Raw genomic sequence first — 60948 nt, forward strand, 5'->3', positions numbered from 1 at the left:
AACATGTGCCTGTAATCCCAGCTACTCAGGAGGCTGAGGCAGGAGAATCACTGGAACCTGGGAGGCGGAGGTTATAGTGAGCCAGGATCACACTATTACACTGCAGCCTGGGCGACAAGAGCAAAACTCTGTCTCAAAAAAATAAAAATAAAAATAGTATTGCACCAACGTTAATTTCACAGTTTTGACAAATGTACCGTAAGATATAAGATGTTTATACAATTTTCCCAAGTTTTCTGCAAATCTAAATTTATTCCAAAAAGTTCTCTTAAAAACGTTAATTATAAAAATATTCCAAAAAATAAAACCACAAAGCTGACAAGTAGATAGAGTTAGTGGCTGGTGTAAAGGAAACTGAGAAAAATGATTACAATTAACTTGTGAAGCCATCGTCAGACTGTATCTCCCTCATGAACATCCCCAAAAGATGAAAAAAAATTCAGGTGACTATATATCCCCAATGTAATTTGTGGGAGACAGTTTACAAACTTTTCCGAGTGGCCCGGTGCGGTGGCTCACACCTGTAATCCCAGCACTTTGGCAGGCCGAAGCAGGCAGATCACCTGAGCTCAGGAGTTCAAGACCAGCCTGGACAACATGGTGAAACCCTGTCTCCACTAAAAAATAAAAAAAAAAAAAAAGCCAAGCATGGTGGGTGAATGCCTGTAATCCCAGCTTCTTAGGAGGCTGAGGCAGGGAAAATTGCTTGAACCTGGGTGGCAGAGGTTGCAGTGATCTGAGACTGTGCCACTGCACTCCAATCTGGGCGACAGAGCAAAACTCCATATCAAAAAAAAAAAAAAAAAAAAAGAAAGAAAGAAACTTGTCCCAAACTAGGGTCATCTTGTCCATATGATCATAGGACCCAGACCACCCCTAGGCCGCTGAACATTAAGAAAAATGCAGCTCCCCCAAGTCCAGCCTTGTTTCTGGTTAAAGATATGGGGCCACCTGAACTGGGAAATAGTCATGATTCAAATTACTTCAGATATCCTTCAGTGACCACAATAGACTCTGCATTCTTTCTGATCTTTGCTTTGCTCTGGCTATAGTCAGGCACACCTTATCATTCTTGTGATTGTAAAGTACTGTTACCCTAGATCATTCACTACGTATCAGATATTGGTGAGTCTAGAAGACTCCAGAAAGGGCCCACAAAGAAGGAAGCATTGGCTTTCACTTGGCACAACTATCTAGGCACGTGCCTCTTGCCATTTCCCAATGTCCCAAAGCTTTTCCAAACCCTTCCATCCAACTGGATTCTGGTGACAAAGTTGGTTTTGTTTTTTGAAACTTCATTAGCTGTCCAATTAGGTATTGTGCACTTTCTGCACATAGTTATTACATGAATTAATTCTCTAATTGCCTTTCAATCTCTTAAGCATCCAGCAAATGCTCCTGGGACCTTCATCCTTCTCACCACAAAGGTCCTCCTAGCTTCTCTACACAAAGCAGGAGCCCAAGGCTCTGGAAAAAGGCTGAATCCAGAGTGCCTGGGTGAAACACTCCACCTGGCAACACCAAAGCTTTTCTGACCTAGGATTTGCTTAGGTTGAGGAAAAAGGAAAGTTTCCCTGGCCCCACAACATCACAACATAACACAATGGGGCCGGGCATGGTGGCTCATGCCTGTAATCCCATCACTTTGGGAGGCTGAGGTGGGTGGATCACCTGAGGACAGGAGTTCAAGACTAGCCTGGCCAACATGAAGAAACCCCATCTCTACTAAAAATACAACAATTAGCTGGTGTGGTGGCAGGCGCCTGTATTCCCAGCTACTCAGGAGACTGAGGCAGGAGAATTGCTTGAACTCGGGAGGCAGAGGTTGCCGTGAGCCACTGCACTCCAGCCCGGGCGACAGAGTGAGACTCTATCTCAGAAAAGAAAAGACAAAGAAAACATAACACGATGAAAAAGATAGGAGACAATTGGAGTTGTAAATGATTTATAGCTTTGTGATAAAGATGGGATCTGCCTATCACATTTTGGAAATTGGTTAATGTCTTCGGACCTAACTTACTGATTTACAACATTTTCCAAAGAGCAACCATGAATGCGTCCTCTCAGTTTTTAGGTTTGTAAAGTAACCTATATAATCCAATCAACAGCTACTGCACAGGATCCTGTGCTGAAGTCACGAACATTTCCCAGGAGCACTTGGGCTGGCTGTGGGCGGGGAAACTGTGCTAAGGACACAGTGCTCCTGGCACACATTGGAAATCTGAGTGAGCCGAGGTACACTGACAGGAATATATGCGCTTCCAAATCTTGACATATTCCCCACATCTCCACGTTCAGACCCCATATTTCTCCCCTGAACTAAGAAAGGCCCTCATAGCCAACTGAAAGGAAGATAAGTTTCCTTTCACAGACTCCAGAATCTGAGGGAACAGATTCTATGCTGTGTTCTGTAGACATAAAGGAACTTTTCCAGTTCCTCCCGTTCCCAGAATTCCAACCATACATCTGAGAATCAAGGTGTGTCTTCTCGGATAGGAACACAATTGGGAGAGATGGTATAACGAACACAGACTTGGAAACGTGAATCAGCACAGATGGGTTTCCTGTGGCTTCATACTGGCCCTATATTCCAGAGACCCTGTGACCTTACAGCTGACGGAGCCTCCAACTGATGGCCAAAAAGAAGCCAGGGTCTTCAGTCCTACAGCAGCAAAGAAATCAATGCAACAAAAATCCTCAGTGAACATAGAAGTAGATCCTTTCCTAATCAAGCCTCCAGATCAGAATGCAGTCTCTCTGACACCTTAATAGCAGCCTGTGAAACCCTAAGTAGAGAGACCTATAAACAAAGCTCTGATTTATGAACCACAAAAATTCTAAGATAATAAATAAGTGTTGTTTTTAGCTGCTAAGTTTCTAGTAATTGGTTTTGCAGCAATAAATGAGTACATAGTTCACTGTTCAACCATCACTGATCCCACATTTAGAATATTCTCCTTCACTGGCCTCCCATATTTAAACTTATAAATACCACATCATTGATCACTTGATTTCACATCCACTTTACTTATCCACAAATTTCATACCATGCAGACTAAAATACCACTTGGCAACATTATCCTCTTATCTCTGGAATCCTATCATTGAAACTATAGACTCCACCTCACTAATCCAATAGTTAACACCTCCCTGAATCCAAAGCTCTACACCTTTAACACAATGGCTCCCATAACATAGAACCCATATCACTGACAATAGAGTCTCCTCCTCACTGGCCTGCATACCAATGCAATTTAATCTATATCCTGACTATTACTGACCCAGTAATCTGCTATCCCTTGTAATATGATCCTTATCTTTGAGCTTACACATTCTGATTATCAATATCACTGATTTTGAAGTGTAACCAACCCCACATAACAATATTATTGGCCCCACAGTTCAATAACACTGGCACTAGGAACCTTGATCAATGGGCTCACAGACCATCATCAATGAGCCCGTATATTCCAGCAATTTCCCCACAAATCCTCATCACTCCACCTCTAACATTTTATATAAATGGAATCACAAAGTAGGTGGTATAATGTATTTAGCTATTTTCACTTAGCACACTATTTCTGAGCATATTGTTCTATGTTGTAGCATATTTGAGCACTTAATTCCTTTTTTGTTGGCTAATAGCATTCCACTGCATGAATATACAACATTTGCTTATTCATTAATTAGTCGATAAATACGTTTTGGCTATTATGAGTAATGTAGCTATATACATTGGCATATGAATATTTGTATAGATGTCTATTGTAACTTATCTTGGGTGAATATCTAGACATGAAATTGCTGGGTCAGATGCTCAAATTTACGTTAACTCTTTGGATAAACTGCCAAACTAATATTGCAAGATGGCTATACTGTTTTACTTTCCCTCTAGTAGTTATAAGGCTCTCAGGTACACCACCTCCTCACCACCACGTGTCATTAATTTTTTTTTTATTATATCCATTCTAGTGGGTCTAAAGTGGTATCCTATTATGGATTTAATTTCTATTTCCCTAATGACAAATGATGTTCAACATCTATTTATTTGCTTACTGATCATAAGTATATTATCTCTGGAGAAATATCTACTGAAATGTTTTGCCCATGTTAAACTTGGTTGTCTTTACTGAATTTAAAGCGTCTGTTATATTTTTGATAGAAATCTTTTATTAGGCATGAGATTTGAAGCATTTTCTTACATTGTGTTTTTTTTAAATTTTTTGATGATGTCTACTGAAGTGCAAGTTTGAATTCTGATGAAGTCCAATTTATTATTTTTGTTTTGTTGCTTTTTATAAGCCAGTCCTTTCATAAACCAGGTAACACTTCTCCATTTGTTGAAAAGATTATCCTCCCACAATAGCATTGCCTTTGCAATTCTAGAAAACTAATTATTGGCTGACAGCGTGGTTTTTGCTTTTTTTCTTTCATCATTTTGGATGTGTCATTATGTTGACTTCTGCCCTCCATTGTTTCTAGTGATAAGTAAGCTAATTAACTGACTGTGGCTTACTTGTAGATGATGAGACATTTTCCTTTCTGCTGCTTTTAAGGTTTTATTTCTGAATTTGATTTGCAACAGCCTGCCTAATGTGTCTAGGTGTGGATCTCTTTGTTGTAACTACTTTGGATTTGTTAAAGTTCTTGGAAGTTCAATAAACTTTTAGCCATCATTTCTTTAATATTACTTTGCTCCTTTTTTTTCTCTCCTCCTCTTCTGGGTATACACTTAAATTCATGTTGATAGGCTTAATGGTTTCTAATTGGTCTCTGAAGTTATCTTTATTTATGTATGTTACTTTTTCTTTCCATTCTCCAATTGGCTCATCTCTATTGATCTGTCTTCAGGTTTCTTGGTTCTTTCTTCCACCAGCTTAAATCTACTGTCGGGTCCCTCTAGTAAACTGACCATTTTAGTTACTGTATTTTTCATCTGCAGAATTTACATTTGATTCATGCTTATACTTTCAACCTCCTTATTGATATTATCCACCTTATGTGTCATTGTCATGGTGCTTTCTTTAATTCTTTAAACATTATTTCTATTAGTTCTTCGAAGATATTTATAATAGCTGTTTTGAAGTCCATTCTTGCTAGGTACAATGCCTTAACTCCCTGCCCTGAAAGAGTCTCTATTGATAGATTTTTTTATCTTCCGTATGAGTCACACTTTCCTATTTCTTTATATGTATTGTGCCAAGTTTGGTATTTTGTATTATATGCTCTAGTAACTTTGGACCCTGTTACCCCCACCCAGGTGGTTTTGTTGCTTATCTTTTTCTTTCTTTCCTTCCTTCCTTCCTTCCTTCCTTCTTCCTTCCTTCCTTCCTTCCTTCCTTCCTTCCTTCCTTCTTTCCTTCCTTCCTTTCTCTCTTTCTTTCCTTCTTTCTTCTTTTTTTTTTTTTCCTTGAGATGGAGTTTCACTTTTGTTGGGCCAGGCTGGAGTTCAATGGAACAATCTCAGCTCACTGCAACCTCACCCTCCCAGGTTTAAGTGATTCTCCTGCCTCAGCCTCCCAAGTAGCTGGGATTACAGGTGCCCGCCACCATGCCCGGCTAACTGTATTTTTGGTAAAGACAGGGTTTCACCATGTTGGCCAGGCTGGTCCCAAACTCCTGACCTCAGGTGATCCACTTGTGTTTCCCAAAGTGCTGAGATTATAGGTGTGAGCCACTGCATCTGGCCTGGTTGCTATTTTTGTTTGTTTGGTTTGTCTTTTTGTTTGTTTAGTGATTTTTCTGGATGAATTCTGTGAAGTCTGTTTCCTCTGCACTGTGTGCTTGCTCTGTCATTTTGCTTATTAATCCAATTAGCATTGCAACCTCAGGCTAGCTGCAGTGTTAGCCTCCCACTGAGATCACTATGGCTTTAAAAAATTGCCCCTGGCATAGATTTCTCTACACTCTGTGGGAAATCAGCCTCTCCAGCAGAGCAGCAAAGCATAGTGTCCGCAGCCTGCCCAGCACACTCAGGTAGAAATTCTATGCCACAGAGCTGGGAGAAAATTGGAGCAAGCCAAAAGTAAAATGCCTCAAAACCCACTACTCTAACGAAGATGCATTAGATTATCTGGATAAGTACTTCTCTGCTATGTGCATTTGATCAATTTCCACAGACTTTAAGTGATTTCTTTTGTCAACTTTGCCCAGTTTTATCATGGATTTGGGGAAGATGATTTGTCAGCCTCCTCACACTGCCAACCTGGATGTCCAGTCTCACTCTCACATTTATTTATTTATTATCATTTCTTTCCTTTATTAACATCCAACTGATTAGTACTCTGGTTCTTTTTCTTTTCAGTAATATACAAAGTATATTTTAGGAATATACTGACTTTTTCTCTTTCAAAAGTGAAATTTACTTAAATATGTAATATAATGCATTATATTTAAATTGCAAATCCTTTGTAAGCCTGTTATAATATACAAATTTATATGACTATAACCACTAACTTAAATGATGACAATTACATATTTATCTTCATTTTGGGATAGATTTTCTTATTTAGAAACCACTAATTCGGTGCAACAATTCACCTCAAAAGTGACTAAGAGAGTGTCCTTTAGGGGACTTGCCTTTAGGTTTTTCAGGGTGTTTACTAAAAATGTGATTCATATTACATATTTCCTTTTGGGATACCAATTCATATTGTTAATGACAGAAGATAGAGATGTCTTGGCCTTCGTGATGCTTGGCATATATATGTCAAAATATTATGTAATTGGCAATTTTCATATTTTCTTCTAAGTATGTTTCAAACTCTTCTCTTTCACACACTCTAAGCTCAGTTTACGGTTTTGCAGGCAGAGAGGAATTTAGGGGTTTCTATAACATTTAGTTTCTATACCTTGTTAGGAAGGTAAACATGGAAAACAAATGATAGGAATCAGACTATGTGTACCATTTTAGGTGATCTGGGTGTGCTTAATTCATGTATTTGACACTACAACATTTCTGCCTTGTTATAACTATCCCTTGCTTCCATATATAATTGCACACATAGATCTGAATTTAGGCTTTAGGTTACAATGTCCCTACACCCATGGAGGTATAAAGGCCAGAGTCTATGAGGTTGAACACATGAATGGCACAGTGACACTATGGAAGGTGGTCTGCTACATCTGTAGAAGGGTATGCATGTATCAGTCAAAAGGAAGGGATCCATATGCTTAGACACAGATTCCATCAAAAGGCATCTAAAGATTTAACAACATGACATCTATAGTCTCAGTAAGGAGTTTATGGAATGAATTGTGGAGTAGAGGAGCTATGGCCTTAGTGATATGGATTTTGAAGTATTATTGATGTGCAATTAGTAATCTCATTGATGCTGGTTTTCATGGAGTCCACGATTTGGATTCTCTAATACTACCAATGGGTTCTATAATAATATGCATTGTATTGTGTCAGTAATATAGATGACATTTGGTCAGTAATGGGGAGTGTGAGGGCTCTATGAAGGGCATTCCATTACTATCTAAAAAAAGTGAACACAAGTTACGGATCAATACAGGTCCACTCGTGATTCTGAAACAGGTCCTGTTAAGGCCAAAGAGATTGACTCAAGCGAATCATCACTGAAAGGGAGGTACCAAAGAAGTATAAATTTTATCCCATCAGAGTTATGGGAGGGGCTTCATATGAGAAAAATAATTCTTATCAACCAAGAGTGAAGATTATATCTTACCCACTAGGAAGTGTAGATGTATTCAGAATAAGAACAAATTTATAAGCAGAGATAAAAAATAGTATTTGAAGATGGACATCCATTTATGATTTCTTCTAAAAAGTCGTAAAACTAATAACAAAAGGGAACTTCCTCAACTTAATAAAAGATATCTTCAAAGCATCTAGTGGTAATTTATGTTTTCAAACAAGATGGAGTAAATGCACTTCAGTGTAATTGTACCATTAATTACAGCCAAAACCCTTGAAAAAAAAACAAAACAAATACAAACACTTGGAGAAGTAGAAAAAATAAATTGCCGTGACTACAGACCTTGGAACTCAAGAAATGACATGGAGGTTATTTCCATTTTCTTCCCCCACCACCCCACTCCTATGTAACCTGGACTGGGCATTGGAGAAACCCACAACCAGGAAATGGCAATGCACATAGACAAAAAGGTCCAGGAAAAGACTGCTTTCTCTAGCAAAAGGAACAGGAAAGTGTCAAGTTGTCAATGAGAACACTTTCACAAGTACCCTACTCAGCTTATCACCATGAATAAAATCACACCACCTTTTTTTCCTTCCAGATGTTGTGATCAGCATGGGAACTGTGGACAGAGCCCTAAATTGCATTTCTCTTGTAGTAACAAGGGGACATATCATCCTTTCCCACTGAAGTGATGTCTGCTAAGATTGTGGGCAAGCTTTGACCTCCACCACTTCCCTGCCTCCCCATCTGGTGGGTAACCTTGAGACTATGGGCAGAGTCGGAATTACATCCTTAACCTTGAGTAACAAGGTGACAAGAAACAACCTCCCCTTTCTGAGGGACATATGGCCATTGTGATGATAAATTTTATGTGTAAACTGGGCTAGGTTACGGTGCCCAGTGTTTGATCAAACACCAGGCAAGATGTTGCTGTGAAGATACTTTTTAAATGTGATTAACATTTAAACCAGTAGGCTGAGTAAAGCAGATTATCCTTCAGAATGTGAATGGGCCTCACCTAATCTGTTGAGGTTCCCCAAGGAAAAAGTACTTCTGCCTTCAGAATGGAGACTACAACATTAACTCCCCTAGGTAGGGCTGCCCTGCAAATTCCAACTTGCCAGTCCCCAAAATTGTGTGAGCCAATTGCTTAAAGTAAATCTCTCTCTGTCTCTCTGTCTCTCTCTCTTTCCCACTTTCTCTCTCTCTCTGTGTCTATATATAAAATATCTGTATATGTAAAAATATATCTCTCTATATAAAATGTCTCTATATATGATATCTCTCTATATACATGTCTATATATATACATATATATGATAGGATATACCCTATTCTCTTGGTTAGAATACAATATTGGTTCTGTTATTTCTGTTGGTCCTGTTTCTCTACTGGTTCTGTTTGGCTAGAGAACCCTGACTAATACAGCTATGGATCCTGTGAGTGGAGTTCTGACTTCCATTTCTAATCTTCAGTAACAAAGAGGTGCCCCTACTCCTTTCCATGAAACATGGAAAAGCTCTGTAGTCCCAGAGTTAGATATGCTATTGGAAATCATTCAGCAAAATATTGCCAAAAGCCATATGAATCCAATTCTAAATATCTCTCAGTTTAATTTTAAAATGTACCACAGAAGGGATGTTAAAAAGAAGGCACATGAAAAGTCCTGTGGTTCTGTAGAAGGAAAACCAAGATTTTCCTATAGTGGAGGCCGGTAGTAGATAGTGTATGCTATGAAAAATTTCCAAGTCAAGTAACTTCTACTCTTAATAGAAGTTTATGGATAGTAGGAGAAGATGACTATCTAGATCCCAATCCTGGCTCCTCTGTGACCTAGCTGTGTAATGTGAAATAGGTTGCTTATCCCCTCTGTCAGTCAGCTTCAGCAACTATAAAATGAGCATAATTTATTTGCCTTGTAGGACTATTGTATGGGTTAAGAAAAGCAGTACATGTAGATCAGCTAACTCATTTCCTGCTGTGGTATATACTTTAAAAATATTAGGGTTGGCTTTTTTATTAATTTCAGTATATCTAATGCTCCTTTTTAAAAGGAGCCTAGATTTTAACTATAAATATTCTTGTGGCCCACCTGAAGGTCAACTTGAGTTGATCTTTGATCCACATGAAAGCTCTAATTAGCTTCTTATTTTCCCTTTAAAAAGTCATCTTTTAGGCTGGGTGCAGTGGCTCACGCCTGTAATCCCAGCACTTTGGGAGAACGAGGCGGGCAGATCACGAGGTCAGGAGATCGAGACCATCCTGGATAACATGGTGAAACCCCGTCTCTACCAAAACTACAAAAAAATTAGCTGGGCATGGTGGCAGGTGCCTGTAGTCCCATCTACTCAGGAGGCTGAGGCAGGAGAATGGCGTGAACCCGGGAGGCGGAGGTTGCAGTGAGCCAAGATCATGCCACTGCACTCCAGCCTGGGTGACAGTGCAAGACTCTATTAAAAAAAAAAAAAAAGTCATCTTTGTCTTGTACCCATTGGGTTTGCAAAGTCAGTGGTCAGTGATATGTTGAAATTTAATTTTCCAAGATTCAGAAGTGGGGTGTTATTCTTAAACACAAAATTGGTGAACAGAGTTAAATTATGTAAAAACACCTGTCACTGTATAATGTTGGTATATAAAGCATGTGTGAGTGTGTGCATGTGTCCTGTTGAAAAAATTATCAAGCAGAGTGTCATAAAGATATTCTCCTTAATTATTTTCAGATCATTATTGTATTATTTTTCATATATAGACCTAGAAACTACCTGGAATTAATGTTGTTCATGAGGCGTTATAAGAACAACTTATATTTATTTGATGAAGCCTGAAAGAAGAGTTAAGACCTCCTCCTCTTCAGCAACTTCTCTTGATTCATATATACCCTCAAAATGATGGGGTACCACCGCAGTCCATCTTCCTTCCTTTCCGCTTCCTGTCTCAAGTCCTCTTTCCTACTCTTCAAGCTAGTTCTCTGGAAAAGTACACATCTTTCTAGCACATGAAATTTCCTATTTATATTTTGCAAGCATCCTACCCTCTGCAAGCCTCCTAGTCTTTATAAAGCTCTTGGAGACTCTCTAAACTGTCAATGCATAGGTGGAAATCACAGTGGGAAAAGCCACAGGGCACCCTGAGTTTTCTTTCTCATCTTCCATTTATATAGGCTTAGCAGGGAATGAGAATGGGATGATGACTGAGGCAGAAGAAACAATTTGCAGACTATCTGGGCATATAACCTCAGTTTTTTAGTTTTGGGTTTTCGGTTTTTTTTTTTTTTTAATTATTTTAATCTATGATGCCTCTTTCTCCTCAGTTTTGGGTTCCATTTATCAATTCCCAGACAACCAAGCAAGGTCACCGCCCCCACCATGCTGAGGTGGGCATGTGGGGAGAAAGGGCAATAATAACAGGGAGCTGGGGTCCAAACTTACACGAAGTTCACTTGTCAAATGTTACCTGAGGCTTTACTTGCTCACAGGCTTAGAGAAATGAAGCGTGCTAGTGCTCGCTGCAGTACAGAGTTCATGGGACCAAGGAGGGCATTGATTATTCAGCCTGACATTCAGGTACACATCTTATGAGGGGCTCTCAGTCACCCCTAAAAATAATAATAAAAAAAAAACTTTGTCACAGCTGAGCAACTGGAAATAGTGATCATTAAATGCAACTAAAGCAGGCTGTGTGTTGTTAAAGTCACACATGGTACCTGAAAGCATAGCATTCCATGTTTTTAGGAGGAAAATAAAAGTAAAAAGAGAAAAAAAAGGAAAAAGAACATTTCTATCTCAAAAGACACAGATGTTTTCCAATTCTGAGGCTGTGGATTACAGGCAGCTTATAAATTCCCTTGAAATTAACAGGTTATATTAAAAATGCTGATGCAGCCTTATCTACGTAAGCAAGAACTGCCCCATTCTGACTAGAAAAGCAAAACAAAAATGTCTAAAGCCTGAGACAATGAAAAATTAAGGTCTTTGCATAATATTGCAAAGTTAGCAACTGCTTTGATATTGCTCTAGTAGTTAAATTCATATACAAGCGCCAATGTTAGATACATAATAGGAAATTTAAATATATACAGAATACAGTGCAATTACAGAGCAAACTATTGACTGAAAACTAGTATAATATACCATGCAATGAAGTTATTGTAGCTAAATATATTTTATCTAGCTCTGCAGGAATGCCTAATATTAGCCTTGAAAAAATTTTAGTGGACTTTCTTTTTAAGTTAGGCAATTTGCCCTTGTAAAAATTATTTCATAGTCTTTCCCTAAAATTTTCACCTAAAGGAAAACATAATAACAAGATAATATTCCTAAATCTATGAATTATTTCATGATGCAACACCAAATGTTACTAATCACAGCAACAGCTATCAAGGCTGTGATGAACTGTGATATTCCGGAGCTCTGTTGCTGATTAGTTAGATGTCTTCCTTTGAAGATTTTACCAAAAAAAAAAAAAAAAAAAAAGTCCATCATTAAGGAAATGATTAAATGGAGCTTGTGGGAACCCTCAGAGCCTGTTGTGAGTTGAGGCATATGTGCCAGCATATTAAGTTACAAGTGACAAAAAACTAGCTCAATGTAGCTGAAGCAAAAGAGAAGGGATTTATGAACTCTCGTGATTGGAGAATTACAGAACTCCTTCTGGCTTCAGAGCTGGCTTGACGCAAAGACTCTGTCTTTAGGGCTCTTGGTCTGTGTCTCCATCTCACAGCTCTCCTTGACTCTCTTCTGACATCATTCCTACAAAAGGCTCCCTCTCTTTGGCAGGACATGGGACTTCTAGAGCCTCAGGCTTGCATCTAACAGCCCAGCAACCCCACTGAAAAGAGGTAGCCTTTTGCTGCTCAGGTATAAAAAGTCCCAAGGAGGATTTTCATTGGTCTGCCTTGGGCCACATGCCCTTTCCTGGACCAAACACTATGGTCTAGCTGGGGCACTTTGATTGCACTGGGGGTTCAGGCCTTCTATGCACATGTCCAGGGACGTGTGGGTCCAGGAGATTCATTCACCAAAAGGGCTATGTGAGTGAGGGAGGAGGCTTTCCTGAAAGAGGAAGAGAAAACACTTTCCTGAAAGAGGAAGAGGAGAAAGACATGAAAGGAAATCACAGCTCACATGACCCCTCCAGCTGTAGTGCTCCCCGACCCAGAGAGAATGATCGTATGGAGATCATCTATGGGAGCCTGGCAGTGCTACCCCAACAGGGCTTCAAACACCACCCCTTACCCTTCACTGTCCTCAGCAAAGTCTGCTCCAAGCCAAATGAGAAAGAGAACCTTCTCTCTGGGTGATGTAGCTTTGTTTACCTAGGCCCTCAATTTGGTGCCCCTTTCCTAAAGCAGCTCTCCCACACACAGGAGGAGACGGTTCCCATGGGCCACGTTTCTGTGGTGTGATCCCACCCTGCTCACAGACGCTGGGTAGGAGGTGAGTCCCAGAACTAAGTGCATCAGGTATTTACTGAAGAACTTGAAATTGGGGCCATCGGGTCAGATTTCTCTCTGTGGCTGAACAATAAACATGAGAATTTGAGAGCTTTGTGTGGCCAGGATGTTTATATAGAAACAGGAAAAGCTAGAAGCTAAGAAACAAGTAACAAAGATACACAGAGAGATACACAGAAAGATTCAGAGATTATACGTAACGAAGATGTTCATAGAGAAGCATAGGCAGAGGACGGAGAAAGGGTTCTTGGGATCTTGCTTTCCAATTTCTGCTTCCATTCCTCCTGGAGTTCAGTCGCTTTCCATCCTGCCTGCCGTGAAGTAACTGTAACTGATTTCAGAGCCACCTTTTCAACGAGCCGGCCCGAGTTGGTCTCTCCTACTTTCAGCTAAGAATTTTAACCACCATAGTGGGTTTTAGGAAATGGGCCAGTGAGTGGGGAGGCTGTTCTCTGGGCACAGGACCCTGACACACACATCCCAGCACTGACAAAGCTCACTCCTCCCAGGGATGCTGAGCTGCTGCAGGAAGCTCTTGAACATCAAGTTATGCCAGCAGAAAAAGACATCAGATTGGAAGAATTTGGGGGATGTTGTGCCTGTGGAGCAGATGGAAGATAGCCTTGGATCCCTTGAAGCCCTTGGGACATACGTTTAGCCACCCCATGGCACTACAGAGGGTCATGTAACCTGGAGCCAGCAGGACAGTTCTGGTTTAAAATATTCTGCTAATGTCAGCTAAGCTATTGACATACCACTACCTTAAGAATTAACTTATGGTCACGCTTACTCAGCATAATACAGCTAAAACTGTTTCCCACATCCACTCTTTCCAGTGGTTTAATAATGAGAAGATGTTAACACATGTGTCACAGGGTCAAGAGAACAATTACTTTTCATCAAAATTCATAAAGCCCCAACACTGCTAACACCAGGCAACATATTGTTAATTCCATGTAGTATGAATATATAAACAGAAATAGTCCTGCACATTTTTCTAATTATATGACCTTGAGAAAGCTACTTGAACTCTCTGGGCATTCATGTACTTCTTAGCAGAAAATGTTCAATATGTGTCGGGCACAGTGGCTCACGCCTGTAATCCTAACACTTTGGGAGGCTGAAGTGGGCGGATTACCCAAGGTCAGGAGTTCAAGACCAGCCTGGCCAACATGGTGAAACCCCGCCTCTACAAAAAAAAAAAAAATACAAAGAATTAACTGTGTGCAGTGGCATGCACCTGTAATCCCAGCTACTCTGGAGGCTGAGGCAGGAGAATCGCTTGAACCCGGGAGGCAGAGGTTGTGGCGAACCGAGATCACACCATTGCACTCCAGCCTGGGCTACAGAGCGAGACTTTGTCTCCAAACAAAAAAAAAAAGGAAATGTTCAATATGTATCACTTTATAGGGTTATTGTAAAAACTAATGCGATCGTTTGAATGTTTGTCCCTCCAAAACTTATGTTGAAATTTAATTACCATTGTAATGGTATTAAAAATTTGGACCTTTAGGAAGTAGTTACATCATGAAGGCTTTGTCCTCATGGATGGATTAATGCCATTATGGAGAGAGTGGGTTCATTATAAAAGAGAAAGTTCAGCCTCTGTCTCTCCCTCTCTCTAGCCCTTCCACCTTCTACCATGGGATGATCCAGAAAGACAGCCTTCACCAGATGCCAGCCCCTTGATCTTGAACTTCCTAGCCTCCAGAACTGTGAGAAAAGAAACTTCTCTTCACTATAAATTACGCAGTCTGTGATATTTTGTTATAGGAGCACAAAAGGACTAAGACAATTAAATTTACCAATAGGAGGTGCTTAGTACGATGCCTGACACATTGTTCGTGCTAAATGTCATTACTGACAAAAGGGGATTAGTTCCTGATACAGTTTGGCTGTGTCCCTGCCCAAATCCCATCTTGAATTGTAGCTCCCATAATTCCCATGTGTTGTGGGAGGGACCCGGTGGACGATCACGGAATCGTGGGGGTGGTCTCCCCCATTCTTTTCTCGCGGTAGTGAATAAGTCTCACGAGATCTGATGATTTTATAAGGGGAAACCCCTTTCACTTAGTCCTCATTTTTCTCTCTTACCTGCTACTGTGGAAGAGCTCCTTCTTTCCTTCCACCATGATTGTGAGGCCTCCCCAGCCACGTGGAACTGTGAGTCCATTAATCCTCTTTTTCTTTATAAATTACCCAGTCTCGGGTATGTCCTTATTAGACGGTGAAAATGGACTAATACACTGTCCAATGTACTAGAAGCCAATACTATGACACTTTGTTTTTGAGAAAAGAAAAACTTAATATCGCAGGTTGACTCACAAGGATACAGAGGTCAAGATCAAATCTATCTCCCTGTGCTAGCTTCAAGGCAGTATTTTTAATAGAGAAAGTTCAGGGGTCGATTCTGAAATTAGTAGGCGATCGCTGGAAGAAAAAGGAGGTCGGCAAAGTCCTTGGGCATGCGCACTTATCTCTTCATACTACCTCGTCGGTTGCATGTGCAAATTCAGAAGAAGCTAGCATGAAACTGCAGTGAAAATTCAGGCTGTGACATCAGCAAGCTCGTTCTGCAGACTCCAGTCAGTCAACTTGTTTCCAGCCAATTTCAGCCAGTTTTTTCTTGATCTCACAAGTGAAGGGAGTTTCAGTCCTGCAGAAAGTTGTTTCTTTTCTTATCAGCGATCCTGGTAACACAAGAATTTCTATTACTTACTGGTTTCTTACTCTTTGGGACACAGTTTCAGTTTCAGCTTTTCACCTTTTCTTATCTGCTATTCTGTAAGCCCAAGAATTTAGTCAGTGGGTTTTTTTTTTTTTTTTAACTCTTGGAGACACAGCTTCAGTATCACTTATTACTACTACTGAAAGTATAGCACTGCCTCCACTGACTTAATTTCAGAGGCAGATAACTGTCTATTGTACTAAATTATTTAATACACCACTTTAGCCAATGGAGATTCATGATTTGAGGTTGTCAAGTAAGGTCTACTGTAATGCAGAAAATTCTAGTAGAAAATGTGAAATATTACATGTAAACCTTTTATAAAATAGTTTTCAAAGTAAATTATTTTCTTCTAATGGGTTTTAATGAAGAGAAGAGTGAAATAAACCACAAGACTCTTGAGTGTGTTACAGATTTGGATGGGTGGCATTGAGGTGAGGTGGGCTGAAAAGAAAAAGTCTTGATGGAGAATCTGCTGATGTCACATGATGCCTAATTCTTGGTATTCACCAGGCAGATGGGTTGGTCTCGGAAAGACTCTAGATTCTAAGGTCTCCTAAATCTTTGAAGAATGTGTCTCTAATAAAATAAAAACATAAATTTTTCTGCCAATACTAGACATTTTTGAAAAGGACAACCATCTTTATATGAGCAAAGAAAGTGTTGTCCCACCCCGAGCCCTGTATAAGGACATCGCTGGCTCCCAAGTGTCTTCTTCAGTTTACACTTTCTGCAGGGTACCCCTAAAATCTCCTTTGACATGGGAATAAAAACAAAGGCCTGAGGCCAGGGATGATGCTCACACCTGTAATCCCAGCAGTTTGGGAGGCCAAGATGGGTGGATCACTTTAGGTCAGGAGTTCAAGATCAGCCTGGCCAACATGGTGAAACCCTGTCTCTACTAAAAGTACAAAATTAGCCAGGTGTGGTGGCGCATGCCTGTAATCCCAGCTACTTGGGAGGCTGAGGCAGGAGAATTGATTGAACCCAGGAGGTGGTGGTTGCAGAGCTGAGATCGCGCCATTGCACTCCAGCCTGGGCAACAAGAGCAAAACTCCGTCTCAAAAAGCAAACGAACAGAAACGCCTGGATCTCCAGGGAGACACAAGCCCAGGACTGGCTCTTGCAGATCATTAGCTTAGTAACTGATTATTTGGGTCACCTCACGTCTGTCACATCTCTCTTCTAACCTGTTTTCCAGTCTATAAAATGAATCCCATTGGTAGCTTAATGCTAGCTCTAGGAATGTGAGGTTTAAAACCCCTCAGGTTAAACAACCATATCTATACTTTATTTAAAAAAAAAAAAATCCACTTTGCAGATGCCACTGGCACCAGGAGCCCTGTATTAACAGTCATGGTCAACCCCACTGTGTTCTTCAACATTACCATCAATGGTGAGTCCCTGGGCTATGACTCCTTTGAGCTGTTTGCAGACAAGGTTCCAAAGACAGCAGAAAACTTTCATGCTCTGAGCACTAGAGAGAAAGAATTTGGTTGTAAGGGTTCCTGCTTTCACAGAATTATTCCACGGTTTATATATCAGAGTGGTAACTTCACATACCATAATGGCACTGTTGGCAAGTCCATCTACAGGGAGAAATTTGATGATGAGAACTTCATCCTGAAGCATAAAGGCCCTGGCATCTTATCCATAGCAAATGCTGGACCCAACACAAATGGTTCCCAGTTTTTCATGTGCACTGCCAAGATTGAGTGGTTGGACGCAAGCATGTTGTCTTTGACAAGGTGAAAGAAGGCATGAAGATTGTGGAGGTCATGGAGTGCTTCGGGTCCAGGAATGGCAAGACTGGCAAGAAGGTCACCATTGCTGACTGTGGACAGGTCTAATAAGTTTGACTTGTGTTTTATCTTAACCACCAGACCATTCCTTCTGTAGCTCAGGAGAGCACCCTCCACCCCATTTGCTCCCCATATCCTGTCATCTTTGTGCTCTCGCTGTAGTTCACTTTGGGTTCCATGTTTTTCTTGTTCCCTTTCATGCCTGGCTGGATTGCAGAGTGAAGTTTATGATTATGAAATAGAAGCTAAATAACAAAAATTCGAGGACAATTTACAATATTTAAACAATTAACTAATTTACTATTTTCTAGGACAACCCAGTGATAAAGTAGTTGAATATAATGTTTCTGGCATCATCTTTCTCTTGGGGACACTCTTCCTTTTTAATTGCCTTGCAAAGATTGTCTGAATCATTAATTCACTTACTCTAAAGTCCACAGATACAATGCAAAGAGCAGTGAACAAGCTGCTGCTTCTGATACTTCAATAGTCCTTAATGTATGCTAGAAAGGCTTTAATCACACCAATAATACAATGTAACTTATTCAATTGTTGATATTTATTTCAACCTGAATTGTTCTTTATCACAGCACTGGCTCAAGCTCTTACAAATGCTATTTAAAATTAAAATATAACTCATATATCATAAGATGTATCCTTGTAAAGTATAAAATGGTGCTTAGTAGATTCACAAAATGTGTAACTACCATGCCTGTCTAATTTAATAACTTCATCTCCCTAAAAAGAAACCCAGTATCCACCAGCAGACCTGAGGATTTTTAAAATTTAGAGAAGTTGGTTGGCTTGTGGGGGTGGCAGGCTTAGGAATGGAGCCAGTTCCCTGTGGAGTAAAATTAGAGTGAAATACGGAAGGCTATTTATTTGTACTTCTGTTGTTATTGATTAGTCTCACATGGAGGCAGATGCTAATTTTGTCCACTTTTTGCACTTGAATTCAAGTCAAGGTATGCCCCATTCAAAACTATGTATCTAGGAAAGGATCCAACCCTTTCACTGTGAAGCCTATTTGAAGAGTGCAATATATGCAGCCAAGGTCATCATTCCTCTTCTGTCAGTTTCTGTTTTTAGCCCAATTTGAAAAAGATACTAAGAGCAGAGAATCAAAGACAAGAAACATGGTAAGGTAGAGACAGAAGAAGCAAAGAACAGTATGAAGTAGCACAGACCAAGGAGACATAAGAGAGAACGGCATGATGGGCAAGGGAACAGAAGTAGGAGCAGAGGCTGGGTGTGGTGATTCACGCTTGTAATCCCAGACCTTTGGGAGGCCAAGGTGTGCGGATCACTTGGGATCAGGAGTTTGAGACCAGCCTGACCAACATGGTGAAACCTCGTCTCTACAAAAAAATTATAAATATTAGCCAGGTGTGGCGGCAGGTGCCTGTAATCCCAGCTACTCAGGAGGTTGAGGCAGGAGAATTGCTTGAGCCCAGAAGGCAGAGGTTGCAGTGAGCTGAGACCGTGCCACTGCACTCCAGCATGGGCAACAGGGTGAGACCCTGTCTCAAAAAAAGAAAAAAAAAGCAGGAGCAGAGAGCAATGACACATCAAAGAACAAAGCACAGAATAAGGTGAGGGGACAAAGAAAAGAAAGAAGCAGCAAGGAACAGGAAGAAGGGGCAGGTAATGGGGAAGGAAACACAGCAAATGTTCTTGGACTGCAGGTACATCTGAGGGAGCCAGTCACAACTGCACAACGACACTACAAGTTACCTGCTTCCTGCTCATAGCTGAGTTCCTCTTCCCACGCTGTTATATGTATTCAAGTTTCCAATTCCAGATGTATGTATTAAAGTTCAATTTCCCAGCATTCGTGGAGTCGAAAAGGAGAAGAACCCATGCCTGAGGGTCATCACAATGTATCCAGATGGGTACAGATAAATTCCCATTGTGACTTATGAATAGTCAGTTACAGAGGCTCAAGACACTCTGAGGCAAGTATAGAACTAGACATGGTTGGCCAGATCTTAGTGTGTAGATTACTGGGGACCTCATGCAGGAAAATGTGCATGGAAAGGGACTGTTTCCTGGGCTTGTGAATGGGGCCCAGGATGAAAGCGTCCATGCAGAGGCTGAAAGGGCAAAAGATATAGAGACTTGGCAACTCATCCAGATCAGTAATTTTCTTACTGGGGTTGCTCACTTTTTGATGTTAGCACAATTGCTCTTCTTAAAAGCCATATAAATGAACTCAAATACCCTTAGGTTGCCATAATCATCTGTAATGAGGAATGAGGAACGCTTTTGTGATCCCATAGCCTTAGTATTAGGTTGGTGCAAAAGTAATTGTGGTTTTGCAATGCTTTAATGGCAAAAATGGCAATTACTTTTGCACCAACCTAGTAATTCACCAGGATTCACTGGGCTCTGGAAACTCATGCCCGTCTTTGGTCAGAGTTGGTTTTTAATGCCCTGTATTTTGGTGAGATTGAGGATGCTGGAAGGGTTGGTTTGTTTATCTGGTGATGCTGATCTCATGAAAAAGCATATTCTTGTTGACATGATGACGACCATGGAATTTAGCACAGCATGCTGAGGGGGAAAGTATCACAATTCAGAGAACCCCTTGTTGTGAAGAAATGCAAGGCTTTACCCCTTAGTGTCCAGAAGAGTGTTCATTCAGTCTATTTTTCCTTTCCTTTTTTTGGAAGACGGGGTCTCGTTCTATCACCCAGGCTGGAGTGCAATGGCACCATCTCGGCTCACTGCAGCCTCCGCCTCCCAGGTTCAAGCGATTCTCCTGCCTCAGCCTCCCAAGTAGTTGGGGACTAAAGGCATGCACCACCAAGCCTGGGTAATTTTTGTATTTTTTTTGGTGGAGATGGAGTTTCACCATGTTGCCCAGGCTGATCTCAAACTCCTGACCTCAAGTTATCCGCCCGCCTCGGCCTTCCAGAGTGCTGGGATTACAAGTGAAAGCCACTGTGCCCAGCCCAGAGTTTATTTTTCCTAAGATTCCCCAGTGCAAATGGAAATGTGGGAGAATTGCCCATGGGGACTGAAAATAAAGGGGAATGTATTTGACCCTGATAACTGTGATGACACCAAGAGGACTTGCATATTCATTAGGTAATTCTAAACTGAAAACTTCCCTTTAACTCACTCTGTCAACTGGTCAGTGTGATGCAGTCCCAAGGAGATAAAAAGCTGTAGGACGTTGAATGTACCTGTGATCATGATTATGCAAATGGAGTGCGTCCACATGGGGTAATTGTCACACAGTGACATGAAAGGCATGTCACTGTGTGACTTATAGAAATATGTGAGGCTGAGGACTTTTCCCAAGAATCTTATTCCATTTGTTAACCTGCTGCTGAGGTTATGGGTAATGTCCCTGGGGAACCTGGGACCTGCAAGGATGTAAGGCAAGCCTATTCATTGTAATGAATTCTGTTGAAATGTAACTTACATACTATAAAATGCCCCCATTGAAAACCATGGATGGTGGTTCTGACAAATGAGTTCACAACTGTAACTACTCCCAAAACCAAGATAGACACTTTTCAGTTATCAAAAGATTTCCCCAGCTGATGCGGTGGCTCACGCCTGTAATCCCAGCACTTTGGGAGGCGGAGGCAGGTCAAGAGATAGAGGCCATCCTGCCCGACATGGTGAAACCCCGTCTCTACTAAAAATACAAAACTTAGCTGGGCATGGTGGCACACGCCTGTAATCCCAGCTACTCGGGAGGCTGCAGCAGGAGAATCACTTGAACCAGGGAGTCGGAGGTTGCAGTGAGCCAAGATTGCGCCACTGCACTCCAATCTGGCGAAAGCCAGACTCCGTCTGAGAAAAAAAATTAAAAATAGAAAAACTCCCTGGTGACTCTTTGCTGAAGTCCTCCCTAGCCCCTGCGCTAGACAAACACTGGTCTGCTTTCTATCAAAATAGATTTGATTTTTTTTCTAGCATTTCTTACAAATGGAATCATAAAGTGTGTACATTTTTTGTATCTGGCTGTTTTGCTCAGCAAAATACTTTAGAGATTCATGCTCTTGTTACACGTATCAATAGTTCTTTTGTTTTTATTGCTGAGTAGTATGAATATGCCACAATTCATTGTCCATTATCTTCTTGTTGGATATTTGGAGCTTTTCTTCAGTTTCTATTTACTATAAAGAAAGTTGCTGTTAGCATGTATGCAGAAATAATTTTGTGGACATATGTTTTCATGATAAATACCTGAGAATAAAATGGGTGGGTCATGCCATAAGAGTGTGTATTTATACCTCATAAGAATCTACCAAAGCATTTTTCAAAGTTGCACCATCTTGCATTCCTACCAGCAATGGGTATTTTGTTTCTGCAAATTTCCCCAAGCAATTTGTATTGTAAGTTTTTCTTAAATATTAGAAATTCTAGCTGGCATGTAGTCATCTCTCGCTCTAGATACAATGTGCCTTTTTAGGACTGATTATGATGGTAAGCATTTTTTCATGTACTTATTGGCCATTTGTGTCTTATTTGATCAAGTGTTGGTTTAAATTGTTTTTATTGGGTTGTTTGCTTTCATATTATTGAGTTTAATGTGTCCTTTTAAAATTTTTGTATTATGGGTACAAGTTATTTGATGCCCGCAGGTATTTTTTCAGTCTATTGCTTGCATTTTCATTTGCTAACACTGTCTTGAGCAGATTTGAGTATTTTTCAAGTTCAGTTTCTCCTTGTTTTGGTTGACGATTTATGCTTTTGTGACAAAACTAATAAATCATTATGTATACCACAAAAGTGTAGAATTTTTCTCCTATGTTTTCCACAAGGAATACCATTTTAGCTTTTCTGTTAAGCTGTGTAATATACTGTAAATTAAATTTTTGTATGGTGTTATATAAGGATTGATGTTCATTTTCTCCATGTGACTGTCCACTGTTCCAATTCTATTTGTTGGGAAGATTAGCATCTCTTCAATTAATTAGATTGGTGTCTTTGTTGAATCATATAGGTGTGGAGAAATCAGGACTGTGTGATTTGATACACTGATCTATATATACGTTTATATTTACATCAATACATGATCTTTGTTATTTTAGCTTTACAGTAAGTATTAAAATAATGTAGTTTAAGTCTATGTGTCTTTGTTCTTCAGAAACATCTTGGCTATTCTAAAATACTGACATTTTCATATCAAAATAATTTTGTAATTTTTCTTTACAAACCATTCTAGGTTTTATATTAGGATTATGTAAAATTCAGTAGATAATTTTAGGGGGAATTTGTGTTTTGATAATGAGATGTTTCCAATTGATGGACATAGTGAATATCTCAATTTACTAAATCTTCTAAGTTCCTCCAGAAAAAAAAAATTGATTTTGCAGTGGGTAATTAAAGCATATGTATTATTATAATTATATATGCGTATATATCATTAAGCATAATAATTATGTAAGCATAATAATTATATATCATTATAATTATTCCTAAGTATTTCAAGTTTTTATGCTATTGCATATGGTATTTATCTTTTAAGATTCCGCATTCCATTCCTTCATTAATTTTCTGTGTATGTGTGTGTGTATCTATCTGTATTATGGCTGTGTGTATTTCCATACGTAATTGATTTTTATATGCTTTGACCTTGTTACAGTCACATGTATATAACTTAAAATCTATATACAGTGCCATATTGTTTCAGAAAAAAGATATTTTCATTACTAATATTTAGGGGTTTTTATTTATTTCTTTTTTTTCTATTAACACTAGATTGAAATATACAATGTAATCTTGAGCAAAAGTGACAAGAACAGACATTTTTGACTTTCCCCTAATCTTAGGGAGAAAGTAGTCAGTCTTTTCCCATAAAGGATAAAGTTACCTGCAGGTTTTTCTTCCATATTCTCATCATCTTAAGTACATTTTATTATATTCCTAGTTGATAAGAATGTCTTTAATGAATAGTAATCAAATTATCACTTTTGCTATGTCAATATATTGAATTCAATAGTCTGCAGATTTTTGAATCCATATTCTTGAAGAAATTTGGCTGGCTTTTTCATTTTTATAATGTTTGTTATAGTTTTATTATTAGGGTAATTATCAAATTATAAAGTTGAAAAGTTTTTCCCTTTTTTTGCTTTTCTGAACAAAATTATATAACATTTGTAATACAGCTTAAACATTTGAATCCACCATTGATGTCATCTAGGCCTGGAATTTGTATGGGAAAACTTTTAATTATAAATTGAATTTATTTAATGATATTGAGCCCTCAGGTTTTTTTTAGTTCCTTGTGAATAAATATTTGAATATTTTCCTCTATATCCTCAAAGTTTTTGCCATTAAAGTGCTCATAGTAGTTTCTTACTACCCATGTATGTCTACGGGATCTCTAATCATGTTACCTTCTTTCAACCCTGCTATTGGTAATTTGTCTCCTGTTTCATCATTTAAGCAAAAGTTTCAGTAATTTTATGGACCTTTTCAAAAAAAATATATACTGGTGCATTGATTTTCTCTTTTGGTCGTATGTTATCTGTCTCACCAAATTTCACTCTTATCTTTATTATTCCCTTACTTCTTAGTTACTTTGGGTTTAATTTCCTCCTTATTTTCCAGCTTCTTAAGGTTCACATGTAGACCATTGATGATAGGCATTTCTCCCTATGTACATAAGCATGTAGTTATACATTTTCTTATAAGCACTGCTTTGTATCTTCCAAATTATTTGTTGTGTCTTTATTTTCATTCAGTTCAAAGTATTTCCCAATATTCCATAAGATTTATTATTCAATCCACGTGTCAATATGAAGTGTGTTGTTTTAATTTGCAGTATTTAGAGATCACAGATATTTTTGTTAATAATTTATATTTTAATTCTATTGTAATCGAAGAACACCTTCTTTACAATTTTACTTATTAAAAATGTATTAAAGCTTGTTTTATCTTCCAGCGTATGCCCTACCTTATGAGTGTCCCATGTACACTTCAAAAGGATGTATACTCTACTATAATTGGGAGGAGTATTTTTACAAATGTCAATTAAGTCGATTTGGCTGATAGTTGTTCACATTAGCTATACCCTTACTTGTTTTCTACCTTAGTATTCTGTCAATTACTGAGCATGGAGTGCTGAAAGCTCCAGCTATAATTAGGGGTTTGTCTATTTCTTCTTTCAGTTCTGTCAATTTGACATTTGTGTATTTTGAAGTTTGGACTTCATATATATCCTCCACCTGCCAGGTTCAGCTGATTCTTCTGCCTCAGACTCCCAGGTAGCTGGGATTGCAGGCGCATGCCATCACGCCCAGCTAATTTTATATTTTTAGTGGAGACAGGGTTTCACTATGTTGGCCAGGCTGATCTCGAACTCCTGACCTCAGGTGATCTGCCCAGCTCAGCCTCCCAAAGTGCTGGGATTACAGGCATGAGCCACCATGCCCAGCCCATTTATATTTTTATAGACCACATAATTATGTTGAGATCTTGTAGTGAGCCTATAGTTAGGCCCCGATGTTATATACAGTTGGACAATCCCTGTTTTAATTAAACTATTTATTGTATTTAATGCAATTTTTTTTTTTTTTTTTTTTTTTTTTTTTTGAGACGGAGTCTCGCAGTCGCCCAGGCTGGAGTGCAGTGGCCGGATCTCAGCTCACTGCAAGCTCCGCCTCCCGGGTTTACGCCATTCTCCTGCCTCAGCCTCCCGAGTAGCTGGGACTACAGGCGCCCGCCACCTCGCCCGGCTAGTTTTTTCTATTTTTTAGTAGAGACGGGGTTTCGCCGTGTTAGCCAGGATTGTCTCGATCTCCTGACCTCGCGATCCACCCGTCTCGGCCTCCCAAAGTGCTGGGATTACAGGCTTGAGCCACCGCGCCCGGCCTTAATGCAATTTTTAACCTAATTGAATTAGTGTCTTCCATCTTGCCATTTGTTCTCAATTTATCCCATCTGTTCTTTGTTCTTTCGTTCCTCTTTTTCATCTTTGTTTTGGATGGCATACACTTAGTATTCCACTTTATCTCAACTCTTGGCCTATTAGTTAAATTTCTTCGGCATTTCTGTATGTTTTTTCCCCCCACGTTAAGAAAATACTTCTTTAATTCCTCACAATATATCTTCAAATAATAAGTCTTTATGTAAAATGTGAGAGCCTTACAATAATGTGCTATCATTTTTAACATCAGTCGTTTGTGTTATTGCTGCCACACATTTTATTTCTATAAATATTATAAATCTCATAATACATTGGTTTTGCATTTAGATAGTCAATTATATTCTTAAATGAGAAAATATACTTTACTATTTATCCCCATATTAACAACTTCTGGTATATTTCATTCATTTACATACATCAGTTTTCCAACCATTATTTAACTTTTATTTTCAAAAATTTTTATTTTCTTATTGTGTAGATCTGCTTGTGAAAAATTCTCACAGTTTTTGTTTGGAAGTGTTTATTTTACCTTCATTTTGAAAGCAAATATTACGGGGTATAAAAAGAAATGCTTAAAATTCCTACTACCTGAAGCTCAAACAAACCAATAAGAATAACACTAACCTGTTCATAGAAAAATAGATGAAGAATTTTAACAGAAAATTCATTAGGAATACTTTCACATATCCTTTGAAAACTTTCAAATTTTTATCATATCTATAAAATGCAGGTTAACAGATTCAATTTTTTTTTTAAAGCACTTAAAATAATGTACCCATTGTTTCTTCTTGAATAGTTTTTCATAAGAAGTCTGCTTTAATTCTTATCTTTGTTCTTCTGGTTGTAATGTGTCTTAGTTTTTCTGACTACTTAAAATATTTTGCTTTTCACTGTTTTTCAGCAATTTGTTGAGAATATGCCCTGGTGAGATTCTTTGTCTGCATGAATTTTGTTAAGCTGCTTGAATATGCGAATTAATTTTTATCAAATTGGAAAATGTTATCTGCTATTTTAAAACACATTTTTTTCTGTACCCTGTAATTCATCTACCCTGGGACTTCAATTGCATATATATTTGCCACTTGGTATTGTCAAAAAATGCACTGAGGCACAACTTATCTTTCCTTTTAGTTTTTTTCTCTGTATTATTAATCACTAGTCTTTTCTTTTTCAGTGTCTAATATGCTGTTAATCCTCTCCATTGAACTTTTCTTTTAAATATTGCATTTTCCATTTATAGCTTGTTCCATTTGGTGATTTAATATCTTCCATTTCTCTATTTTTATTCATGTTTTCATGAATATCCTTGGGTATATTGGCCATATTTATAATTGCTAATTGTATTCATTTCTAAAGACTAATTTTTTTTCTGGTTTTGGTCACACTTTCATGCTTCCATGACTAATAATTTTAATTGGATGTTTGACATCAAAAATATATTGTATACTTCTCGAATTTGTTTTCTTATTTTAAGAGTATTAGGCTTTGTGTTGTCAGGCAAACCAGTCTAACTTGGAGATCAGCTTAATCTCTTATGACTTTGGGATAGTGTAGCACTTACATCATGGCGTGACAGTTCTGCAGTCTCACACCAATGCGTTAGGTAATTAACAAGGACATTCCATTCTGACTATTCAACCAAATGCATGAGCACATTAACTGTGTGAGATGTTCATCTTACAGTTCCCTAGTTGTTCTTTGCCCAGCTAATGGTTGATCCCATATGCTCATTCAGCTTTATATCTAGCAAATATTCAAGGAGACCACTCTGCAGATATAAGCCCTTTTTCTGCAGAGCTCCCTCTTCTTAGAGTTGTTTCACAACTTTTAACCTTTTGAAATTTTATATTACAGTTAAAACTGTAAACTTTTATGTAATAGATGGTATATGTAGTATATATTCATACATTATAAACATCACAGCACAATATTGTTATTTTTATTTAAACACTTATATGGTTTGTGTAGAAATTAAGAGAAAAAAGAATTTTAAAAATGAAAGTGTCTCTCGCATTTACCAAGATATCTAGCATTTTCAGTGCTTCCCCAAGTATTCCCGATGCTTTTAGTTTTCTGAAGATCTAAGTTTCTGAGGCAATGTCCCCACAACAAAAGGAACTTGATCTACCATTTTTTTGGAGAATAGGTTTTTAACTTTTTCATCATCTCATTTCACTAGTTAATCCGTCCAGTAAATTTTATTTTCATGTATGTATGTATGTATGTATGTATTTTTATTTTATGTATGTATGTATGTATGTATGTATTTATTTTTGACAGAGGCTCACTCTGTCGCCCAGGCTGGAGTGCTGTGGCATAATCTTGAACTCCTGACCTCAGGTGATCCCCCGACCTCGGCCTCACAAAGTGCTGGGACTACAGGCCCCACCCCGTCTGGTTACTTTTTGTATTTTTCGTAGAGATGGGGTTTAGCCATTTTGACCAGGCTGGTCTCAAACTCCTGACCTCAGGTGATCTGCCTGCCTTGGCCTCCCAAAGTGCTGGGATCATAGACATAAGCCACCTTGCCTGGCCACCATCCAGTAAATATTTAAATTTCATATAGTATAGTTTTCAATTCCAGAGTTTTCAGTATATTTGTTTTTAGAATTTTCATTTTTATGCTAAGCATATTGCCTTGCTTCACTAAGAATTATTATAATTATTATTTTACAATTCTTGACTGGTATTTTTAACATTTGGTTCATCTTGTGGTTGCTGTAGGTTGATTTTACTTTTTCTTGACAAAATACTTCATTTTCCTGGTTTTCTTATGCCCATTAATTTATAAAAATTAAGCTGAGAAGATGCTGTATTATTTTATTTTATATATCAACACACAGATCAAGAAACAGACTATTACAAGCATTCATAATCAGAATTTGATGGCATGGAGGAAACTGGGAAGGATGTAGCTGGTGACCTTGAGCAGCTGCTGAGCTTGAGGAAAGGCTTACTCAGCAGGCCGTGGGCGAGTGGAAGGATGATAAAGACAAGGAAGAGTGGAATTTAAGTAGGTCCATTTGCAAGGATCAGACACCAAAGAGAGTCATGGGAGTTCACGAAAAAATCATCTGTTATCATGTACTGGTTATTTCACTGTTTGGTTTCTCTAAAAGTCTGCACATTGGAAGTCAATCTACTTAGTTCATCAAAGGAGGCAAAGATGCACCTATATGTGGAATTACGGAGCATCACTTACTGGAATTTCACCAGAATTCCAGCCCATCTTAAGAAAACAAAAGGAGAAGGAGCCTTGATGGCAGAGAGAGAGATACCAGAAAGGGAGCAGGAAACAGTGATATGGAGAAAGGACAAAATGAGACAGCAAGGGACATAAAGGGAAACACAAAATAGTGCCTAGGACTTGAGGACAGGAACTCAGACCCTCAAGCTGAGCCTGAGCTTGATCTTTTACATACCATTTCTGTTTGATAATAAAGTGCCCAATGTCAGGCCGAATGCAGTGGCTCATGCCTGTAATCTCAGCACTTTGGGAGACCGAGGCAGGCAGATCACAAGGTCAGGAGTTCGAGATCAGCTTGGCCAAAGTGGTGAAACCCTGGCTCTACTAAAAATACAAAAAATTAGCTGGGCTTGGTGGCGTGCGCCTGTAATCCCAGCTACTCGGGAGGCTGAGGCAGGAGAATTGCTTGAACCTGGGAGGTGGAGGTTGCAGTGAGCGGAGATCCAGCTACTGCACTCCAGCCAGGATTACAGTACCAGACTCCGTCTCAAAAAAAACAAAAACAAAAAAACAAAAACAAAAAAAAAGTCATGTGAACACACAGGGAAATAGGGAAATGGCAGTTGACTCCAAGTCAAGAAGAGGCCTCGGAAGGAAACCGATCTTGCTGGCATCTTGATCTTGGATTTCCCAGCCTCCAGACTGTGAGAAATAATTTTTTTGTTGTTGTTTAAGCACCTCGTCTATGTTCAAAGCAGCCCAACATGACTAAGACACAAGCTTTGTGCATCTTTTTTTGTGTGGTAGTGAGAGATGTAATTTGTCTTTCTTCTTGGAGGAATAACTTGACATTGCCAAGGTCACTGAACTCCCAGAAACTTCACTGAGGGGATATGCCATTTGTTTCCTACCCTCTCATTTGCATATGGCTTTCTAAGACATCTCATGTACAAGCTCACTGGATCCATTCAACATAATATCAATGTAGTAGATCACTGTGATGTAGAATGTCAAGATAATATCAACAATATTGGCAATATATTGATAATTGTAGAACCTGGGTAATGAGTAATAGGGGTTTATAATACTATTCCTTCTACTTTTATGTATTTGAAATTGTGAATAATAAAAGATTAGGGCTGGGCACGGTGGCTCACGCCTGTAATCCCAGCACTTTGGGAGGCCGAGGAGGGCAAATCACAAGGTCATGAGTTTGAGACCAGCCTGGCAAACGTGGTGAAACCCTGTCTCTACTAAAACTACAAAAATTAGCCAGGCGTGGCAGCACATGCTTGTAATCCCAGCTACTTGGGAGGCTGAGGCAGGAGAATTGCTTGAACCTGGGAGGCAGAGGTTGTAGTGAGCCAAGATCATGCCACTGCACTCTAGCCTGGGTGACAGAGTGAGACTCCGTCTCAAAAAAAAAAAAAACAAAAACAAAAATAAATAAAGATTAAAACTACAAAGATAATAAATATTCAAAATTTTTAAAAAATGACCAATATCTTTGAGGACTATATTATGGCAGATAGCAGGTGAACTATAGGCCTCAGGAAATACTGTGAATGTATAATCCTGGCCCTGCAAGATAAAAGAAAACTGCTTTTTGTGATTCTTGTAGACTGGTATGGAGAAAAGACATTGGCCAAGTCAATAGCCCTAGGTGATAGACTATATGTCCAAGATGATCAGGCAATTCTATCCCCTGCTTAGACTCACCTGTAGCTTGGGATTATCTGGGACTTACACAGTGTCCAGAAAGTATAAACATATATAATGTCACAAAGACATCTTTGATCTGTTAAAAAAACAAACAAAAAAACCTCTGTGTCTGTGTATGTGTCTACAATTTGTAAACACTCTGCAGTTCAAGCCATGAGCCAGAACTTAAAATCTGCTGGAGAGGTTTGTTGAGATTTTTTTGGTTTTTGCTTTTCTGATTTAAAAAAAAAAAAAAAAAAAAGGCGGACACACCAGAGATGGCTCTATGTTCCTTCACGTGTTCCCATCTCTCATCTTTGATTGTAGAAATTATTTTGAGTGGCAAATCATCAAATATTGAATGCTAATAAAGCTCCATAATCTTACATCTGCAGTTTTGAAATCCAAAAAGCTCCAGAAAAATAATTTTTAAAAATTCATTTGGAGCTAAAACCTGAACTAAAGTAACATAAGACGGCTTAGTGTTTCTCTTAGTGGGAGTAATAAAAGTTTCAATCAGAAACAATGAGTTTAGTTATCAGGCGTTTCCCAGTCCCTTGCTGGGGTCTATATAATATATGGCACATGCACCTAATTTCATTTCTAAAATCAGGAAAAAGTGTGAATTTAAAACACATCTGGCACTAAGGGTTTCAGATAAGAGACTGTGTGACAGTTGTTCTTAGTTCTGCCATTTTCCCTGGAAAACAATCATTAAAGTTCACAGAGCACATCAGCGAGAATTTTTAAAAGGAGCCTAATTGTGATATGGTTTTGTTGAAATACAAGGCAGGTGTAAAAGGAAAATAAATCTCAGGACCCCAAAATAACTAAACCAAAGGGAAAAGTCAAGCTGGGAACTGCATCAGGCAAACCTGCCTCCCATTTTATCGCTAAATAAGATACCTACAAAGATAAGAAAGGTACATACTTCCCTCATAATTTGCCCTTTAGGGATTCCTTGTGGACCCCAAGATCTTTACCCTAAAACGGTTCTGATGAATTTTACCCTGACAACGTAAATTGATAGTTTGTCTTCACAGGTGCGAGACACAGGACATAACCCCAAGTCATCCCTCTGCTCACCTGAAACAAATGCGTATCTGATTGCTTCCTCTGAGGTAAAAATGCAGATTCACAGAGCTAGATGAAGGCATGACTATTCCTCTACTCCCCTGATAAGGTTTGGATCTATGTTCCCACCCAAATCTCAGGTCGAATGGTAATCCCCAATATTGAAGGTGGGGTCTGGTGGGAGGTGATCGGATCTTGGGGGTGAATCCTTCATGAATGGTTTAGCACCATCCTCTTGGTGATAGTGAGTGAGGGAGTTATTGCGAAATCCGGTTGTTTAAAGTGTGCAGCACTAGGCTTGGCATGGTGGCTCACGCCTGTAATCCCAGCACTTTGGGAAGCTGAGGTGGGTGGATCACCTGAGGTCGGGAGTTCAAGACCAGCCTGGCCAACATGGCGAAACCCCCTCTCTACTAAAAATACAAAAATTAGCCGGACATGGTAGCGGGCACCTGTAATCCCAGCTACTCCGGAGGCTGAGGCAGGAGAATTGCTTGAACCTGGGAGGCGGAGGCTGCAATGAGTCAACATCTGGCCACTGCACTCTAGGCTGGGTAACATAGCAAGATTAATAAATAAATAAGTTTGCTTATGAGATGCTATTATTTTATTGTGCTTTTTTACATGTTTATTATATATTACGTACTTCTAAATGTATTAGGTAAATATATTTTTATGCACATAAATTTATTGTTTTATATAACTTTAATATTTCATTACTTATCGATTATCTATTGTATATAAAGCACATGACGCTACACTGGTATTTGGAATTCATTACCCTAACTATACTGTAATTAAAATAATTATCCTAACTAGTACCAAAGGCTTCCACTTAGCAATCACTCGAAGTGTGCCAGCACCTCCACTCACTTCACATCAAGGGATTCCCATCATTGTTTCACAGGTGGAGAAACCGAGGCTCAGGGCACTTGGGGTAAGGCGTTCGGGGGCTTTCGGTCCGGAAGCAGCGTCGGGGCGGGAATTCGAACCCTGGGTTCCCACACTCGCCCGTGGCAGGGCCCCCAAGGCCTTTTCCCAAACTGATCACAGGAAGTGACGACCCGTTCGCCCGGCGGACCAGGGGCGTCGGGCAGGTCCTGGTCCACGTGAGTGCCCGCCCCTGCCCTGAGCTGGCAGAGTTCTTCCCCCAGCTGCTGGTAGACGTGGGAACCCGCAGGGGACGGAGCTGCGGGATCCGATAGGGCCTCGAGGACCCCTGGGGCGCCGCTGTTCTGCCCTGGGAGAGAGGGTGGGAAGTAAGTGAAATGCCGTCAGAAAGCTAAAGAACTACGGAGAGACTGAGACCCAGAGAGAGAGGCGGAGGTAGAGAGATTGGGAAGGAGAGCGCAGGTGGATGTGTAAAGGTGTTCATTTACACATTCAGAGACACAAATACAGGAAGAGACAGGGGCGCAGGCAGACACCCCGAGACAGGCTCGGTGAGTCGCAGGAAGAGACAGTCAGAGACCCCTAGAGCAAAGGAGATGGGCAGTCTAGATCAGGCGCGTCTACACCCGCGTTCGTCCTCAGGCTAAAATTGTCAGCTAGGACCACCTTCCTTCCCCTGGCCGCCTAAACCCCTCGCAGCTTGCAGGCTGCGGCTGCTGGCAACACTCGAGTAAGATCCTATCCAGCCGCTGCGCTCTACTTTCCAGGGAAGTGTAGACCTTACAGGGGACGGGCTCCGGTGCAGGGGCCGTCGCGCTAGCCAAGGGTGGCCTGCGGAGATCGACGCGGCCTCGCCTTCGGCCAATCAGGACTCAGCGGCCTCTTGGCCGCGCCCACACGCGCACCCGCGGTGGGCCTGGGCTTTGCACGTTCCTGCCCGCTGACGCTGCCCACGCAAGTGAGGTAAGCGGTGCTTTTTGCGCGTCTGGACAAAGCCAAATCAGCCTGAGCTTTGCCGTCGCAACCCCCTAGCCAGGCGCCACTAGGATGTACGTGGCTCGCGCTTCCTTTTTTCCAAAGGCTGCCGAGCCCTTTGCGTGAACACGGAGTGACCAACGTATACTTCCTCCTTCTGCGAGACCTGCCTCTTTAGGATCCGAGTCCTATAGACTGAGCAGACTTGGCGCGGCACGCTGATTGAAAGCGGCGACAGCCCGTCAAGCATCCGCGTCTCTCCCCTCCCTGGACTTTCTTGGCAGGGTTAAGGGATAAGAGAAAGTGATGTTGCCTCAGTTCTGGGAGAGCCCGTTTGTGGGTCCGGCACAGGTATCCATGCGGACTTAGGATGCAAAAGTCCTCTTGTGAAACGAGGAATAGACTCGAGCCTTCGATTGGGTCGAGGGAGACGTCAATCAATGGATGGGCGGGTGCAACCGCAACACAACGTACAGTATTGGTTAGGGTTTGGCGGGAGGAGTAGCCAGCGGGGAAATGAGGCGGCTTATCTCGATTGGCCCAGAAAGAAGGCGGTCTCGCCCTGTGTACTCCGGGATTGGCTAGGGCGAGCCGCGCCCCCCTCACGCCAACAACCACCGGTAAGCGAAGTGGGCCTAGTTATCCCGGGTTAGCAGCCGTAGCCAGATACGTGGAAAGGAGTGCAGAGAGGTCTCATTCAGCTCCCGAACAGACCTGACGTAGATCCGGAAGTAGCCCGCACCATCTCAATTATGGGGGGACACCTGTAGGCGACGAGAGAGGGACGCCGCGGGGAGCCAATAAAGCTCCGCAACCGGAAGGGTCTTCTGGAGGCGTCGCACCCGGAAGTGTGGCACCTCCCCGGCCGCACCCGGAAGTGTGATGCCACCGCCGCTACGGGGAAGTAATGGTATCTGGCCGGTTGAGATTCGGGGTTAAAACAGGTGTTTGTATATCTCGATATTTCCTGAGGCCCATTAGAGTCTCCTCTTTTCGGAAAGTGTTGGAGGGGGCACGTGTTTGGGCATGTTTTTGAATGTCTCGTCCTATTGAAATCCTTGGGGAAACGAGCAGTAGGAGTGTGTCCAAAGGGGCCTGACTCTATAAAGGCTTTTCAGAAGTTTCTTTTACCGCCCGTCACCCTCGATTCCCCTCCCCTTCAGGGATGTGCAGATGGATGCCGGAGGAGACACTGCTGCCCCGGCCCCCGGGGGCGCGGAGGACTTGGAGGACACACAGTTCCCCAGTGAGGAAACTAGAGAAGGTGGAGGGGTTCACGCAGTCCCACTGGATCCCGAAGACGAGGGCCTGGAGGAAACAGGTATGACTCCACTTAGTGGGGTCTTAAAATGGATCCCTAGGGGTTGGCATTGTTGGACGGGGGGAGGGTCAGTGGGTGATGAGTACGGAGTCTTTTTGGGACTCAAGAGAAGTGGCTTAAACCATCGCCGGGTCAGGAGGAGATCATTGTGGACGCATGGTGTAGTTTACTTCACTGAGGAAGTCACTGGATGTCAACGGATGTTCACTGGGGGTTTGGTGTGAGTTTAGGTCATTGAGGAATCAAAAAGGGAGGTGTTAGAACCAAAGAGGGTCACTGAGAATTTAGAGTGTTTAGGTCAAAGAATGCGCTGAAGAAAGTTAATAGATTCCAAGGAGTACTGTTTAGAAGTTAGTGTTTTTGAGGAGTAGGGTGTTATTTATTAAATAATAGAAGTGGCAAGGGGAATCAGTGAAGTTCCATGGGCACTCAGAGTATTTACATCATTGAAGTCACTGGTAAGCTGTTGGGAAGTCTTTAAGGAACCAAATGTTAGTGGATGTGTAAAGTTGTTCATTTGGGATTTAATGTAAGTCACTGAGAAGTCTGTACCATTGATCACTTTGGAATTAGTGGATGTAAATGGAATCATTGGGAAGGATCAGTGATGTGAGAATAAATGTGGGTGGGGAGGTTGAGGACTTGGGAATTAATAGCAGGTAAGAGCAATTATTAGGAGGGAGTAATGATATTTGGGGACATGGGAGTGTCAGTCATGAGAATGTCAGTAAGAGAATATGCAATTATTGGGATTTCATGGGAAAATTATTGAGACATAGCTGCACATGGATAATAATGGCTGTCATTGGGGGACGAATGGGAATAAATGGATGTGTCAGTAGGGGCCATTGAAGTTGTGGGTTTTCATGAATGTTAATGATGGTCATGGGGAAGGGCAATGAAAGTCATTAAAGTCTTGTGTGTTAGTGGATATTATAATGGTTACTGTAGGGAGGGGAGTGGATATCAATGAGATTGAAGGTGGTCAGGGGAGTGAGTGAAGGTCTCTGAAGTGCGAGTGTTAGTGGAAGTTAAGGATGGTCATTGTTGGGGGTGGGGGGAGTGGACATGGAGTAGAATAAATTGTGGATCAGGCAGTCATGGAGGATCACTGAAAAACCAGGTGTTAATGATTGTTAAAGTAGGGTCATTGGGGTGTTTGTGAACCACAGTGGGAGTGAATAGTGGATTAGGGGAGTCCTAAAGATCTGGGTGTTAGTGGATATTAATGACAGTCACTGGGAGAAATAGTGGACATTACCAAGAATATAAATGGGCGACCAGGAGAGTTAGTAGGGGTCATCACCTATCAGTGGGCATCACTGATAGGGTAGTGGTGGGGGAAGGGGCATTCAGACACTTAAGATATTAATATATGTTAATGGTGGCCATTGGGTGAGCAGAAATCAGGTGAAAAAGTAGGGGTCAGAGGAGTTAGTGGGGGATCATTGGAGATGAATAATCATCATCCAGAGTCAGTGGGGTGCTTTGAAGACTTGGGAATGACAGTTATTGAAAGGGAAGTAATTGGTCTGTAGGAACATAGCAGGTCCAGTGGAATGACAATGAGAATGTGTTGGTTTATTAGGGTTTTAGGGAGATCATTGCGGGGTCCTAGGGCAGTCATTTGTCATTGAGGGGCATAGGAGACACTTGGAGGTCTGTGTCAGCATGCAGGGGTCCTGGAGGGGCTAGTAGATATTTGGTGGGTCCTTGGGGATGTGGGGTTAGGGGTTCACATGCAGATGACCCACCAGGGGCTCCCTTTCAGGATCCAAGGATAAGGACCAGCCACCCAGCCCATCACCACCGCCCCAGTCAGAGGCCCCGTCAAGTACCTGTCGGCTCTGGAGTCCTGCAGCCCCTGAGAATAGTCCCACGCGTAGCCCTGAGAGTAGCTCTGGAGGCCAGGGCGGGGACCCCAGTGATGAGGAGTGGCGCAGCCAGCGGAAGCATGTGTTTGTGCTGAGTGAAGCTGGCAAGCCCATCTACTCGCGGTATGGTAGTGTGGAGGCGCTGTCGGCTACCATGGGTGTAATGACCGCCCTAGTGTCCTTTGTGCAGAGTGCAGGAGATACCATCCGCGCCATCTACGCTGGTGAGCAAACAGGTGGGAGGCAGAATGGGGGACAGTGACCGGGAATATGGCTGGCATGGGTAGGTCTGTCTGCCTGCCTCAGGCGCTATCCAGCCAGCCAGGGTTGGGTCCATGTGTGTGGATGGTCAGCCAGGGCTCTAACTGTGAGTGGCGGGAGGTGGGGGGTTCATCTCTGTCTGGCCTGCTAGTTTCTGAATGATTGACTTGCTGGGATCTGAGTGACTAGCTGGATACTTCTGTGTTGCCTGAGAACATGACTGTGGGGCCTGTGTGGCTGAGCTGTGTCTTTCTGGCTCTGTGTCAGCCCTTGTACCATCTCTTCCCACCTGCCCCTGCTCCGTGCTGTGTATCTAACCTACCTGTTCCTTTGGCCATCGCATCGTGTCTCTGCAAATGTCCAGATTCCTCCAGCTTGTCCTTACCCCAGTCCAGGTGCCCACAGAGTGATCGTGTGGACTTGGGCCCGGTGTGTGTATGGTAGGAGAGAGTGGAAGAGCCCCAGTGTCTCCCTCTGGTCATTCCTGATCCAGCTCTATCCCCTCTTCTTATCCCTCCCTTCCTCAGAGGACCACAAGCTGGTGTTCCTACAGCAGGGCCCACTGTTGCTCGTGGCCATGTCACGGACTTCTCAGTCAGCAGCCCAACTGCGGGGGGAGCTGCTAGCTGTGCACGCACAGATCGTGAGCACGCTGACACGTGCAAGTGTCGCCCGCATCTTCGCACACAAGCAGAACTATGACCTCCGCCGCCTGCTGGCTGGCTCAGAGCGCACACTGGACCGACTTCTGGACAGTGTGGAGCAGGACCCAGGAGCCCTGCTCCTGGGTGCCGTGCGCTGTGTGCCCCTTGCCCGCCCGCTGCGAGACGCACTGGGTGCGCTTCTCCGACGTTGCACAGCGCCTGGCCTGGCGCTGTCAGTGCTGGCAGTAGGCGGTCGACTGATAACAGCAGCCCAGGAGCGGAATGTGCTGGCCGAGTGCCGGCTGGACCCAGCTGACCTGCAATTGCTGCTCGACTGGGTGGGTGCACCAGCCTTTGCGGCCGGTGAGGCTTGGGCACCAGTGTGCCTGCCCCGCTTCAACCCTGATGGTTTTTTCTACGCCTACGTGGCCCGCCTGGATGCTATGCCTGTTTGCCTGCTGCTGCTTGGCACCCAACGTGAAGCCTTCCATGCCATGGCTGCCTGCCGGCGCCTGGTCGAAGACGGGATGCATGCCCTTGGTGCCATGCGTGTTCTTGGGGAGGCTGCCAGCTTCTCTAATGCCTCATCAGCCAGTGCTCCTGCCTACAGCGTGCAGGCTGTGGGGGCGCCGGGCCTCCGGCACTTCCTGTATAAGCCCCTGGACATCCCTGACCACCACCGCCAACTGCCCCAGTTTACCAGGTAGGCCCTGACCCTAAGGCAACTGGCTGGGTGGGAAGGCCTGTCAAACCAGGAAGTTCAGCATCTCAGGGATGTGACTCAGGAGAGATAACCGGCCATGCTTAAGAAAGAGGGAACAGAACACGTCTCTGATGATGGAGCATCTGTCATGGATCTAAAGGAATCCCCCTCTTCTGGTGGAGAGCAGGGCCCTAGTACTCAGGGAATCCCCTAGTTTGATGAGGGAAGGTCAGCCTCCAACCCCTGAGAATCCTCAAGTCTCATGGGAGAGGCTCAGCTCCCTAACTTAATTGAAATCTCTAGACTGAGGGTGGAAATGGGCCAGCCAAGAAGGCCCTGGACTAACCTTGCCCTCTACCTCCCTCCATCATGGCAGCCCTGAGCTAGAGGCCCCCTACAGCAGAGAGGAGGAGCGGCAGCGGCTGTCGGACCTGTACCACCGCCTGCATGCTCGTCTCCACAACACCTCCCGACCCCTGCGCCTCATTTACCACGTGGCTGAGAAGGAGACACTGCTGGCCTGGGTAAGTTGGGCAGGGCTCTGAGTGAATTAATTCCCCACTTCAAGCCTCCTTTCCCTATATTGTATCCCCTCCAGCCATAGTGCCTCCACCAAACACAGCAGGCCTCTGGCTGGGCTGTGCCTTGCCTGCGACACTGTCCCTGCCTTTACACACACATCTTTGAAGCCCCTGACAACTAATGACTGTGACTCTAATCCGACATTAGCCTCATCCTCCTGTGTGCTTTTCCCCGATTAGCAACCAGGACAGTGTCTTTGACTTTCCAGAGGCTCCGTTAACCACCATTGCTGTGCCTAGTAGCCCAGTCCATGTGTCTGGAGGTACCCCATTCATCACCAGCTCATTATGATTCCATGAGGCCCCAGCACTCCTCAGACACTACAGGCTTGGTCAGTTGCTGTGCCCTCTACCTGGTGTATCCTTCCCTTGGGTCTCCTCTGGGCTCCAGCCCTCACTTCCTAGGGGTTTGCTAAAGGTCAGCTATTGAGGGAGGCCAGAGAAGGGGACCTCATCAGAAATAGCACCTTCCCCCAGGCCCTGCCATGTAATGCATATTTATTAATTTATTGCATGACTGCTGTGGATCAGGCATTGTCCTAGGCTAAGGATTTTGTTTTTAAATTTTTTTAACTTTCATTTTCAAATAACTTTAGATTTAGAAAGAAGTTGCAAAAATAATATAAAGAGTTCTTATATTTATATTCATAAAGAGTTATAAAGGGTGTGGTGAAAACCACACCTGGCCAGACAGTGGTTTTCCTAACTGCATCATTCTTTCTACATTTATTGGTTGGGATTTTACTATAAATAACAACATGGGGCTGGATATGATGGCTCACGCCTGTAATCCCAGCACTTTGGGAGGCTGAGGCGGGCAGATCGCTTGAGGTCAGGAGTTTGAGACCAGCCTGGCCAACACGGTGACACCCCGTTTCTACTAAAAATAAAAAATTAGCTGGGTGTGGTGTTGTGTGCCTGTAATCTCAGCTATTCATGAGGCTGAGGCAGGAGAATCACTTGAACCTGGGAGGCAGAGGTTGCAGTGAGCCAACATCGTGCCACTGCACTTCAAAAAAAAAAAAAAAAAAGGAATAACTCTTTCCTCTATTTATTGAATTTTTAGTTTTCTATCAATATTATCTCATGGATTTTTCTTTAATTCAGTGAGTTAAAATCTTTCTCTAGCATTTATTTTGGTGTTCAAATTGCCTCTGATTTAGCCAGTGGGTACCCTGATTCAGCCAGGCTGATCCCTGTGTCTCTGACACATCCCCTTCACTACGTGAGCACATCTTACTTGTCTTTCTCTATTCCAGTCCTCAACTCAGCCATTTCTCCATGGAGCCTTTGTACGTTTTAGTAGAGATTGGAATTTAAAACCCAAGATATGGGCCGGGTGCAGTGGCTCACGCCTATAATCCCAGCACTTTGGAAGGCCAAGTCGGGGAGGAGAGGGGGCTGTGGGTCAAAAGGTCAGGAGTTTGAGACCAGCCTGGCCAACATGGTGAAACCCCATCTCTACTAAAAATACAAAACATTAGCCGAGCTTGGTGGCATGCGCTTGTAATCCCAGCTACTCGGGAGGCTGAGGCAGGAGAATCGCTTGAACCTGGCAGGCGGAGGTGGCAGTGAGCTGAGACCATGCCACTGCACTCCAGCCTGGGCAATAGCGAGACTCTGTGTCAAAAAAATTTTAAAAAAAACAACAAGATATGTTAGGACCAGAATTTTAAACCAAGTGATCAGAGTGGCCTCCCTGAGCAGATGGCATCTGAGTGCAGTAGGGAGGTATGGAGCTACATGGATATTAGGAGGAAGAGTACACCTGGCAGAGGGAAAGGACTGATATGCGGTGAGGTGGGACTGAGCCTGGCTATGTTTGAGGAATAGCAAGGAAAGTACAGAATGGCCGGAGCAGGGGGAGTGAAGGGGAGAGCTCTTGGAGGTGGCACAGGAAAGGCACTAGTGACCTTATGGGATCAGGCCTCTCCATTTAGTATGAGGCATAACTAGGGTTCCTCTTTATATTATTCCCTGGCCGTTGATGAGGAAAACATAGTTGTATGAGCTTAGAACAGGACGTTGTACACAATAGGTTACTGACAGAATATTAAACATTGTTACTGTGTTCCCCAATCCCCAGGTGAGCAGACAGATCTAGAGAGTACCCACAAACACAACCAGCATCACCCAGTTGAAGCCACTAGGTCCCGCTGACCCTTGGCTCCTTAGTTGCACAATATCAGCTTACCTACCTTTGCCCAGTATCTAGGCAGCACCCGGTAGGAGGTGCTGCCAGGTACAGGTTCCAGGTTGCAGGAGGCAGACATGCAGCTGCATTGGGGTAGACAGGGTTGTCCATAGCCAGCTCTGGCCCATCTGACTCTGTCTCCTCCCAAACCCCCAGGTGACCTCCAAATTCGAGCTCTATACCTGCCTCAGCCCTCTGGTGACCAAGGCAGGTGCAATCTTGGTAGTGACCAAACTCCTGCGCTGGGTGAAGAAAGAGGAGGACCGGCTCTTCATTCGCTACCCACCCAAGTACTCCACACCACCAGCCCCCTCTACGGACCAAGCTGCCCACAATGGCTTGTTCACTGGACTCTGATAGACGGAGCTCCCAGACCAGGCAGTGCTGGGAGCAACCACCTTTGTTTTTTACCTTCTGTCCACCCTGGAAATGTGGATGGGGGTGTGTCCGTGGCTAGTCATTGTCTCCCTAGGCAATGGGGCAAGATCTGAAGGCCCATCTATGAAAGAGATGGTGGCAGCAGCCAGGCAAGCAGGCTGCTTTCCTCACCCAGTTATGCACCTCCCCGTCTGGGGAAATCCTTAGGCTTCCCTCTCCCTTCCCTCTGTCTCATCTCCTCCACTTGAATGATGCTCTAGCCTCTGTCAGGGACTGTCCCCTCCAAACTTGCTTCAGGGTCTGCCTCCTCAGTTGAATCTCAGCCGTGAGTGCCCAGATCTGGCCAAGGTCTCTAGGGTGGCCCACAGGGGTGCTGGAATTGACACTTCAGGGCCAGGCTATGCTTGGAACTGGCCTGAGGGTATTAAAGAAAAAAACTACATAAAAGTCCTAAAAGTAAGACCCACAAGGATATTCCTTTGCCCTTCTTGTAGTTTTCTTCATCTTTACCCTGCCAGAAATGACCTCCCTCAATGCCGGCTGCTGCTAACATTAATGAGAAGGTGGCCTCTAGTGTCCACCTGTGGAACCCAGGACACAAAGCACCTGACTGCACACAGTGGCTGAAATCCAGCATTTTTACATAGGAGATGCACTTAGCTTCTAAGCCTCATTTTACTCATCTGTGAAACAGATAAGTAACCCTCTCTCTTAAACTTTGATGAAGATTTGTGAACGAAAACAGACTCGAACTATTGTGTACCACCACATAGCACATGCACGTCTGTCCCAGACTTTGACAACCTGCACAAGACAAGCAGCCTAAAGCAGGAGAGACCTTCCTAGGGTTTTGTATGTGTGCACACTACCCTCACTCCCCAACTGGCCATTACCCTAGCTCTGCCCTTGTTTGTGGAGGTACAGCCTCAAGGTTGTAGCATGCAATCGGGGCGCAGTGTGTTCCGCGCTTGCCCAGAGCTGACTCCTGAGTCGACCGGTGGCATAACGGCGGACTGCACGCATGCGCGCTGAAAAGCCTTTCGCCCTCATGTGGTTTCTTTTTCAACCAGTGATCCAGCAAGGCTCGCGCGCAGGCCCCGCGTTGGAAAATGGCGGGGAAGCTGAAACCTCTGAATGTGGATGCGCCAGAAGCCGCTGAGGAGGCTGAAGGTAGTGAGGGCAAGTGGGCTGCACTCCTTTCTCTCTAACCAGGGCAGAAAGGAGGGAGGATTCATCCCATTACAATAATGAAATAATGATATTCCAATATTTTTTAAATAAAATGTTAAGCCTTTTGTTATTGAAGAAAAATAATATTTTAACCCTTCAGCAGAGTGGAGATAAATTAACAGGCATATTCTTACCATCGAGATTAACTTTTGTCAACTCTAGTGAATACGTTGTTGAAAGTAACACAGTTCAGTACGCAAGTCTTCAAACAAAAGTGGGGCGGTGGGGATGTTCTCATAAAAATCACCTTGCTGCAGCCACCCCTTATTAACAGTAATTCCCAGTGTCGCCATTTCACACCTAACACCTATCACATTTTGATGAACTCAAACCTCTTAATCGAACATGGCCTCCCCCACAGCCTCTTTTCTCCAGGGTATCGACTTGAATGACAGGCAAAGGAGGGTGGAGAGGTGTAGGCCTAGACACTATTGGAAATTGTATTCCATCCAAAAAAAAAAAAAAATCTCAGACCGGGAACGGAGGTTCACACCTGTAATCCCAGCACTTTGGGAGGCCGAGGCGGGCAGATGAGGAGGTCAGGAGTTAGAGATCAGCCAACATGGTGAAACCCTGTCTCTACTAAAAACTATATATATATGTGCGTGTGTGTGTGTGTGTGGTGTGTGTGTGTATACATATGTAAATTAGCCGAACGTGGTGGCGTGGACCTGTAATCCCAGGTACTCAGGAAGCTGAGGCAGGAGAATCTCTTGAACCTGGGAGGCGGAGGTTGCAGTGAGCTGAGATCGCGTCACTGCACTCCAGCCTGTGTGACAGAGCGAGACTCAGTCTCAAAAAAAAAGAAGAAAAAAATCTTCCTTGGCCGGGCTTGGTGGCTCACTCCTGTAATCCCAGCACTTGGGAAGGCTGAGGTGAGTGGGTCACCTGAGGTCAGGAGTTCGAGACCAGCCTGGCCAACATGGCGAAACCTCGTCTCTACTAAAAACAAAAATTGGCCAGGTGTGGTTGGCGGGTGCCTGTAGTCCTAGCTACTTGGGAGGCTGAGGCAGAAGAATTGCTTGAATCCAGGAGGCGGAGGTTACAGTGAGCTGACATTGTGCCACCGTACTCCAGCACAGACAACAGAGAAAAAAAAAAAGAAAAAAAAATTCCCAAGGCAGTAATGCATTTGTATGCCACTAGTATTTTTTGTGTTGTTACAGAAGTATTCAAAGTGTACCAACGTAGAGAAAATAGCGTAAACAAAGCCCATGTATCCATCACTATGCTTCAACTGTTGTCACCTTTCTGCCCCACTTTTATCTATCTCTAACAACCCTTTCTACACACTCTTTAAACCACTGTATTAATAAACACACTAGACTGCATCCTGCCAGACCTACTCATACAGACATCAAAGTAATGATTATTGTTTATTACCTGACCTAGGATGCGAGCTCCATGAGAACAGAGACTGTTTACCTCTCACTCCCCTGCACCTAAAACAATGCCTGCTTGGTGTAAAGTAGGTGTTCAGTAATTTTTTAATGTGTGACTAATGAAATAACTTCCACACAGAGAGCTGTTTTAGATTAGAGCCACATACTAAATGCCAGCATTCAACGAAAGACAGACGGAAATAAGACAGATGCAAATAGATCTCACGTATTAACTGTGTAATACTTAGCTGCCACTATAATTTTAAAAAACTGTTTTAGTATCAACCTTTCAAATTCCTCAAAATTAAAGTTATAACTGACTTCACTAGCAAAGGAAAAACTGAAAGATGTATCAAGTTGCCATTTCTAGCCCATCAAATTGGCTTTATAAAGGCAAGAATAGTATCTGGTATTGATGATCTTGTAGAGAAACAGGCCTTTTCCTGCCTCAGGGAAGAGAGCTGACTCAAAGTAAAGGCTTTGCTAGAGGCAGTTTGGCAGAGTATTTTTAGCATCTAAAATGCTCTTCCACTTCTGCAGTCACCATGCTATGTAATCATAGGAGAATACGTAAGTGTATGGACCAGGAATGGTCATTGGAGTGTTGATGTAGGCACAACACAGTCACTTAAATGGCTAAGTCTAGGTTTATGTGTGCATGCTGTGGAATGTCTCTGTGGTGGATTTTTTTTTAAGAGGCAGAAAAAGATAAATTCTAATTTAAATGTACTAAAATTAAATTTTAAGTTGATAGGATTATTGACACACAAGGAGCTCCAAAATAGACCATATTTTTATTAGAGACAAGCCAGTTGGGATTGAAACAAAAATGGAGGAGGTTATAGCCCTGTGTATGTTGCACAGAAAAAGTGTCTGAATGGTAAAAGCCTGAGTGATAACTCTGGACGAGGGATTTGGATTTTGGGAGTAGTGCAGAGGTAGAGGCATTTTTGTGATTTATTGTTCTATTTTTCTTTTAGAAAAATGTAAGTAGTCATATATAATTTTAAAATATAAGGGAGAAGAGGGAAAATTTTGAATGGCAACCAAGGATCCTATATTCATATTGGATCAGTTATTAACATCCAGGTTTTGATTGTTGTACTGTGGTTACCTGGTAGATTCCCTTTGTATATAAGAAATAGACACTGGAATAGTAAGGAGTAATGAGTCAAGTTGTCTGCAACTTATTATTCAGAATCACTTACAAATGGGGAATCTGATATAAAGGCAAAATGGGAGCACTGTGGCCTATTTTTACAACTTTTGTGTACATCTGAAATTATTTCAAAATAAAATGTTTAAAAGGGTGCTCTTACTGTGCTGGCCGTTTTCTTTTGTAATGGACTTTGTGTGTCTGTGTCAAAGCGTTAGTTGGATTATTTAAAAGATTTACTTATTACCCACTCTTGGCCTTATTTCTTGACTAGCACTAGAAAGCAGAGAGAGGAAAAACACAGATGGAGCTTTTGCAGAAATGGTTGCAAATGCCAGACATAAAAAAGATGTGGAGACAACCAGGAAATTAATGCAAAGCCTGGGTATTGGGAGATGTTACCTGATGAGCATTAATCTTGTCAGTTGTGATTATAGGATTGGGGTCATCTAAGAAAATGTCCTTAAGTAGCTGAGACTCCTGATGAAGTATGTGAGAATAAAATGTCAAGAAGCCTGGGCATTGCTTAAAAATAATTCCACACAGGAGAAACATAGCTGAAACAAATAGGGTGAATATTAATGATTGTCAGATCTGGACAATGAGCATATGAGAGTTAATCATAATATCTTCTCTACTCTCATGTGCATTTGAAAGTTCTCATAATAAGGTACTAAAAATAAAACAACCACAGACACCTCCCCTTGGTATTAAAGTAGCTTTACTTCTTTGTCTTATTTCCAAAATATTAAGAATATTTTTGAAATTAAAAAAATCTCAGGAGGGGACATGCCAACTTGTTCCAAGTGATCGTATCAGGGGAAGCAGTGAGATTTAGGATTAAGGAGAAAAGAGGAAATTTCATTTTTGATGTCACATATTTCTTTGTTTGAATTTTCTTAGAATTTTACTTGAGTAAGAAAGTAAAATTTAGAGCAATACATGAAATGTATTTTACTAAAAGACCAAATGTTGTCACCAAACTGCTGGCAGTGATTACTTCTGGGAAGGGGAGTGACTTGGAGAAGGGGCTGCTGGTGAGGGGAGACTTTTCCTTTAAATTTTGTTCTTCCACATTTTTTTATTATGTAAGTTATTCTACATGTGTTTATTATGTAATTTAAATGTTAAAATGCAAATTAAAATAATACATACTAACTTATAAAGGATTTCAGGCCAAACAAAAAGACATAAAGAAGGTGAACATACCACCAAATATTTCAAAAAATATCTAATAAGCTCAGGTAAAAAACCCTGATTTACAACATGGATTTTAATGGCTGCAAAGAGTTTCATCCTACAAACATGCTGTAATTAATCCCCTAAGGTATCTTCAAGTTATTTCCTTTTTTTTTTTTTTGAGACAGAGTTTTGTTCTTGTTGCCCAGGCTGAAGTGCAATGGTGCCATCTCGGCTCACTGCAACCTCTGTCCTCTGGGTTCGAGCAATTCTCCTGCCTCAGCCTCCTGAGTAGTTGGGGTTATAGGCAAACACCAACACGTCTGGCTAATTTTTGTATTTTTAGTAGAGTTGAGGTTTTGCCACATTGGCCAGGCTGGTCTCAAACGCCTGACCTCAGGTGATCCACCCGCCTTGGCCTCCCAAAGTGCTGGGATTACAGGCGTGAGCCACCGCGCCCAGCTGTTACTTCTGAGTTTAAAAGTATAAACAGTGAAACAACATCTTGCCCACCATCCTTAATTATGTCCTTAAGAGGCATTCCGAGGAGTGGAATTTCTGATCAAGAGGAAATGAATGAGGTTTTGGTATTTCTTTATCAGAAAGTTTGAAATGAAACAGTTTTTGCCGGTTGGCAAAAAAAACAAAACTAAAAAATAAATGAAGAAGATTAAAAACATACTTGCCTGGTAAGAGTATGATTTTTGGGCCTGAGACAGGTGAAAGGCAATTTCCTATCAGCCAAATTCCATAATATACATACCTTTGATCCACCAAGTAGCATCTAAGTAGTACTCTATGTGTACCCAGTAGATACACTCTAATGCAAGCACAAAGAATAATGTACAAGGATGGTGTACTAGGTTGAATTGTGTCCCTTCAAAATTCATATCCACCAGAAATTCAGAAATGTGACTTATTTGGAAGTAGGGTCTTTGCAGATATAGTTAGTGAAGAGGAGGTCACACTGGATTAGGGAGGGCCGTATTCAACGGCTGGTGTCCTTATAAGTAGAGGGAAATATAGACACATAAAGATATGAGAGTGGCAGGTGAAGACACAGACACAGAGGGAAGACCCAGTTTGTGGTACTTTGTTATGGCAGCTTGACAACACAAATGCAGATGATCATTGTGGCATTCTTTGTAACAGCAAAATAAGGTAAACAGCTTAAATATCCAATAGGATATTGCTCTGAAATTATGGTATATCCACACAGTGGAATGCCATGCAGCCACTAAAAAGAATAAAAAGATCACTGGTGTACATCGTCAAATGAAAACTACAAGATGGGGTGCATCATGTACAACATGCTACCACTTACGTAGAAAATGTGGCATGTGGGCTGGGTGCAGTGGCTCACATCTGTAAACGTCTGTAATCCCAGCACTTTGGGAGGCTGAGGTGTGCGCATCACGAGGTCAGGAGATCAAGACCATCCTGGCTAACATGGTGAAACCCCGTCTCTACTAAAAATACAAAAAAAAAAGAAAAATTAGCCTGGTGTGGTGGCGGGCACCTGTAGTCCCAGCTACTCGGGAGGCTGAGGCGGAGAATGGTGTGAACCTGGAAGGCGGAGCTTGCAGTAAGCTGAGATCACCCCACTGCACTCCAACCTGGGCGACAGAGCAAGACTCCGTCTCAAAAAACAAACAAAAAAAACAAAAAAAAGAAAAGAAAAGAAAATGTGGGATGTAGCTGGCCGTGCTGGCTCATGCCTGTATTACTAGCACTTTGGGAGGCCGAGGCGTGTGGGTTGCCTGAGCTCAGGAGTTTGAGACCAGCCTGGGCAACACAGTGAAACCCCGTCTCTACTAAAATACAAAAAATTAGCCAGGCATGGTGGCATGCGCCTTTAGTCCCAGCTACTCAGGAGGCTGAGGCAGGAGAATCGCTTGAACCTGGGAGGCAGAGGTTGCAGTGAGCTGAGATCGTGCCACTGCACTCCAGCCTGGGCAACAGAGCCAGACTCCATCTGAAAAACAACAACAACAAAATGAAAAACAAAATGAAAATGTGGGAGGTATATGTGTATATGCATTGAATTATCTCCAAGTACCTACACATAGCTTGTAATGCTAGTGGCCTCTGAGGAGAACTGGAGAACTTAAAGTCTGAGGGAGAGGGAATTTTCACTGTATACTATTGTGGGTAAGCATTTCTTCATTAACTTTTTGGCTATCATGTTTGCGAGCTGCCTTTCATCTTCTCTGTTCAATTTTCCTTAGAGAGGCGTAGGTCACTGAGATTGGACCTTACCATTGATTTCAAGACTTAAGGATTTTTTTTTTAACGTTAATATTTTCCTGTGGTTTTTCTTGTTTGAATTTTAGAAGTAACACAGGCTCATGTTAAAATATACATAGAAGTATATATGGTGAAAAGTGTGGTGAATCAGGGTTCAAATAAGGTCTGTTCATTTAATTGATTGATATAAGCCTCAAGTCTTTTTTAATCTGTAGGATTTCCCCTCTCCCTCATTTTCTTCTTTGCAACTTATTTGTTGAAGAAACAGGTTTTCCTGTGGAGTTTCCCACAGTCCACATGATATTGAGCACATCCCCAGTGGTGTCATAATGTGTTTTCCTGCCCTTTGTACTTCCTCTGAATTCATATTTAGATGTGGAAACCTGATGGGATTCCATCAGGCTTTTTTGGTTTTGGTGGGGGTTTTTGGGGCAAAAATCCTTCATCAGCCTGGTTGTGTTCTTCCATCTAGAGCCTCATAGGGAGCACTCCCCAAGGCAGCTTGTAAGTGCACTCTGAGCTGCAGTCCTCAACTTAGCTGAAATAAACTCTCTATATTAAAAATAAAAATAAAAATCCATTGAACTGGAGCTGCAGGGTAAAGAAAGAAAAAGAGAGAGGCTCACAATATCCAGTTGTCTTTTTTTTGATGTTAGTAGCCATTAATAACTATTACCTAGATCTATAAGTTCATTAAGAATGTATAAATTATGAGCTATAATTATTTCAAAGAAATTCATATGAAATCTTCCTGCCCTATTGCTCTGGTTAGAACTTCATAATGATCTTGAACAGCAGCATCAGCAAACATGCATTCCCTTCTTTCACCCCTGAGTTTCATTAAGGGGATGTTTATAGTGGTGTCTTTTAACCCCTCAGGGAGAAGCTGACCCTTAGGGGTCCTGATTTATCTAGCACACACCATAAACCTCAAGGGCAAGAGACGGGGGCCCTGCTTCGGATGGAAATCTGTCTCTCATCCCATCCTTAGCCCCAGCCCAGGGGTGTCTGCAGACCCCGCTGGGACTTCCTACTTCCCTTCTCTCTCCCTTCTCACTCTCCCTATGTCCTGTAATTTTGATTTTCGTTTCTACAGGGCAAGCCAAGTCTTTGAAGACTGAAGACTTGCTGGCAATGGTGATAAAGCTGCAGAAAGGTCATGTGTCTCTTTGTTTCTGAGGCTCAGCCTGGGGTTTCAAGTCAGAAAGACATGGTTCAAATTCAGCCACCTCAACTCACAACCTCAGGAAATTATCCCATTGCACTTTCTCCCTCTGATACAATTTAATTCTTTGAGCCAAGAATACAGCCTCACAGTTCAAAATTCAAGAAGTTTAAAGGAAAGGAAAAACCAGTTCCCCTGCCATCCCTGCTCCCTCCCCCCACACACCAGTCATCCATTTCCCTGACTCAAGGGCAAGCAGCTATTGTTTTTCAATTCTTAAGTATCTTTCCAGAGGTTTTTTAAAAATGCATTCATGGATGTATTTTTTTTGTCCTCCCTTTTTACATACAATTGGCAATGCAGTTGGTTTTGCACCTTGCTTTGCTTTTTGCAGGAGATCTGGGAGCCAGTGTGCACCCAGTATCTACATCGGAGCCGAGGCAGTGCTGGCCAGAGGTTAGACCCCCAGTCCATTCTCATCTTAAAATACATCAGTCTATTCCAAACAAAAGCAGTAGTCTCCCCTTCTCCCACTCTGTGGCTGCCTGCAGAAGAAGTGCACTGGGACTGCTGCCTAGGTAAAATTAGGGAGAGAAATTGCAGGGCCAGAAATGTAGTGACCCAAACTGATCATTTCCAGTAAAACAAAGACCCCCATAGATTTCTGTCAGTCATAATCAGCACCGTGGAGAGCACCCACTCTCCTGGAAGTCACAGAAGCTGGAGTGGGTGACCTTGGAAAATCCAGGGTCTGAGTTTATTAACCCCAGAGTGTCTGAGGGGTCGGCAGTGAGACCTGGTAAGGGTTGGGCAGCTTTTTGCCCCCGTTCTGTGTTGCCAACCTTGAAGCCAAAGAGGCATGGGAAGGAAGTCTCCTGCATATAGAGCACTGAAACAGGGACTATGAGAAGTTAGAGGTGACTCTCTAAAGGGACAGTGATCACCCTATCACTGGGAAACTTGCCACCAGCAGTGTAAAAGCAGGGTTTCCCCATTTCTCAGATGAGGCCAGTACCAGAGTCCGGACTGACAACGCTTCCTGTCTGGCTTTTGATAGGGCAGGGCAGATGGGACGTCTCCATTGGCTCACACCACACTCAGAGTTACATCTAAAGGCTTCCACGATGGCCCAAGAGGCCCTGAGTGATATCACTTCCCACTTCCCCCACCTCACCTTCTGCTACTCTCCACTTGCTCACTAGACCTGAGCCACAGCAGCCCCTCACTGTTACTTTCGACACGTGCCTCACCCGCTCCTGCCACACTATGGGGAATTTGCACTTGTTCCCTTCTGCCTTGTTGCACTCTGCCTGGAATGGGTCCCGCCTCCACACTCTACCCCGACAGAACTGCAGGACCTGCTTCCCTCTCCTCATCTGGGCCCTTTCCATATCTCCAGACATGCCTTTTACCCTTTTGCTCTTCAACGCTTTGCCTCACTTTATTTCTCACAGCAGCTACTGCCACCTGAATTGATTTGTTTACCTTTGCTTAATGTCCCATCTCCCCAGCCCAGAATACAGGCCAGAACTCAAGGGGCTCTGGCAGAGCTCAGCACACAGCAGGTGCTCAATATATGCCTGTTAATTGATAGCAGCAGACACAGTGTTTCTCCGTCTGCCTTGGACAGCCAGACACCAGTCTTCTCTGGCTCAGTCTTTTTTCCTTTCTTTCTTCAGAGGGAAGTCTGGAGCCACAGATAGAGAACCTGATTAACCGGATTAACGAGCTTCAGCAAGGTAAACTTGGGGACCTAGCCTGGCCAGCTGGGGCCAGCAGGAAGAGCCTGGATTTATAATGAATCCACCTCCTCATCTATAAAATCTAGGCCCCTGTAGGGTTGTTTGAAGATGAATATGCAGTGTCATATTTGCGAGAGAACAGCAAGGCTAGAGACTACACTCACACAGTGTCTTCTTCCCTTCTTGGCCCAGCAAAGAAGAAATCCAGTGAGGAACTGAGAGAGACCCACACTGTCTGGGAGACCCTGCATAGGGAATTAGACTCCTGTAAGTGGGGCCAAAAGAGGGACCCATCAATACTGCGGATGCTTCTGTGCATACCTCAGGGCCTTTGCACAGGCTGTTCCCCGGCCTACAGTGCTCTTAGCTCACATAATCTGTATTGCCTCTCACTGTCTCATGTCATCTTTCAGCTCTCAGCTCAAATTTCACCCTGACAGGCCTATCTTGATGGTCTCATCTCAGAATAGAATCCCGCCCTTTCTTGGTCATTCTCATGCCCCTGGCTGATTTGTTTCTTAGGAGCCTTTATGTCCACCTGACACTGTGCGTGTATTTCTTTATCGCCATCTCTCTCCTCAGTGTAAACCTTGTACATTCTTCAGGGTCTTCAGTCCTTCAACCTTTACAAGGAATATGGGCATAGAGGGGGAGAAGCTGGATCAGGATGGTCCTTGTAGGAGATGGTTGCAAGGGTGGCAAGAAGATACGTCAGCTCTCCTAGGGCTGTACTACACTTTCTGTGTGGCTTTCCCCTTATATGAAGTTGCAATGGGGATGACGATGGGGTGCCTGGAGGCTTAAAGTGTCGTTGTGTTTTCCAGTGAATGGAGAGAAAGTGCACCTAGAGGAGGTCTTGAGCAAAAAGCAAGGTATTTACCAGTTGCTGTGTCTTCCTTATTCTACTCTTCCATCCCACAAAAGTCCATACTCCTCAGAGCAGCCAGAGGAATCCCACTGAAACCTAAGTCAGGGTGCTTCCCTCTCTGCACAGATCTCTCCCTGGATCGCTACCTTACTTGGAGTAAACACCCAAGTCCTCACAGTGCCCTCCAACGCCTGACATGATGTGGGGCCCATTACCTCTGGCCAACCCTGACTCCCCAAGAGCTCCCAAAGGGTCCCCTTGGTTCCTTCCCCACAGAGGCACTCAGGATCCTCCAGATGCACTGCCAAGAGAAGGAAAGTGAGGCTCGGAGGTAAGTGGCCCTGCCTCAGCTCTTCCCCACCTCATTCCCCAGGTGAAAAAGGAGGGAGCAAGAGCTATGGAAATCAATCTTGGACATGGAAGCCTCATTTTACCTTTCTATAAATAGAGCAGTCAGACAAAAGACTTCCTTGGTTATCTCTGATATTAAATGGTCGTGTTAAGATTAATTTACTCATTTAATTACTCGTTACTAATTTCTTTATCAAATATATTCCATCCATTGGTGTTAGCCTCAGTCTTTTGCTGTTGGCTATCCAGGTCCTTTGATACCCATTCACTTGCTTATTTGTCTGCTTATTTTAAGCCCCAGTCATCCATTTGCCCGCCCATTCATCTACTTACCTATCTAGCCATTCACCTACTTACTCATTCATCCATTCATCCATCTACCCAACTATCCAACCATGTCATCCAGCCGGATGGCTATTTTATCTCCAACCTTCCACCTAACAATCTTCCATCCATCCAATCATGCATTCATTCTCTCTCTATCCTTCCCGTCATATATTCACTTAGCCAACCATCCATCCAGACATCTATCCTTTCTTCTAGCAATCCTTTCTCTATCCAGCCACTATTCCTCTACTCATCATTTCTCTAATCAGCTATCGTTTCTCCAGCCAGCAACTCACACATCCAATCAACTGTCTCTCCAACCGTGTATCCATCCATCTCTTCATCCTCCCAAGTAGCTGGAATTATAGGCATGTGCTACCACGTCTGGCTAATTTTGTATTTTTAGTAGAGATGGGGTTTCTCCACGTTGGTCAGGCTGGTCTCGAACTCTTGACCTCAGGTGATCCTGCCCGCCTCAGCCTCACAAAGTGCTAGGATTTCAGGCGTCAGCTACCACGCCCAGCATCCTCTGAACCTTTACTTAGCACATTCCTGTTACCAGAGGTCTCACGGCCTGGTGCACCGTGACTTTAATTGCATGGGGAAACCTGATGTTAGCTAATGTGTGTATACTTAACCACACTACTCACACTGTCTGATGAGCATTTATGCTCATTTATATACCTAACCCTCATAATGACAATTATAAGAGTTAAAGGCTAATGTCACCCTCCACACCACCATTTTACATATGAGGAAACTGAGACCCAGAGAGGTTAAGTAACTTGCCCAGGGTCACAGGGAAGTAACAGATCAGGCTTCGAGCCAGGATGTTATAGAATCTGTGGTGCCAGATTACCACACGCCTCACAAAGCTTTCTTGGGAAGGCAGAGTTCATTCCATGGGGGACAGGATGGACAGGGTGATGTTCTCAACAGAGGCCCATGAAGGTTCTCGTGCAACAGGGGAAATGAGAGAGGTGAATGCTGTGAACAGACATCCCAACTCCCACTCCTGCTGGAGTGAATGGTGTATCATTCAGAGAATACCACTCAGGGTTGTCTTTCCCTTCCCAGGAAGCACATGTTACAACAGTACATGGAACAAATTTTTGTCTATAACTCTCAGGTTTCAGAGTCCCAAACAGAGGAATCTGGGGTAACTCCGAAGCCTGGGGCCTGGCAGACCACAGTGTAGAAAGTGGGAGCAGGGCTTGCATCAGGGAGAGTTTGCTGGAAGAGGTGCTGCAGGAACCAAAGCTTAGGGGATAAAACCCATGAAGCCGCTCCCAGCAGAGGGAGCTTGGGCAGGATCTGAAGGCCCGCACATGAGGAGCCCCCATCAGGGGTCAGGTCTAGCCATGTGTTCTCTCATTCCTGGGTGTCGGCCTCCAGGTTGGATGTCAAAGGACAGCTGGAGGATCTGACGGGCCAGCACAAGGACCTCTGGGAATTCCACGTGAGCCATTATCATTGCCTGCAACCAAAGCCACTCCTCCCCTGGCTTTAGTGTCCCACTGACAGGCCCAGAGTGCACCCCTGCCCAGGCCCAATGCCGCGGGATAGTCCACCTATTCAGTCCCTCAGCTTTTATCTAAAATCAACTTAAGTCTCACCGTGCCTTACTGCCACACCCAGCATCACCTGCCCAGATGGGTGCAGTACCATTGTGATCCGCTTTCCCCCTGCTCACCCAGAGTATGTTCATCTTGCAGTGGCAAATGGCAGCCCAGAGAAAGCTATGGTCAGGTCATTCCTTCATTCAGCTAATGTCAATGGCTGCACCGGGCTGCATTTGAGGCAGTGAGAGAGGGTAGCAGATCAAAGAGGCCATGTCTTTAGCAGATCAAAGAGGCTGTCTCAAGCTGGTTGGGGACAGTGGAGGCACCAAGAAAGTTAGTGACTAGATCGTGGAACGTCAGTGGGAAGGCCTCTAAGCAAGTGACATCTCAACGCAGAGGTGAAGGAAGTGAGGGAAGAAGGGGTGCAGGTATATGGGTACAGAAGGAAGGCCCTGGGACTGGACGGTGCCTGAAACCTTTGAGGAGCCGCAGACTGGGGAATGGAGGATGAGGAGAGTGGGAAGAGTTCAAGTTTGAGAGGTGCCTGGAGACATGCAGAGCGTTTCGGAGGAGGTGGGTGGGTCTCCAGCCACAGCAGAAACTGCACATTGAGTTAATAAATAGTTGAATGAATGAATGAATGACCTAATGTAGGTGAAGACTTCCCGAGAAGCCCAAAAGGGGAGGGGCGGGCCGTGTAGCCAAGAGGACATCCAGACGGGCAGGCCTCCTCTTTGTCCTCGCAGATGCTGGAGCAGCGACTGGCCCGGGAGATCCGTGCCCTGGAGAGGAGCAAGGAGCAGCTGCTCTCGGAGAGTAAGCCTCCCGCGCCAGGTGGGCCGGGGGGAGGGCCATGTGGTTGGGTCTCGGCCCTGCCCCTGACGCCCGCCCACCCGCAGGGAGGCTGGTGCGCGCCAAGCTGCGGGACGTGGAGCGGCGGCTGCGCTCGCCGCCTGAGGTCCAGGGCGCCAGGGCGGTGAATGACGGGTGAGAGGGGAAGGGAGGTGTGGGCGAGGAGGGCAGGGACAGGGCGGAGGGGAACCGGCCCCCCACTGTCCCTTCCCCCGCCTGTGCCTCCCTCGGCGTCGTCGGGTCTCGGCGTCTCGGTGGCTTCCTCCTTGTTCCCTAGACTCTCCCTCTCTTCCTCCTCTCTCCTCGGCCCCTTCTCCGCAGGCTGAAGGCGGAGCTGGAGATACTCGGTGAGCAGGTCCAGAGCGCCCCCGAGGTCGGGGCCGGCGAGAGAGAGGTAGGGGGCCCGGGGAAGGGAGGCGGGGCGGGCAGGGGCCGAGTCAGGAGAGAGCGGGCAGGGATCCTGGGAGTGGCCCCTGAGAGTGGGGTCTGTGGGGAGCAGGGCGGCCCCAGAGGTAGAGGAAGCCTCGGTGGAGGCCTAGGGCAGACGCGGGCGGACGCGAGGAGCGCGGGAACCTGGTCTGCAGCCTCACCCCGCCCCCGGCAGGCCGGACCTGAGCTACCCCGCGCCCGCGACGAGGCGGATCCGGAGCCGCCAGTGGCTGCCCCTGACGCCCCCTAGGCCAGCAGGACCCGCCCGGTCCCGACCCTCCCTCGCGACCGGCCAAGAAATAAAGGCGATAATTTCCGACCGTGCCTGCGTTCTCCCGGAGTCTGTGCTTCACTGTCGAGAGGGGAGGGGCGTCCTGGGGTCTCGAGGCGGGGCCTCTGCCGGACCCCGCCCTCCAGTCAAGCCCCAGGCGCCAGAGGCTCGGTCAATGCTCCTGAGCTCAGAGAGGGTAAAGTGGGTGTCAGGACCCCCCGCCCCACGGCCTCATCTCGAGTTCCCAAATCTATGTTGTCAACAGGGGCTAGAGGGCACGTGTTAACCCATTCCAGTCCTCGGGGTCTGTGTGTCTCCGGTGATCTCAGGAAACCGAAAGTCTCTACAAGACCCACAGACTCGCGCTAACCCTGGGACTTGTCTGCCCATCTGAGCTCCTCTCACACATTTGGTTCTAGCCAAGGCTGCCTCTCCACCTTCTCAAACACTCAAAACACATGTCCCTTCCGGGCCTTTGCCCTACTGGTCCTCGTCTGGGGTCACATCCCCTAGGCCACCTCAGATCTGTTAAATGTGTCCGCCACTCCGGAGGCCAGCCTTGGGGACCCAACTCCAAAGGCACCCGGCACCAGGCTGCTGCCATTGACTGAGCATGTAGTGACTAAGCAGGCATTTGCCGATTGCCTGCTGGGTACCAGGCACTGTTGTAAGCCCTGGATTTTAAACAGCGCGGTTAGCGAAGGCCTCACCTAGAAAGTGGTGTCTGAGCGGAGAAGTGAGGTAGCGAAGGAGGGAGTGAGCCCTGTGGGTGTTTGGGGGAAAGGTGCGCCTGGCAGAAGACATACCTCATGCCAAGGCCTGGAGGTGAGGCTGCACTTCGCTGTGTTTGAGGAGCCATCTGGAGGAGGCCTGCGTGGTGGAGTGGAATGAGGTAGAGTGGGGTGGGAGACGACACTGGAGAGTTGCCAGGGACCAGTCAAGTTGGGCATTATCTAATGTGTGTAGAAGAGGACCTGGTACACAGTATTCAGTGAATGTCAACTCTCACATACTGTTGTGATGATTCATTATTCCCAGTCCCTAGAGAATGGGAACTGAGACGTGTGACTCACTTAAATCAGGGCTTCTGTCCATTAAGTGATCAGTAAGCGGTTCATATGATTTATTATTATTATTCTCAGGCTACAGATGAGGAACACCAAGGTGTATATCTCTCAGAACAGAGATTTTTATACAGTAAATGCTCAATAAATGGTATCTATCATTAATTTTTCTCACTACTATTCTTGTTTTTCCCAATTTAGTGATGAGGAAAATTGAGATAGTGAATCTGTACAGTAAGTCCTCAATAAACGTTGGGTATCGCAGTTGTTGCCATTATTATCCCAAGTCCACAGATGAGGCCCAGGGAGCTTTAGTCCCCGAGTCACCACTCGAATCCGGGCACAACTGACTCCAGGCCCAGGTTGTGATCCCCCGCCCCACTGACCCCACCTGCTTGCTAAGGCCAGTCTCCAGGAATCTCTAAGGAACCTCAGTATCGTCTTCATCATTCTCTCTGTGTCACACAAATGGGGTCAGCCTGGATATTCTGCCGACTTACCACTGGGCACCTAGGATTCGAGTCCTGGTTTCCTGTTCACAGGCTGGATGACTTCAGGCAAATTGCTTAATGTCTCTAAAACTCAATGACCAGCTGGGGGCGGTGGCTCAGGCCTGTAATCCCAGCACTTTGGGAGGCTGAGGCGGGTGGATCACGAGGTCAGGAGTTCAAGACCAGCCTGGTCAAGTTGGTTTGGTGGTGGCGGGTGTCTGGAATCCCAGCTACTCAGGAGGCTGTGGCAGAGAATTGCTTGAACCCGGAAGGTGGAGGTTGCAGTGAGCCAAGATGGCGCCACTGCACTCCAGCCTGGGCGACAGAGCAAGACTCTGGCTTTTGATTTGCCCTGTGTTCTCCCGACTCAACTGAACTTCCTGGCAGGGCTACTTCTCCTTTCATTGAAATAATTGACAGCTGCTTGGCATGTCTTCACTCACTTCCTGTAACAGCGTTTCTCTCCCCACGCACGTCCTCTCTCCATAGGGCTTGCATTCATCCCATAATTCTCAAGCTTCTTAGCTTGTAGTTCAGGTTCACATGTGAATGAGCCAGGGGGAGCTCAGTGTTGTCAAAAGGCTGAAGGACATTCTTTTTTTTTTTTTTTTTTTGAGACGGAGTCTTTCTCTGTCGCCCAGGCTGCAGTGCAGTGGCACAATCTCGGTTCACTGCAAGCTCCACCTCCCGGGTTCAGGCCATTCTCCTGCCTCAGCTTCCCGAGTAGCTGGGACTACAGGCGCCTGCCACCACGCCCGGCTAATTTTTTTTTTTTTTTTTTTTTTTTTTTTTTTTTTTTTAGTAGAGACGGGGTTTTACCGTGTTAGCCAGGATGGTCTCGATCTCCTGACCTCGTGATCCCCCGCCTCGGCCTTCCAAAGTGCTGGGATTACAGGCGTGAGTCACCGCGCCCGGCCAGGACGTTCTTGAAAAAAGTAAGCCAGAAAGAAACCCACTGAAAAACAGGAGAGGAGTCAGAGGAGGGGCCCGAGGAGAGGCAAACATAGCACAGCCTGAGTAGCAAGCTAGACAAGGCATGGAAGAGACAGTGGCTAAAGTGACTGCAGTGGAATCTCCCAGAGGATAATAATGTTACTGCCTAATAGAGCACACTAGTTAGCAGAACAGAACCCAGGGCCAGACTGTCTTTGTAAGAATCCCAGCTGTGCTGCATACTAGCTGTGTAACTTCAGGTTACACAGTTAAGTTACTTAAATTCCTCCCCCCCGCCCTTTTTTTTTGAGATGGAGTTTTATTCTTGTCGCCCAGGGTGGAGTGCAATGGCGAGATCACGGCTCCCTGCAACCTCTGCCTCCCAAGTTCAAGTGATACTCCTGCCTCAGTCTCCCGAGTAGCTGGGATTACAGGCGCCCACCGCCACGCCCAGCTAATTTTTGTATTTTAGTAGTGACGGGGTTTCACCATGTTAGCCAGGCTGGTCTCTAACTCCTGACCTCAAGTGATCCACCCGCCTTGGCCTCCCAAAGTGCTGGGATTACAGGCGTGAAACACTGCGCCCGGCTGAAGTTACTTAAATTCTGTATGGCTAGTTTCCTTATCTGTAAAGTGGAAAGTTATTGTGAGGGTGAAATAAATAGATAATATAGGGAAAGTGCTTAAAACCATACTTGGTACATCATAAATACTGCGTTGGTGGTAGCTGCCATTATTACAAAGAATTTTCACATCCTCATTTGGTCGTGATCCTAGGAATCTTACATAATAAACATTATATATTTTTTGTTACTTTACAGTTAAGGAAACTGATGGTGACTTCACTGAAACCAGGGAAGAACTAGTATTCAAGGCCACATCTTCTTACCCTGCATTAGAAATTCTTCCTCTTCTCCATACCACACCACACTGCGCTCTTTTCCATTTCATCCAAGTTCTTTATTTTTTTTAATTTTTTAAAAAAATTTTTTGGTTCATTTTTGTCAGAGAGTTAAGATCACAATTGACTTGACTTAATTCTTCCAAGTTCAGTGGAAGAATTGGCATTTATTGAATATCTGCCATATCCCTGGCACTTTGTTAGCTACTGAGAAAGCAAAAAATGTATCAGTCATAGGTTCTGTCTTCAAGGAGCTTAAGGACTCACTGGAGGGAGAAAAGCGGTACACAGTAAACAATTGCAGACCTAAAATGGTGTGCTCCTGAGAGGTAGTGAGCCAATGGAAAGAAGACCACGCCAGGAGTCAGACAGTTCCTTTTGTGACTCAGCTCTGGTTCACTGTGTGACCTTATTGGTGACATATAACTAAAACAAAATCTGCCAACCCAGAAAACTCCAAAAAGTAGAAGAGAAAGAAGACAGTTTCATTACTGAATAAGCATTAAACCAGAAGGTGATGTCACAGGCAATCACAAAAGAGATTGCAAAGGCGGATAAATAAATCTCACCCTTTAATATAGCCAGGTACAACTCATTCAGTGATGAACAATAACTAGTTCTCAAATAAAGACTTCATAGCACGATTTGTCACTCATAGTTCATCCTAAATTGGGGTTACTCTCTGTGTTAGTTAATTGGCTTTATCCAAAGGAAAATTCAGTGACGGGACGCAGTTCTGGAGCAAGGCACCTGCATGCTGAAGCTGGACCCTTACTCTCTCACAGAAACTATGAGACAGGGACGCTATCTTCCTTGATTAAATTTCAAAGAGATGGTTCTCAGGTCCTTTAGAAAGACAATCATAGGTCATAAAGGTAGTAGGAGGTTTATTAGCTTTTTAAAAAGATTTATATGCATTTCAAAGAGAAATAACAAGGTTTTTAAAGTAGATGCTCTCAGAAAAGGCAAAGGGGAAAGGGTTGGGGAAAACTGGGAAGGGGTAGGGTAGGAGTATCTTCCCTTATATTCAATAGGGAGAATGAAGCCTCTTATTTTTCTCTTTTTTAAAATTTTAAATTTTTATGGGTACCTTGTAAGTATATATATTTATGGGGTACATGATATATTTTGATAGAGACATACAATGTGTAATAATCACAAAAGGGGTAAATGAGCTATCCATCACCTCAAGCAAGCCTATTATTATTATTATTATTATTATTATTATTTTGAGGTGGAGTTTTGCTCTTGTCGCCCAGGCTAGAATGCAATAACGTGATCTCGGCTCACCACAGCCTCCACCTCCCGGGTTCAAGCGATTCTCCTGCCTCAGCCTCCTGAGTAATTGGGATTACAGGCATGCGCCACCATGCCCAGCTAATTTTGTATTTTTAGTAGAGACGAGGTTTCCCTATGTTGGTCAGGCAGGCTGGTCTTGAACTCCGACCTCAGGTGATCCTCCCATCTCAGCCTCCCA

At 43.6% G+C, this 60948-nt stretch overlaps 2 protein-coding genes across 8 annotated transcripts; both read left to right on the forward strand.

Annotated features, from left to right (window-relative positions):
• Positions 1 to 33310: 33310 nt before the first annotated feature.
• Positions 33311 to 42626, forward strand: MON1B (MON1 homolog B, secretory trafficking associated). 6 transcript variants are annotated; one of them, XM_033219080.1, is made up of 6 exons: positions 33311 to 33353; positions 34529 to 34686; positions 36458 to 36796; positions 37349 to 38168; positions 38545 to 38692; positions 41100 to 42626. In XM_033219080.1, the coding sequence occupies exons 2-6, from the start codon at positions 34539 to 34541 to the stop codon at positions 41298 to 41300; spliced, it is 1656 nt and encodes a 551-aa protein (XP_033074971.1). In that variant the 5' UTR covers positions 33311 to 33353; positions 34529 to 34538; the 3' UTR covers positions 41301 to 42626. The 6 variants fall into 6 exon arrangements, with proteins under 6 accessions (XP_033074971.1, XP_033074970.1, XP_033074968.1 ...); XM_033219079.1 differs by lacking the exon at positions 33311 to 33353 and adding an exon at positions 33825 to 33985; XM_033219077.1 differs by lacking the exon at positions 33311 to 33353 and adding an exon at positions 33967 to 34309.
• SYCE1L (synaptonemal complex central element protein 1 like) lies at positions 42355 to 56135 on the forward strand. 2 transcript variants are annotated; one of them, XM_033219084.1, is made up of 11 exons: positions 42355 to 42491; positions 49612 to 49671; positions 51360 to 51419; positions 51615 to 51689; positions 52247 to 52294; positions 52567 to 52621; positions 54364 to 54427; positions 55277 to 55346; positions 55430 to 55517; positions 55704 to 55776; positions 55987 to 56135. In XM_033219084.1, exons 1-11 carry the CDS (start codon positions 42431 to 42433, stop codon positions 56059 to 56061), a joined length of 729 nt encoding a protein of 242 aa, XP_033074975.1. In that variant the 5' UTR covers positions 42355 to 42430; the 3' UTR covers positions 56062 to 56135. The 2 variants fall into 2 exon arrangements, with proteins under 2 accessions (XP_033074975.1, XP_033074974.1); XM_033219083.1 differs by lacking the exon at positions 42355 to 42491 and having other exon boundaries at positions 49631 to 50136.
• The last annotated feature ends 4813 nt before the right edge of the window (positions 56136 to 60948 follow it).

The sequence above is a fragment of the Trachypithecus francoisi genome, unplaced genomic scaffold (genome assembly GCF_009764315.1).
Source record: "Trachypithecus francoisi isolate TF-2019V2 unplaced genomic scaffold, Tfra_2.0 Lachesis_group10, whole genome shotgun sequence".
In the NCBI taxonomy this organism is placed as follows: Eukaryota; Metazoa; Chordata; class Mammalia; order Primates; family Cercopithecidae; genus Trachypithecus; species Trachypithecus francoisi.

Excerpts from the sequence above, each read along its gene's own strand:
- MON1B (XM_033219080.1), top strand. The coding sequence starts at position 34,539 with ATGGATGCCGGAGGAGACACTGCTGCCCCGGCCCCCGGGGGCGCGGAG. Across the intron at positions 34,687-36,457 it reads CGAGGGCCTGGAGGAAACAG|GATCCAAGGATAAGGACCAG; the intron begins GTATGACTCCAC and ends GCTCCCTTTCAG. Across the intron at positions 38,693-41,099 it reads AGGAGACACTGCTGGCCTGG|GTGACCTCCAAATTCGAGCT; the intron begins GTAAGTTGGGCA and ends CCAAACCCCCAG.
- SYCE1L (XM_033219083.1), top strand. The coding sequence starts at position 49,986 with ATGCATTCATGGATGTATTTTTTTTGTCCTCCCTTTTTACATACAATT. Across the intron at positions 52,295-52,566 it reads GGTCTTGAGCAAAAAGCAAG|AGGCACTCAGGATCCTCCAG; the intron begins GTATTTACCAGT and ends CCTTCCCCACAG. Across the intron at positions 52,622-54,363 it reads AAGGAAAGTGAGGCTCGGAG|GTTGGATGTCAAAGGACAGC; the intron begins GTAAGTGGCCCT and ends GTCGGCCTCCAG.